The sequence below is a fragment of the Benincasa hispida genome, chromosome 12 (assembly GCF_027475165.1).
Source record: "Benincasa hispida cultivar pf3 chromosome 12, pf3_genome.v1.1, whole genome shotgun sequence".
NCBI lineage: Eukaryota > Viridiplantae > Streptophyta > Magnoliopsida > Cucurbitales > Cucurbitaceae > Benincasa > Benincasa hispida.
The window spans coordinates 84,669,950-84,730,897 of NC_143489.1; the positions used below are offsets into that span (position 1 = coordinate 84,669,950).

At 34.0% G+C, this 60,948-nt stretch overlaps 2 protein-coding genes and 1 non-coding gene across 3 annotated transcripts; 1 reads left to right on the plus strand and 2 right to left on the minus strand.

Moving 5' to 3' along the window:
* Positions 1 to 25,772: 25,772 nt before the first annotated feature.
* On the plus strand, positions 25,773 to 29,283 carry PDLP8 (plasmodesmata-located protein 8). The gene is made up of 3 exons (XM_039050689.2): positions 25,773 to 26,696; positions 28,890 to 28,997; positions 29,108 to 29,283. The coding sequence occupies exons 1-3, from the start codon at positions 25,913 to 25,915 to the stop codon at positions 29,113 to 29,115; spliced, it is 900 nt and encodes a 299-aa protein (XP_038906617.1). The 5' UTR covers positions 25,773 to 25,912; the 3' UTR covers positions 29,116 to 29,283.
* A 3,101-nt stretch (positions 29,284 to 32,384) lies between these two features.
* Positions 32,385 to 32,457, minus strand: TRNAR-CCU (transfer RNA arginine (anticodon CCU)). The gene has a single exon. It is a non-coding gene; the product is annotated as a tRNA-Arg (tRNA).
* Positions 32,458 to 33,219: 762 nt separating this feature from the next.
* TTN1 (ARM repeat superfamily protein) lies at positions 33,220 to 59,452 on the minus strand. The gene is made up of 17 exons (XM_039050835.2): positions 59,068 to 59,452; positions 58,026 to 58,573; positions 57,463 to 57,565; positions 56,581 to 56,757; positions 55,321 to 55,512; positions 49,842 to 49,958; positions 49,561 to 49,665; positions 48,662 to 48,832; positions 48,320 to 48,535; positions 45,788 to 45,986; positions 45,464 to 45,669; positions 45,146 to 45,370; positions 44,482 to 45,036; positions 44,120 to 44,386; positions 34,695 to 34,739; positions 34,227 to 34,412; positions 33,220 to 33,979 (listed from the first exon to the last, which is right to left on the minus strand). The coding sequence occupies exons 1-17, from the start codon at positions 59,275 to 59,277 to the stop codon at positions 33,686 to 33,688; spliced, it is 3,816 nt and encodes a 1,271-aa protein (XP_038906763.1). The 5' UTR covers positions 59,278 to 59,452; the 3' UTR covers positions 33,220 to 33,685.
* Positions 59,453 to 60,948: the final 1,496 nt, after the last annotated feature.

The following is a 60,948-nucleotide window of genomic DNA, read 5'->3' on the forward strand; positions in this document are numbered from 1 at the left end:
TTCTTACAAATCTCCTATACCAAAAAAAGTTTAATCTTCCCTAAGCCAAAATACCAAAAGCCAAAATAAGTAAGATACTAAACCAAACTAAGTAGTCATTTCACAAAATCTTCTTGCAATCTTCAAAAAAATTATCTTTAAGAATTTACACGAACAACCTGAAATAGGAAAAACAAAATGTTTAAAATGGTTATGAGGAATTATCTCTCTCTCAAGCTACAAACAAGTTGTCAATGTTCATAATTAAAACATGAATACCACAAACAACGGTTTTACTATCTAAAAAGTGATTAAAATGGTTATAATTAAGACGTGAACCTCTCCCCACATTACGAGCAACATATACAACATATATATCCCCCCTCCCCTCCTAAGCTACGAACGTGTCCTAGTTCCACCTAAACGTCATTTAAACCACAAAGTAGAAACAAATGCATAGAAAGCATCGAAGTGAATCCTTCCCCTCTAAATCCACCTAACTTTCTTTCAAGGCTAAATCCGTCATTAGATAGTCCTAAAAGCATATAACTCAACTCTCGGATCCCTACAAATAAATCCAAGAATAAAGTTCATTTAAAGTGTACAATTAGGCTTCTAGATAATCTAAAAAACAATTACAATATATACAATCCCCCCCTCCCCCCAAGCTACGAAGGCGTTCTAGTTCCACCTAAACGTCATTTATACCACAAAGTGGCAACAAGTACACTAAAACACACATATTCCATCATCTCTAAGTTTAGGCTACCATAACTGAAAGATAGACACAAAACAAACAAATGAAGTTCCTAAATCCACTACAACACTCATATTTGAACTGGCTACCATAACTGCAGGGTAGCCACACAACAAACAAATGCAGTTCCTAAATCCACTACAACACTCGTATTTGAAGTGGTTACCATAACTACAGGATAGACTTTGAGATAATTCTGAAGTTGTGTCTGATCGAGTATGAATTAACCTTAAATGTTTCCTAGTCATAAATTTAACATTAGATATAATATCGACTTTGAAAACTAAGGATATTAACTAAACATACAGGATCTGAAACATACCTATGATAAGACGTTATCTCAGAGCTGTTATTCAATACATACCAATGTGTCATTCTTTTCTCATTTTCAGAAGGCGTCTTTACAATTGACCCCCCTAATGGCCGTACATTTTTCCTAAACACATAAAAATCTCCAAAACTTGGACCATGGAGAATTGAATTATCATTATGTGGGTCTCTATTGAATCTAGTTTCTATTCCAGATAGATATATGGAACAAAAAGTCAAAGATTCTTTCATGATAAATCCTTCTACTATTGAACCCTCGGGATGGGCTTCGTTTCTTACGCATTGTTTCAAGGTTCGCAAGATTCTCTCACTAGGGTACATCCAATTATATGTAGCTGGAACAACAACCTTTGCTTCGTAAGGCAAGTGAACAACAAGATGAACTATTACATAAAAAAAAAAGCCAGTGGAATTTTTTTTTCAAACTTACATAATATGAGTACAATATCTAATTGCAATCGGTCTAAGTTTGTGACACATATTACTTTCGCATATAAATCATGAAAAAAAACTTATATAACTCCACAATAGGTGTATACATATCCTTTCGTAAGTATGCTCGAACACCAATAGGAATAAGTCGCTGGAGTAAAATATGAGAGTTATGTGTCTTTAATCCTCATAATTTTTCATCATTCACACTAACACATCGTGATATATTTGAGGCAAACCCATCAGGAAACTTAACTGATTTCAAGAACTTACAAAAATCTAGCTTCTCACTTGTAGTAAAAGTATATGCTGCATGTGGTTTTACACATTTAGATCTTTCTTTTTGTAAGTGTAAGTCCTTTCATATATTCAAATCTTTAAGGTCCAAACAGGCATTTGTCGTATCTTTCGTTTTTCCTTCAATATTCATCAAAGTCCCAAGCAAGTTATCGCATATGTTTTTTTTCAATATGCATGACATCTAACTTATGTCTTAACATTAGTTTAGACCAGTATGAGAGCTTAAAAAATATACTTTTTTTTTGTCCAATTAATAGTCTTTTTTTCTTTTCTTATCTCGTTTGGATGGATGCTTACTTAGTACTGGAAAGTTTAGTGCACTGACTTGTTCTAGGATCTCATCTCCATTCATTACAACGGGTGGAGGTCTATGCTCCAATTTACCATCATGTTGCTTACTCTTACGCAAATTGTAGTTATCTAGAAGATAACGTCGATGACCCATGAAAGAGATTTTTCCTCTTACCTTAAATGACAATCTATCTTGTTTACAAATGGGACATGCTTGATAACCTTTGGTACTCCATCCTGACAAGTCCCCATATGAGAAAATTCATTAATGGTCCATAACAAACATGCACGTAACTGAAAGTACCCCCACACATGCAATCGTAAGTGCGGGCACCATTGTTCCATAACTCTTTCAACTCTTCAATCAGTGGTTGTAAATAGACGTTAATTTCTTTTCCAGAAGACTTTGGTTCTGGTTTAAGTAAAGACATGAAAAAATTAGATTCCTTTATGCACTTCCATGGTGGCAAATTGTAAGGAATAAGCATCACGGGCCACATGCTATATGCAGTACTCATATTCCCAAATGGATTAAATCCATTGAAAGCTAAGGCTAATCGAACATTCCTTCGGTCTGAAGCAAATTTAGGCAACTCTCTATCAAAACATTTCCACCCTTTAGCATCAGTTGGATGTCGTAACTGTTGGGGTTGATGCCCTAAAGTCGCGTGTCCTGTAGTTTGTAAACAGTTTGTACGAACGCTTGTGTTGTATAATATATGATATTTACTTCACATCTTGATTTTGCTCAGTTTTATGCTTTATTTTCTTTACCACAAACAAATAAACATAAAATCCCTGGTTATCTATGAAGGAAATCGGAAATGAGATTTCCATGAGTAGCGGAACAAGACTATTCCAAATTACAATCATGAATGAACATATATTTACAGTCGACTTGAATACAAACGGTTATACAATTACAATGCAGAAATTACAGCATGAACAATAAATGAACAAGAGAGACAAACTCTACGAACAATAACAGAAGTGTCTCTACGATCTTATGTGCACTATGATCGCTCGAACAACAACAACCACGAATGCCTGATCTACACGACCGCAACACTGCATGAACACAGCACGAACACATCACGCTCGTTCTCAGCGATCTCCTTAGTCACGAACTCCTCTGCAACACGAACGGCCTCCACAACACCACGAACGGCCTCCAGAAAATCTCAACGGTGTCGAGTTGAGTCTGACACCACCAACAAGATGACCTTGGTATTCTCGGTGTGAGAATTTAGAGGGTGGGCTCTGTTCGGACTTGGTATGAGGCAGACAAAGGAGGAAACAACGATCGCGTACACGACTGGACAAGTGGGAGATGGCTGAAACCTAACGTATAGGTCGATACCCAATCGTTTAGATAAAGCTATGCGATCGTCTAGCAAAAGCTATGCGATCATTTAACTCTATCGTTTAGCTCGGTCTGTCGCCTACAGACACTACACGATCGTTTACCTTGGGCCAGCGATCGTCTAGCAAAGCTATGTGATCGTTTTAGTAAATACTGCACGATCGTTTAGCTTGCACCTGCACGATCGTTTAGCTTGTCCAGCCGTCGTTTAATAAATCTGTATTTACTTGACGACCACCGTGAGTTTCTATACGCTGAGAGAAAACTCAAAAATCCTTTTCAATCTTTCGTAAAACCTTTTTTTCAAATAGGAAAACAAATTTTCCTTTTAAACTCACGGTTACCATGATCCAATAACCACCCACTACTTTGGTTATTTAAAAGAAAAAGTATTAATTATCTAATCATTAATATTATTATAAACATAAATGATAACCAACTTATCGTGCTATATTTATAACCTATAGTTTTAATATTTCATCTCATGAAACATATAAACCATAGTTCTTTTTCTATTCCATGGTACTCAATGTAAATCTCATTTACATCAATCCTCCACTAGATGTATCTTATACATCATATCGATTATATCATATAATCAAAATACCTTTTGTCAATTTGAACATTTCAAATCAACACCAAGAACTGATCCTCAACAGAATCTAAGCTACCAAGTGGACCTCATGGACCTGTAGCTCTGAAGCTCCAATGGTACGTGAATAACTGATTAAACTCTTTAGTCACGGGATCCACCATCTGTTAACTGCCAGGCACTTCACTAAAGATTGATAGCTGAACTCTCCTTACTACAGATATATTATGTGTCCATCTTAACCAATCAGCAGTGTCATAACCCTTCACATATCGCTCGTAAGTATAGCTGGGTCAATAACCGTTATGCTCCTGTAGTTACATCTGTCTCCTTAAGTACCACTGGTCCCTCTAATAAACATATGTCATAGTCCCACTATGACTGAGTCTTCTCTTTCAAAGAGAAGCTGTGGTCACTATGTTCAAGCCCCGGAATCAGCCCTTAAAGGAGCAATCTCTCTACTTATCCCTGCTTTGGGAAAAGAATGAATTTCATCTTGTGGATTGAGTTCCTAGCTCCCAGATCAGACAAGTCCTAAAAAAGGTAAGCATGTTGAGTTGGCAATCTGGCCACTCTCACCCATACTAATAAAAGGACCACCCTCAAAGGCAGGAGTTCCCAAAACACTCAGGATAGAGGTTGTGTCACCTATGGTCGTTTAGGTGAGATGTAAGTCTCTAGTATCAACGACGTTATATACAGAGTCTAGTCATCTCGTGGTCTAGATCTTATACAAACTCTTTGTATAGGACACCCCCGTTCCACGTCTCCATATGAATGGTCAGGATCTACCATCTGTAGTAGTTTACAACACTTGCAAACCTCTACAAAGCGGGTCGTATCCGTTGTGTCACCAGGATCAGGTATCCCACCTTAATCCTTATACTACAGACCTATTTAGGTTATCACTTAAGGCATGATCCACTTGTATATCACATATACATGCTTAAGTTCACATAAGATAACCAAGAAGTTTTGTTTATTGGATATGAGTAAATGTCAGAATTAAATAACACTTATTTTATTCATTGAACAACGTGTATCTTTACAAAACAACGAGACTCCGGGAGAATTAGGATACCAATCCCAATAATCTGTATGTAACTTAAGCATGTATGTGGTGATATACAAGTGGATCATGTCTTGAGTGATAACCAAAATGGTCTGTAGTATATGGATATAGGAGGGAAACCTTATCCTGGTAACGCTATGGATGCGACCCACTTTGTAGAATGGTCACAAGTGTTGTGACTTGTCACAGATGGTCTGATCCTGATCATTTGTGTAAGGGACATGCGAGCAGAGACGTCCTATACATAGAGTTTGTATAAGACTTGTCCACAAAGTGTTAATGTCTCGTTATATAACACCATTCACGATAGAGACTTCACTTCACTAGGATGACCATAGATAACATAACCTCAATCCTGAGTGAGTTGGGAACTCTTGCCATTGAGGGCGGTTCTTTGATTTGTATGAGTGCGAGTGGCCAGGTCGCCGATTCAAACCTACCATTTTGAGGATTCGTCTGATTTGAGGATCCGGGAACTCATCTACACAAGATGGAATTCACTTCTTCCCTAAGGCAGAGGCAAGTAGATAGATAACTCCCGTAAGGGCTGATTCCAGGGCTTGAACAATGTGGCGCCACACACCTTCTCTTGGCTCGAGAGGTGTTCACACATAGTTGGACTATGTTATATTGTTCAATAAAAGAATCAATGGTACTTAAGGAGTGAGATGTAACTACAGGAACAAAACAGTAAATTGGCCCAGCTGTACTTACGAGCACCTATGAAGGGTCATCGTACTCATGATTAGTTATATCCGATGGACATAGAAATATATATGTGGTACGAAAAGTCCAGCTCTTGGTCTTTAGTGGAATGCCTGGCAGTTAACGGATGGTGGATCTCGTGGTTAAAGAGTTTAGTCAATTATTCACGTACCATTGGAGCTTCGAGCCATAGGTCCATTAGGTCCCCTAGGTAGCTTGGATAAAGTCGAGAATTAGTGTTTGGATCAGTTTAAAAAGTTCAAATTGACAAGAAAGAGTTCGATTATATATGATATAATTGGCTAAATGTATGAGATACATTATTTTGGAGGAAATTAGATATAAATATGATTTATATTAAGCGGAGGAGAAATTACTATAGTAGATATATGATATCAAACTATAGGGTAAAAATATAATATGATTATATTCATTTATTATTAAATTGGTTAATTATGAGATAATTGACCGAATTACTCTCCTCAATTGTGCATTAGTTGGAGAAGCCGTAGTCGGTTATTGTAATCGAAGAATAAAATGAAAATTTGTTTCATTTGGCAAAGGTTAAAAAATAACACAATCGGTGTGAAAACATAAATGATCGTCTAGTTGAGAGCCTATACGATAGTGTCTCATTGTCTAAATGATCACTACAGCACTCATATTTGAACTGGCTACCATTGCTTTTCTCTAAACGATCATTTAGCTTTCCTAAACGATCGCCTAGCATGCTGCATTTTCTAAACGATCCTATATCTTTTACTAGACGATCGCTTAGTAAAACCTACACGATCGTGTAGCTTTGTCTAAACGATAAACACTCCGTTATACGATAGCTTTCTCTCCCACTTGTTTATCGTCTATACGATCAGCCTTTCCTCCTACCTCTACAAAATTCATCAAAGACCACACTTTGGATTCTCACTCCGAGAATACCAATGGCTCTTATTGGTGGTGTCGTCCCCGCTTCTTACTTGTTCGTGCTTCTTTGTGTTACTGCCGTTTGTGTAGACGATCGTGCTGCCTGTCACACCCCGCCCCAGACCACCCTCTTAGCCTAGAGAAGGGCGTGACTGCAGCAGTTATCAATCCTTTGGCTGACACTTACTGCCTAATAACTGTTGCAGAATAACTCTGATACTAAGGTATAATTTATATGTAGCGGAATGTCTTTAGGCCCACAATTTATTAATTTAAAAACATAACATATTTAGAATCATTACAACACTAGATTTACAAGTCCCAAAACCCACAAATCCTAGTCCCTATATGACCAACAGTAACATGTGTACAATATTAACAGTAACCATCTAAACAGACGGGTTACAAAACTCTTTTTTCTTTAGTGGCGGAGTAGTTGTAGAGCTATCTTCAGAGGATTTGACTGCTACCTGTTGGGGGGGTGGGGGGGGGGGGGGGACATTTGAAAACGGGGTGAGCTTTCACCCAGTTAGTGACCTAAGAAAGATAATTGATTCTCATGCAAAATCTCAATAAAGAGTTTAACTGAAATATAAGCTTCTACAGTACTTGTACTGCAGCATAAACATTTTCCAAGCATAAAACATATAAAGTTGTTTTAATCATAAAACAGTAAAACTATTTCTCAGTTCAAAGTAACCCTACTGTGGGTAAAACAATCCCAACATCAACTGCTAGTCAAGAGAGAATCCTTTTGCTCAATCTCTGACTCCAACTACCTACGTACACGTGGCCACACTAAATACCGTCATACCTTAGGTACTTCTGTTCAGATACTTTCTCAAACGTCCTTCAGTATCTGGTTGGTTTGGTACCTTCTCAAACGTCCTTCAGTACCAATAGATACCTTCTCAAATGTCCTTCAGTATCTAGTTGGGCGGATACCTTCTCAAATGTCCTTTGGTATCGCGTTTTTAGTAAAACTAGTCATAAATGACTTTCTCTTTAAAGCATGTAAAGTATAACACAAGGTACTAATGCATGCTGCACATATAAATAGCTTTTTAACAACTTCTCACATATGCATGCGTTTAAAACATAATTCATAGCTTGCTTGGAAATCACTTTGTAAAACTAGTTGGCATGAGAATATTCTTCTTTAAAACATGCTTTCTATAACACATTGTTATCAAACATTTAAGCAACTATTTTAGTCAAAACGTTTTAGCCACTTACCTTGATTACTTAGGAGCTTTTCACTCTAGTAGCTCCCTTTTCTACCTCGGGCTCCCTTTTCACCCCTAGAATCTATATTCAATTTACAGCTTAGATTACTCATAGTTATAAATCTTATTTTAAGATGCTTCATTCTACAAACATATTCTAAAATGTCTCAGGAAGCTTACCCTAAAATATGATCTAAAAAATCTTCGTGGTTTAGCCGGAATCACAGAATCTTCAAGAATGGCCCGGGATGATTCGACAGCCTGACCCTTCTGTCTTCTTCTCAGTTTCCAGTCCGATCCCTTTGAGCTTTTCTTTCGGAAGCCCTACCCTGAAAACTAGACTTTCAGAGATTTTAGGTGGCTATGAAATCAATCCAAATGCACGAGTAAATTGGGAGAACTTCTCGTCCCAATTTGATGTGTCCTCTTCAGTCTTCACTGTCCATTGCGTCCACTATGACTAATGCATGGATTTGGCTCCAACGCAAGGTTTGCTCTACTCTCTCACTCTTTTTATGGTATTTTTGAGTTGTGATCTAGAAATGAAGTCTTTTGGCTCTATTTATAGGTATCTAGACCTTCTCCGGAGTTGACACCACTTACTTGGCTACATGGCCAAGTGTCTTCTCCTCCTCATCAACGTAATGTTGTGGTCATCGCAAGCTAAGTGTCTTCTTCCCACCTTGCCAACGCATGGGCTTCTAATCTGATGCCACCACCTCAAATTCTTAATGCTTAAGGCTTTCCTCCCAAGAAGACACATGGTTTTGATGATGTTATCCTGATGATTTCATCCTTGTATGCGTCCAACTCTTGGTTGCTCAACGCCTAGTCCATAAGCAACGCATAGCCCCTACTCAACGCATAGCAAACCAATTCACCAGTGTTACAATTCAACTTAGCCATCCCAAGGAACTAACCATCACCAACGCATAGGGTGACCGTCCATCCTCGACGTATGGCTCACTCGCACGGCTTGCTTGGCATGGGCGCATGGTGCTGGCCACCAACGCATAGGCGTGCTGCATAGGTTGGTTGTTTGACGCATGGGTATGCTTGACCGCTCGACGCATGGGCGTGCTTGGCCATATGGCTGCGTGCGATGCCTGGATGCTTGGCTGGGTGCTTAGGCGCATGGGCATGCCGCTTCGACGCATGGGCGTACGACGCTTATTGGCCATAGCTCGCTCACTCGCTCGGCTGCATGGGCACAAGGCATGGGCTGCGCGCTTGGCTACACGGTAGGGCACTTCGACACACGACACAACTGCTCGACAGAGGCGCTCAACGCGTGGGGTGTAGCCGCTTGGCAGTGTGCGCAACGCACGGACGCATCCACTCGACGCATGGCCTGGGCGTTGGCCGAAGCTGCTCAATGCATGGCCTGGCCTACCCGTATGCCTTCCAACGCATCATCGCATGCCTTCACTAACAATCCTCCCAACGCATTAATACCACCCTTCCAACATATCATCACACTAATTGCCATACTTAGCCAAATTTTCCTCTTTTCTTCTAATTTTTCTCTACCATTCCATACTAGATTTCACATCAACCTACTTATCACAAAAATTTCAATAGGGACATACTTAAGTAGAGAAATTAGGATTCGGGGTTCACACTGCCATAGCCGACTGATTTGTTGGGCGATAGAGTTCGTATAGAGGTTCTTCTGCTGCATTTGCGTTCAAGTTTGAAAAGAGTCTTCAACTGGTATGAGAACTCATTCCCTTGTATTTTATTTATCAAAGCATGCCGTTAATTAGTGTTAATTTGTATAACTATCTGTTAGAATGTATGTGTTGTATTTTAGTCACAATGAAATCGAAAAGATCCGTACACGCTCATGGATGCTCTTCGTTAAGAGATCCTTCAGCAACACACCATCGGTTTCAACTCGTTTATCCTTATGTCATCGCATCTCAGAAGAAATTTTTTTTTATGAAAATAATCGCTTCAACCTCGGTATTAATGGAAAATGACATAAAAATTTGTTTGGGATCTTCTTATTCTTACCATCCTTTATTTTGTATCGAGACTCACCACACACTGAACAACTTTGACAATTAGAATATCTTTTCTAAAATAAAACATAGTCGTACTTGCAAGCATGAATAAAATCATATTCTAGTCCTAGGTCACGTAATTTCCTCTTGACTTCATAAAAAGAACTAGGTATGCATGCAACAGTTGGAAAGACATTTTTCAACAAATATAGTAACATATCAAAGGATTTGTTACTCCAATTATTGAGAACCTTAATATGCATCAATCACACCAAGAAGTTCAATGAGGAAAATTTTGTACAACTAGGGTACAACGGGTTACGTGCTTCATCCATCAACTCCTCAAAAATATTTGAAGTATCTTTTTGTTCGATGTTCTCAGGCATTTCATCTCCAAAGTCTTCTTCATCTTCATCATATGCCCTTTCTCCCATCGGTCCTTGCAAATCATTTAAAAAATTGAACAACTCATAATCATCATTGTGTGTAGTAGGTTCTTCCCTTAATTCATCATCCACTAAAGGAGCTAAAGGAGTCGTGACTCTTTAAAACTCAGCTAAATTTACCGGTTCTCCATGATAAATCCATTGACTATATGAAGGAGATATTCCATTAGCAAATAAATATCGTTCTACTCCATCTAATGTTTGAGACATTGAATTCTAACAATTTATGCACGGGCATCTCGTTTTCCCCTCTCTATTTACATGACACTTTGCCACTTCCATGAATTTTGTAACTCCGTCAATGTACTATCTTGAGAATCTATCTTTAAGCTTAATCCAATCTTTATTCGTTGTTGAACCCAATGAATAAGGCATGTCTAAGTTTTGGCAATATGAAGGAGATTTTCTATCATCTCTAAGTTTAGGCCTTTATGATGAGAACAAGAGAGAAATCACTACATTTCTAGTGTTCCTCCTTACTTCACAAAAGGGTCGGTCTGCATCAAGCATGTGACGAGAACATTAGTAAGGAAAAATGGTCAAATATTTCCAATTTCTAATTTTACTAGAGTTTTTTTAAAACAACTATTTACTAGAGTTTTTTTTTTTAAATGATATGATATCAATTTACATTTACCTATCAACTCAAATTTTTTTGGTCAATCGATGATTTAACACTAGCAAGTAAAAAGTGTGAAATTTAGTCAATTTTCTTTAAACATCCTCATAAATTTCATAAAACTTAAAGCATATTATATCCATAAAAGGGAAAGATTAAACTTCAATCTTGACAAATGAATCTCATGTGCAAAATTAAAACCAAAATATACAAATAATTCATCCTTCATTATATCCATCCATATAAAAATCAAAGATAAAATAACAATTTCATTCATAAGCAAATCTATATCCTAATTCGAATATGAAACAAAACTATTTATCAGAATAATAATATAGACACAACCTACGGATAATATTTATTAGAAAAAAGCAAAGAGAAAAAGAACCAACTAGTGCATGCGGTGGCGATAGTAGTGTGCGAAAACATGCGTGGGTGTTCGGGAGGGTAAGCGACTGAAAATCGAAGAAAAATTAAAAAAAAAAAAAAACCTATGGGATGGGAGAGGAGAGGGGTTCGATTAGGGGAGAAAGGGAGGGGAAGGGGCTAGGGGTGGGGGACTAGAGGGGAAGGTGCTAGGGGTGGGGGACGGGAAGGGAGGCCGAACGGAGAGGGGATGGGGCTCGACTGAGGGAAAGAAAGGGAGGGACAGAGCGAAGGGGAGAAAGAATCGGTGGGGGTCGTCGGAGGGAAAAAGAGAAGGAAAACGGAAAAAAAATAAAAAGGACTGGGGTCGGCCGGAAAAGGAGAAGAGAAAGAAGAAAGAGAGTGGGTCATCGGTCGGAGGGGAGAAAAGAGAAGAAAAACGGAAAAGAAGAAAAGAAAAGATGAGTGTGGGTCGGCCAAAAAATTAAAAGAAAAAAGAAAAGAGAAGTGGAAAAATAGAAAGAGAAAGGAAAAAGAAAAAGAAAAGAAAAAATTGGGGGGGAAAGGAAAAGTGGGGGGAAAAGAGAATATGAGGTTTTTTAAGACTTTTTCCCACACATTTTTGTCAGAAAAAAGTTTCAATTTTTGTTGGCATAAATTTTTCTAAAAAATGTGTACATTATTCTATTTTGGTCGACGCATTAAAATTTTCGTCGAGATAAATACGCCTATGCCAACGAAAATGAATGCATCGGCAAAAAAAATATCGAAACAGGTAAAAATTCTTGTGGATGCATACGTCTTAGTTCAAGAAGGTATTTTATTATGCTTACTATTGTTATTCTTCTGGGATTGAGAAAGAAGTGAGTTACTAAAACCAACTCAAGAAAGTACTTTGTTGTTTACTCAAGTCCCTTTGTGAAAAATATAATATTATTATGCTTTAAGTGTTAAACTGCAACTAGATAAACTAGCTAAATCTATGAGGATCAATTCTATTTATGATCAAAATTATCTCGATAGTAGATAGGTTACTAAGCATTGTTACATTTTTTTCAATTGAACAGAATATACAAGAGAAAGGAGCAATATTGTAGTGATTGAACCATATAGAAGATAGGTTACTTGTTTTCTTATTTTTTTTATTCTTTTCTGCTCTCTTGACAAGGCAATTCTTTTTTTTTTCTTTTCAAAATAGTCTCTTCTTAGCCTTTGCGAGTGGATACGAAACTATTTCAGAGTAAGGTTCTTTTGGAAACTAGTCGAATTAGAATTTGGGAGCTAACTCATTTGAGCAATAATGAAATGACTTTGAGTGAAGTTTTCATTTTGTTAGGTTCAAGTTTTATGTGTAAGGCTAAATTTTGATTCTTAAGGATTTGGAAGGAAGATAGGAAGATTGCATTGGACATGTTTTAAGAAGGTTGACAAGTGGAAAAGGTGCATCTAACACAAAAGGGACTTTATAACAACATTAATGACAAGTACAATGTAATATTTATAAAACACTTATCTTAAAAGACTATTTGTTCTAAAATTTTGGATTAGATTCAGTGTTGGATTGCTATGACTATCCTACATTTATGGTAGTCTAAAATTTCTTATGATTTCACTGAGAAAGAAAATGAATGTGTAGAAGAAAATTAATCGTACTTGTGTTTGCATATTTAGAAGAGATTTAAGAGTATAAATTCACAAAAAATGTCCAAGATCTCATAAGCTGCCATTCTGGTTTCATCTTTCACGTCTGCTCAACCTGAACAAGATTTTTTTTAAAAGAAATCGAATAGGGGTTGTTCTTAATTTGTAACAATAATGAAAACCCAATTGATGAAATTATACCCTATTGAAGGCAGTTTGATGGTAGCTATTTTAAAGAAGTTGCACAATATCTTCTCTCAATTACTTTGTAACTACACTCTTTTTGTTGTTCAGAAGCTTGAGACGGCATTGAACCTATTTGATCAACTTGTTCAGAAACTTTTTACAGCATTGAACCTATTTGATCAACTTGTTCATAAACTTTTTACAATATTGAACCTATTTGATCAACTTGTTCAGAAACTTTTTACGGCATTGAACCAATGTCAAAGAAGGATCAGAATTGCGAAGCCACGAGACTACAGTTTAAGAATCTTGTTTGAGATATGGGAATCCAATAATTATATTGAATTTGATTAAGGTATTTCCTTATTAATGATTTTGTTTTATGTTCCAACTTTAAGTTGCACTCCTTGTTCGTGTTTCTGTGACCTCTGTTATTCAATCTTTAATCTTCTTTTTTTTTTTTTTCAATTGTCTTACTCAATTCTCCTTATACTATCTCTGAAATCATTCGTGAAATAGACGCGCGAGAAAAAGCCATGAGAAAGTGTCCTCTGTGTTGAGTTTGTAAATGCTATAAGATATATAAATAAAATTTTATCTGTAGAAAATCGTTTAAGATTTCTCCACTGGGATTTGAACAAACATGCGAAAAGGTATTATAGTCATTATGTACTTGGTAGTAGCGATATTCTATTGAAATTTTTTAATTTCATGTGAATGTGATTATGATTTTTTTTTCGAACTCTTTTCTGTAGCAAAGCTTCCAACATTTTGATGCAGCTTGGAAGGGTTGCTACATATACATTGAACTTAACTGGGATCTTCTACTGTCAAATAACGTCCAATTTAAGCTCAAAGGAGTTGTTAAGTTGGACTTACTTTAAGTAAGTTTTACAAATAGTTGTTTATTAGTAGGTGCATGAAACTTGTTCCCTCATACATGCCTATTTGGTTGTAAGAATGATACTAGGTTGTTATCCCAATTTCAAAACTCAATTTAGGAGTTGTCAACTAAAATTTCAAAATAATTACGGTTTGAATTAAGTTCTTTAACTTTCATATGTGAATCACTCTAAATTTTTAGACTTTCAATTTAGCATTATTGATTCATCGTTTGCATATTTAAATTGAGATAAGAATTAAACTATTTTAGAGTAAGGTTCTTTTGGAAACTAGCTGAATTAGAATTTTTGAACTAACTCATTTGAACAATAATGAAATGATTTTGAGTGAAGTTTTTTCATTTTGTTAGGTTCAAGTTTGATGTGTAAGGCTAAATTTTGATTCTTGAGGATTTGGAAGGAAGATAGGAAGATTGCATTAGACATGTTTTAAGAAGGTTGACAAGTGGAGAAGGTGCACCCAACACAAAAAGGACTTCATAATAACATTAATAACAAGTACAAGGTAATATTTATAAGATGCTTATCTTAAAAGTCTATTTGTTCTAAACTTTGGATTAGATTTAGTGTTGGAATGATATGACTATCCTGCAGTTATGGTAGTCATAGCTTAGTTATTTATGACTTCCATTGAGTGGGTTATGGTAGTGGAACTTCTTAGTCATCCTTTGGTAGTTTATATTTATGCATTATTTGTCTAAATGAATCCAGTTGCACTATGGTAGTTTGTGGGTTATTCATGCATTGTGGGTTAGGTTAATTCTTCATTATCATCGTTGAATCTTTTGTTAACTCTTGTTTAACCTTTATTATGCTTCTTCGTCAATTTGAATCTAATTCGTCCTTAGAATTTTGTTTGGATAATCTAGGATTGACCCTCGATAGCATCTTTTAGTTGGAGATGTTTTTTGTGGTTTCATTTGATTGAAGTCTTGTATCCGTTTGGTGTGTTTTTAGTTGCTTGAAATTTTGGTGTTGCTTTAGGGGCTTTTTACTTTCTAGTTATATGGATAATGTAAATCTTTTTAGTTGGAGATGTTAATTTCCTCCTTCCTCTTTTGTATGCTTATGCTTATGTTTTGGCATATTTTGGATTTTTATTATGTGATTCGAACTTCTGTGTGATTGTTTATAAGAGAACATGATAGCTTGGCCTTCTTTGCAAATTCCCATGAAGACTCAAAATCATAAATTCCCATGTTGTCTTTCCATAGCTCCCTAGCTTGAATTTCATAAATTCTTTGTGTGGGGTAATTGAATTCTTATTATACGTTGTTTACCTATTTTTCTCTGCTTGCAGGAAGTCATGCTTTCAGTTTGGATCAAATCTGTGGTGGATGGTGGAAAGAACATAATGAAGGAGCAATTGAAAGACTATTTGGAAAACACTATAATGGCAACAAGTGTTTGTGCACTTTTGTTTTGTTTTGTTTTTTGTTTTTGTTTTTTTTATTTTTTTTAATTTTGCTATGTAACCCTTATGAGTTTTGGTAATTTGTTGATTACCTTGGTTTTAGAGTTAAATTGTCTTCCAATTCCTCTTTTGTGACTTATTAGTATGGGACAGGGAAGAATATTTATAAGTTTTAGTTTGTATTTTATAGTTTAAAAGTAAGTTGTCGCTCTTTTTTGATACACCAATAAAAGTTGTTTGGATCTAATAAAATTTTAATTTTGCTATATAACCTTATGAGTTTTGGTAATTTGTTGATTACCTTGATTTTAGAGTTAAATTATTATCCAATTCCTCTTTTGTGACTTATTATTATGGATTTGTGATAGCAATTAAGAATTTATTTTGTGCATGGACAGGTTGATTACCTTGGTTTTAGGGACATGTCGTTTTTAACTTTTTGACCGACATTAAAAATGGATCGGACAATAATTATATTGAATACACAGACAATAATTGAAAAAAACGGATATGGTATTTACAAAAAAGGATAATAATTGAAAAAATGGATAATAATTTTGCGCTTTAATGTCGGTTATCAACTGACATTAAAGATAGTGTTATTAAAGCTCTTTAGTGTCAGTTTTAAACCGACATTGTACACACTCTTCAATGTCGGTTTAAAACCAACATTAAAGACAACCGACATTAATGGGCTTTAATAACAGTTAACACTATTTTTAATGTCGGTTTAAACCGACATTAAAGTCCAGAATTCTTGTGATGGAACTTATTAAAAACAAAACTGAAATTTTAGAAACATTTAGGCTTTGTTTGATAACCATTTGATTTTTTTAAAATTAAGTCTATTTTATCCATATCTCTTACACTAATTTGCATATTTCTTAAGTACAATGGTTGAATTCTAAACCAAATTCCAAAACAAAAGCAACTTTTTAAAAGTTATTTTTTTTAGTTCTCAAAATTTGGCTTCATTTTTTAAACCACGAGTGAAAAGTAGATAACAAATGAAGAAATTTGAAGGTAGAAGTAGTGTCATGATTTTCAAAAACAAAAGGGTTACCAAACAAGACCTTAATAATAAATATAAACATAAAAGTTCTCCGACTACATTTGTAATTAAAGATAAACAACTTTCTTTCAAAAAAAAAATTCTTCACCCTAATATTACTCAATAATATCATTAAAATAATTTTTTCTCCGTTTGACAATAATATAAATTAATTGAGAATAGAATAGTAATTATTTTAACCAAAAAAAATGTTAGAAATATTTTCAAATATAGAAAAATATTATTATCTATAAATATCATTAACAATTTTCTATAAAGATATTTATATTGGAAAACATTAGATTTTTAGAAAGAAAATCCAATTGCAACAAGTTTAGAAATTGAGATTTCTTCTGGGCAAAGTAATTTTGTGTAATTGGTTGGGTGAGTGACATCACAAAATAAACAGACATAAATTAATTGCCATAGCAAAAAAGTAGACAGAGTCAAGGCTAATTCACATTGATCGTGATGATGCAAGTAAAAGGTAAAAAAAGAAAAAAGAAAAAAAAAAGAAGATTACTTCTCAAAAATTTGGTTAAGTTTCATTTTGGCCTTCCAAAATGGACCATCTCAAATCCCATATCAAAATAAATAAATAAATAAAAGAGAATATTAATGCTGAACATCAAGTGTTTTTTTTTAAAAAAAAAAAAATATCTAAGCTTAATGTTATTGTTCTCTTTTATCTATTTTCATTTTTTTTAGTAACTTTTGTATATTTTAAGTGTTGTTTTTCTTATTGTAATTATTTTCTTCTAATGAAGAAATAAGGATCATTTTCATATGTTGGGTGTTTAAAAAATGAGCAATGAAGATCTATGTTTGGCAAACAATGCAACCACACACAATACTTACAAATAAAAAATAGTTTTCCAAATTGACAATGCTGAAAGCAAAAGTAAATACAATATCTGGTTCTGCAAACTTGATCAAAAGTTTTGGAAAAACAAATATTATTTTGCCTAGAGGAACAAAATTTACAATTGACAATGCACTGTTCTCTAGTCAATCAAAGAGAAATCTTCTAAGTTTTAAAGATATACGTTGCAATGGTTATCATATTTAGACTGTTAATAAGAATACTGTGGAATATCAATATATCATATCCACTGTCTCAAATGAAAAATGTATACTGGAAGAGTTGCTTGCTTTCTCATGAATTGTATTATACTTATATGAGTAATTGAAACATATGCAACAATGAACTTGAAATTCATGAATCCAGACATATTTACAATTTGGCATGACCAATTGGGCATCTATTGAAGAACCAAAAGATTCTTCAATCTAATGAATTATCATGTGATGCTTGCCCTCAAGGAAAATTGATAATTAGACCATCACCAGCTAAAATAGGGACTGGATCACCTGCATTTTTAGAATGAATTCATGGTGATATATGTGAACCCATTAATTCACCAAGTGGACCATTTAGATATTTATAGTATTAATAGATGCATCCAGTAGATGGTCACACGTGTGCTAATTATTAAGTCGAAATCTTGCATTTGCAAGATTACTTGCTCAAATAATTAAGTTAAGAGCACAATTTCCTGATTATACAATTAAGACTATTTGTCTTAATAATGTTGATGAATTTACATCCCAAGCTTTTGATAATTATTGTATGTCAATTGGGATAAGTGTTGAACATCTTGTAGCTCATGTTCATACACAAAATGATTTAGCAGAATCATTTATAAAACGTTTGCAATTAATTGTAAGACCATTACTTATAAGAGCTAAGATTCATTCATCTGTATAGGGACATGCTATTTTGCATGCAGCATCACTTGTACGCATTAGACTAGTAGCTTATCATAAGTACTCACCATTACACTTAGCTTATAGTCATGAGCCAAATATTTCCCACCTGATAATTTTTTGATGTGCAGTATATGTTCCAATTGCTCCACCACAATGCACTAAGATGGTTCCTCAAATGAGGTTAGGAATATATGTAGGATACGATTCCTTGTCAATTATTAAATATCTTGAGTCTTCAACGGGTGATGTATTTACTGCACGATTTGCTGATTTTCATTTTAATGAGATAAATTTTCCAACATTTGGGGGAGGAATTAAGAAGTTGGAAAAGGAAATTACATGGAATGCATCATTATTGTGTCATTTAGATCCCCTACAGATCAATGTAAACTTGAAGTTAAAAAAATAATTCAATTGTAAAATATAGCAAATAAATTACCAGATGTATTTATAAATGCAAAAAAAGTAATTAAGTCACATTCTAAAACTAAACTTTTATGCTTTTAAATGTATGTAATAGAATGTAATATTCTTATTATTAATACTCTTGTATAGTTAATTCAAAATTAATATGGAGAGATATTATAAAACAAAACAACAATAGAGACCGTAGAGGCATCATCTTCAGAGAAGAAAAATGTTTTAGATTCTAATCGATCTTATAGCCTATATTGAAAGGGGGTTATTTGATAAGTTAGATACTGAAGTTATCATGGATCGATTTCAAAGCATGAAAACTCACAGAAGACAATTGTTATGTATTAAATTAGTTAATTTACGAAGTTATGGATATTTCATTTTACATTCATTTATAGATTTTTTTTGCCACACTTATACATATAATACTTTATATAAAATTTATGAGTCCGCCATTGTTATAAGTTATGAGATGTAAGGTAACTACAATATGAAAATATATATACATAATTTTTTAGAGGAAAAAAGAGAAAAATTGATTATAATTCAACAAGTGAGAGCAGAGACTCCAAACACGACCTCTCAATTGATGGTGCATATATCTTGTTGAGTTATTACTACGCATTTGACAAATGAAATGCAACATAAAATTACATTCTTCCTCAATGTTGACTATTCAAGCTGATAATTAAATATTTACTCAATTAAAAATCAAATAAATAAGGAAATAAAAATATCATCTTAAAATAACTAGTTGGATACTAATTATAAAATAGGTTAACAATTATTTTTGGTAGAATTCTTAAGATGTTTCATTTTTATCTTTCGTGTTATTTCCTCTTTTGGGTTTTCTTTTTAAGTTCAAAATTACCTTTAACAGACATATTTGATCTCTAAGGGTGTGTTTGGAGCGAAAATTATTTTAAGACTATAATAATCACCTCTTACTACAGTAAATACTATTTTGTATTCCTCAATTAGCTAACGTCAACATTATTTCAAAACTCTAATTTACTACAGTATTTACTATTTGCTACAGTTTCCATTATTTTACATTCATCATTTTTTTATTCATTGTTACAGTGTTTACTATTTTCTTCTCAAACTAAAGCGATTTACACATCGACACATACTATTATAATCAAAACTAAAATAATCTATACCTCAAACATAAATTATTATAACCCAACTATAATAACATAGGATTATAGTAACAAACTTCTTGCTTCAAACACCCCCTAATTATTCTATTGATCTATATGTGTAAGATTTTTTGATTTTTAGTACTAAATCATCATAAATTTTAAAGTACAGAGAATAAATTGTAGTATATTAAAAATCAAAGAGTAAATCGTTACTTTCATGAAATTTTAAAGATTAAAAGTGTTTTTAAACCTATAAAATATAATTCACATATGATTCTTCCCTATTTAACACTTCCAAGGAACCTCTATTACTTCAAAAAGAAAAAATGAAATATATTGCTGAAATGATTTGAATATCTCAAATAATACCATATATTATCATCCTTATTCTAAAGTTTCACATATGATTCCAAAAGAGGGACAAAGAATTATGAATCAAAAGTTGGAATTAGGTTGATGTGAAAGCACCCATCATTGATCTAAAAGAGGTATTATAATATTATCTTGTGCTTTTTTTTTTTTCTTAACAAAGATAATAATATTTATTCCATGTATTAATGACCTGGTCAAGATAACTCACATGTTGAAAGTGAATGCAAAATCTCATAACACAAAAAACAAACAAAATTAAAAATTAAAAAAAAACCTAATAAATAAATCATTTTCCCCCCCCCCCAAGAGTTGTTTATATTTGTATTATAATTGTAAAAATGTTAAAAGGATGCACTAACAAAATGTTTAAAGGATATCAATAAATGTGAATAAAAGTGGAGGTAAAAAAATTATTTTAGACTTTCAAGTGTCCAAGTTTTAAAGCACAGACTAAAATAAAAAGGGAATTATGAAAAATAGCACTTATAAAATTAGTATGTTTTTTGAAAATTTGTAAAAATAGTTTTTTTTCTTCTCAGATAAGATCGACCACTGAGAAGTAGTTAAACAATCAATTTTTTTGAACTTTGGTACATGATTATACACCGAGATTTGCTTTTTTTATTTTTATTTTAAAACTTTTCAAATCTTATACTATTTTCAAATTTTCTCCAAATTCGGTTATGTTTACTAAATATTATATCAAATTATTGGATAATTTTTCTAATTTATGTTTTCACAATTTTATGAATACCCAAAATTCCAAATGTATTTTCCAATTATCAAATTAAATTTTCCAAATTGATTCAACATTTTTAAATTTTGGGAAAGATCGAATTTTTCGAAAAATTGACTAAGATTTGGGATATATATAGAATATCGATGTTAATCATGCCCAGGATTCCACCGAGAAAGCTCAAATATATGAACTTCGATGTTAATTATGCCCGAAATTTCATCGAGAAAGTTCAAATATATAAAATCTCGGTGTTATTTTACTCGAGATTAGCATCGAGATGCACATACTCTCAGTGTATAATACGATGAGATGTATCGAGAAAGCCTCAAACAATCGATAAGTTGAAAAAAAGTTGATTTTTTAACTAAAATCTCGTGGTCGATCTCGCTCGAGATGAATCGAAAAAAACTATTTTTACGAGTTTTAAAAAAATGTGCTAATTTTGTAAGATAAAAACTTGAACGTGCTATTCTTGATATTTCCAAATAAAAAAAGGTTAATATATCATTTTAGTCTAATACCTTGAGTTTTATTCTATTACAATCTCTATACTTTCAAGCATCTAAATTTAATCCTTATATTTTCCATATACATTATATAATTTAGACGTTAATTTATTATTATTTTTCAAAAAAAAAAAATAGCACTAACTTTGTAAATTCTAAAAATATAATCCTATGGTGCCTTTTTTTTCATTAAATTTATTGTTGTTATTATCATTTAATTAATTTTAAAAAATAAAATTTGAAATTTAATTTTAAAAAATGTTTTGAAATTTAATTAATTTTAAAAATTAATTTTGAATTGCTAAATTTAATATCTCTAAATTTAAAATGAAAGTTGAAGAACTGAATTTAGACCCTTGAAATTATGACTAAAATAGAGTGAAATTATATTTAAACCAAATGAAAAATGAAATTCTAGAGAGGGTAGCTAACATGAGTGGTTGAAAAATAGCTGAAAAATAGACAAAACAGGAAAAAGCAAAAAAGCAAAAAAGCAAACTAAAAAGGAGAGGGGGGAAAAAAAAGAAAAGAAAATGGATATTTAAACCACTAGGATGCAAGTTGCAAGCAAAATAATTGCTTTAGGTGGCCTTCCTATACCTTTTGATAATAAAACACCATAGTGCCTTTTTTAGATTTCAATTAGTTGATTCAATTCTAAAACTACAAACAGTTTTTATTATTTAATTATAATTAACAAAAACATATTACCAATTTTAGTTAATATATAATTTTTTTTATTTAAATACTATTTTCGTCCCTATATTTTCAAAATATTTATTTTGATTCTTGTAATTTTAAAAAGTGACCATTTTGGTCAACAAAATAGTCACATTCTTAAAGTTCAAAGACCAAATGAACATTTTGAAAGTTTAGAGACAAAAATGAATTAAAGTTTAAAGTATAGGAACCAAAATGAACTTTAAAAAATATCAGTACCAAAATGAACAAAAATAAAAAATATTGGACCAAAATAGTATTTAATTTATATATATTTAAACTTTAAAATATTTTTTTAGAAGTTACAATGTAAAAGAAGGAGAAAAGTTAACTCTTTTGTTCATCTATCTGATACATAGAAGTAAGAGAATTATTTAAAGCAAGAAAGGTCAAAGGTTCGAAGGTTTTTTTTTTTTTTTTTTTTTTTTTTTTTTTTTTTTTTTTTTTTTTTTTTGGATAATGTCAAAGGTTTAAGATTAAACCTACCTAATAAAATTTAACTTTGGTTAATATCTTTCAATTTTGAATTTTCAAATATAATAAGTACATTATTATTATTATTATTTTTTTAGAAATAATACTTTTTGGTTTCTGAGTTTTGGGTCTAGTTTTTATTTGATCCATAAGTTTTAAAATGTTATACATTTAGTCCTTAAGTTTTTAGTTTTGTTTCAATTTGGTCCATGAATTTCAAGATTTTACATTTTAACCTCAATTTCTCGTTAAATACTTACTTTCAATCATTGACGTCAATTCCTATTTATTAATTAAAAATAATTAAAGTGAAATTTTAAAAGTAATAAAAATAGTGAAATTTAATTAATTATAATTCTTTTAATAATTTTTAATTTATTAACATAAATTAACTCTAAAAGACGGAAAGTAGGTATTTAATAAAAAAAAATTAAAAAGCGATACATAGGGACCAAATGAAGCAAAATTTAAATATCAAAGGTGAAATTCTAGTATTTTGAAATTTATAGACTAAATTAAAACCAAACTTAAAACTTAAGAACGAAATCTAGAAACTAAATAGAAATTAGACCCAAAATCTAAGGAGCAAAAATGTATTTTCCTTCTTTTTTTTTTAATTATTAATATTAATATCATTATTCTAAAAGTTGACCAATAAATTGATTTACTTTTAATTTGTGTCCGATAGATGTTAAAGTTTTCAATTTTTATTGCAATATCATTGATCTATTCTTCTTTTTAATTCACGCAAATTTAAAAGATTTTGAATATTAGAAATAAAAGCTGAGGAATCAACTTGACAATTTTAAAATTAAGAGACTTATCAATTATAGATACAAAATTGAAATATCAAAGATATTTATTAGATACTTTTTACCGTTCAAAGACTTTTTACACAAAAGTTTATGAACCCATCGTTATTATTTGAATTCATGATAAATGCATCAGTTATTACTTGATAGTTAGAGATGTCGAGTTCAACCAAAAAAAAAAAAAAAATCCTTACTAATTTAAATGGGCCTAGCCCATCAAAATTAAATAGTTTGAGGCCTAATCTTTAACAGGGCCCGGGTAATGGGCTAGGCCCAATTTAAAAATCTTCGGTTAGTTCAAATACAGTTAATTTTCCACAGCATTTTTTTTAATTTCCAAATTTCAGACAACTTTTTCGATGTTACGAGTGAGGAAAAAAAAAAAAAACTATAATATATAGAAGTTTTAGATTTGTTCAAATTATTAGTTTAAATCATATTTTGTCTCCTCAATTTTCTTCATTTTGTGTTCAATTGGATCATTATACTTTCCAAATGCCAATTTTAGCTCTTTTGAGCTTTTGTTCTTATATACTTCAAAATGTTCCCAACTTTTAAAATGTGCTATTTTCTTTTTAGAATTCTCTTTTAAAACTTAATTATGATTTTAAAAACACTTTCTTTAGATAGATTATAAGATGGAGATAATTGTGCATAAATAGATATGAGTCTAAAAATTGAAAACTAAAAATAAATTTGTCAGGAAACAAAGTATTATTCATATTATATACTATGATTTAGAAAAAGTTTTTTCCACAAATAAAAAAGGGAAAAAAAAAACAAAAAAAACTATGATGAAAAAGCTTATTAAAGATGCCAAAATGAGCCTAATGCTGGTATTATTAATCTCAAAGTCAGATATTTAATTCCTCTATCACATATATAGTTTCGTTTGAGATTGTTGTATCGTTTACAATAATTGATGGCTATTTTGAAAAGAAATAAAATAGTATTTGATAAATTTCAGCTTAAACTTGAAAAAGTAGGGTAGAGTATTTGGTAAATAAATATAAAAGTATCTTATTTTAGATATAATAACCAAAATAGACTTACATATAATTTTTTTTAATATTTTTTGTAATTTAAAATTTTAATATTTGTTTAATATGATAAATTTTGTTCGTTTTAGATTAATTTTTAAATATTAAGGAAAATAGCTTTATTTTAAAAAAAATCAACGTGGTATATTTTTTAAAAAAATTGATGCATTTAACCCATAAAAAATAGAAAACATATTTGATTATGTGAGAAATAGATAAATATATAAAATAAATCTTCTTTTTTTAAATATAAAATTGAAAATTAAATATTAATTAAAAATTCTACTCATTTTAGGAGAATCTAAAAATTGGTACGATATTGTTTTTAAAGTAGATGTGAAATTAATTTTTTTTTTCAAAAGTGATTTTAACCGATTTTAGTTAAAGATGTTTTACCAAATGAAAAAATGGTTAATATTTTTTTCCCACTTTTTGATACAAATAACGCAATACCAAACGTAGCCGCAATAAAAAAAAATAAAACTTATTAAATATCATCATTTTTATTATATGGGTAATTAAAAGTCTTTGGTTTTTGTCATGTGAAATTGATAATTTAATTAATAAGTTGGTTATTATTCATAAATAAAATCTCATTCAATTGTATGTGAAATCATTTTAAATTATGCACAATTTAAAACGTTTTTGAAATCATAACCATACTTTCTCTCTCTCTCTCTCTATATATATATATTAATTGTGAATCTTTTAATACACTATACACATGCTTACCCTAAAATCCCCCCTCTTTTTTAACCTTTTTCTGCTACTACACTGACCCAATGACCATCAAAAAGCCTAAATCAAATTCTGAAAAATTATAATAATAAAGAAAATGTTCATTTTTTTGTTTTTTTTAAACTAAACCCTCATTATTCTCTCCAATTTTGAAAAACACTTGAAGAAAATGCTTTGAAATTTGGGTAAATTAAAATGAAAAGCTATACCTCTCTCTCAATTGAAAGTGATCAGAATTTGAAAGAGAATGCTATGACTAGAAAATGCATAACAAAAAAAGTAGGGGCCACAAATATAACAAGAGAATGGTGTGCTCTTTTCTTAATAGTAAAGGCTCCAAAATGAGAATTCAAAGGGAACCCATTAAAAAAAAGACAAGAACAAAAGGAAAATTAAAAAATAAAAATAAAAATAAAGTCCACTACTCTAAAAAAACACACAACCACAAATCAAAAGCCCCCAAAAGAAACAAGAGAAGAATTAGAGTTGTGTGTGTGAGAGACTTTGTGAGACCCTCAAAAAAACACCCCCACAGAAAAAAAAAAAGAAAAAAAAAAAACACTAAAAATTATTGATTGTGATGATGATGATGATGAGAAGAAATCTTGAATTTTACTCCTCAAACAAAGTGTATTCCTCTCTCTTGCTTCTCTTTTTCTCTTCTTCTTTGGAATTATTTTCCTTTTCTTATGGCTTTCCCATTAGATCCCATGTCTTCATTTATGCTGGTTGTTCCAATGAAAAATACCAACCCAATTCCCAATTTGAATCAAATTTCAATTCTTTACTCTCATCAATTGTTTCTTCATCTTCCCAAATCACCTATAATTCCTTTGCCATTGGAAATGACTCCTCAAATATTCAACTTGAAGGAGCAGTTTTTGGCCTCTATCAATGTAGAGGAGACTTAGCCACAACTGATTGCTCAAAATGCATACAAAATGGTGTGAATCAAATTCATTTGGCTTGCCCTTATTCTTATGGGGCAACTCTACAATTGGAGGGTTGTTATGTGAGATATGAGCACTTTGATTTCTTGGGGAAGTTGGACACAAGTGTGAAGTTCAAGAAGTGTAGTTCAAGCTCGAGCAACGACGTCGAGTTCTTTCGAAGACGGGACGATGTGCTCGCCGATATGCAAGCTGGGGCCGGGGCCGGGAATGGATTTAGAGTTAGTAGTTCGGGGTTGGTTCAAGGTTTTGCTCAATGTTTAGGAGATTTGAGTTCACAAGATTGTTCATCTTGTCTTGCTGATGGTGTTGGGAAATTGAAAAGCTTGTGTGGATCAGCTTCAGCTGCTGATGTGTTCTTGGGACAGTGTTATGCTCGCTATTGGGCTTCTGGCTTCTACCCTAATTCTTATGGTAAGTAAAACCCTAAAAATACCCTAATTCTTCTTCTTCTTCTTTTTCTTCTTCATTTTTTTAATTCTCTCCTTTGCTTTCAAAAAACCCAAAACCCTAGTTTTCTACTTCCAAAAGTGATTAATCTTTTTTTTTTTTTTTTTTTTTTGGATGCAATAGGGTGCTTATTAGCTCAATTAAATATTAACAACAAAAATGTCGTCTGTAGTTCGAATCCTCACACCCAAAAGAGAAAAAAAAAAGCTAGTGGTGCATAAGAATTTTTTTTTCAAGGATGTTTCATTGGTTAGGTTGGCGTACCCTAAACGCTAGTATGTAAATCTAATTATCTAAAATCTAAAAGAATAAAAAAAAATTAGATTTTTGAAACGTTATTACTATTATTTTTTTAATACTATATAGGGTGTAGGTTTCAAATCATAAACTTCGTAGTTGTCCTTTGCACATATTTTATGTTAGTCGAGCTAAATTCACTTTGGCTTATTACTACCATTTTACTAATCATAATTTAACATACCATATCATATCAAATACAAGTTAACACAAACTCAAGTTTATACTCCAAAATAATTATTAATCTTGAAGAATTTTTAAGTTTTTAGTGTTCCACCAACCAACACATTTATTCACTTTAATTTTCATGGTGTCCATGAAGATGACAGTATTTTCTAGAGAGAGATTTTAGAGGACTTCAAAACATACAAGTAATAATGGGTCAACAAGTAATTCTTTTAATAAAAAGTAAAGCATTTAGGGCATTCTTTTCTACTTTATTTACTTTGCTTTCTTTTTAGGCATTTTCCATTGTTGCTATTCCCCTAATTATTCCTGCTACTTCTACTTTTCTTTTTCTTCTTCTTTAGGTTACTTTCACTACAAAACTATTACCAATTTGTATTTTTCTATGTTCCTCTTCCAAATCTTAATTAAATTATTTTTAATTTGACATAGTAAGAAATAAACTTAGGTGCAGTCCCATCAATGTGTCACGTGGCACTTTGATTTTTTTTTACCTAAAAAATTTTCTTTTAGAGGGTATGAATTTAGGTATAGCCTAAACTATACCGAAAAAAAAGTGTCTTTTGCTACTATTGGAATTATAAATCATTGGGTCAATAATATGCCACTTTAGCAATGCTTCTTAATCATTCAGCCAATTTTTTGTTCCAATGATTTACCCCATATTTTGGCTCCAAAAAGCTCCCACTTACCCCCCCAAAAAAAATACAAAATAACAAAATAAGTGGGGGAAAAATAAAATAAAATAAAATAAAAAGCAAAGTTTGGATTGCAGAACAATCCCCGATACTCATTTGAAGTGAAATTTTGGGCCCACATTTTTGTAAGAGGAAAAAAAGAATATTTATTTTGGTTGATATGCTCTTTCTAAACATTTCTTGATTCTTGTTCTTTTTCAATTTTCAAATCTGATTAAAAAATTCTTCTTACAATTTAATTTCTCAGAAGTAGATATACTTAGTTCTGTTTTCCTTTAAATTTGTATACAATTTTGTGAACATTCTTCCAAATGAAAAATAAATAGTTAAAGACCATATTTGATATTTATTTAAGTCTAATTTAGTAACCATTTTATTTTTACACTAGTTTCACCTATATGTTTCTTTGATTTGTTATTCATTTTAATTAATATTTTCAAAAACTAAACATAGTTTTCAATTTTTTTTTATTTTTAAGAATTTAAGTTTTACTTCAAGAAATTTATGGTCTACAGTATGAAATTTAAAAGAATATAAACATAAATTCTAAAAATTAAAACAAAATTGTTATGAAATTAAACCTTGATTTTTAATTTTTGGCTTTTGAAAATTATATTTGTTTTCTCTCGATTTATTTACTATGGTTTTTGCAAATTTTTCCTTTTAAAACTAGGCTTAAATATTGAAAACATCCCAAAAATTAAAAAAAAAAAAATCATGGTTGAAAATAATGCTTATAAAACTATTTTTTAAAAACTAAATGACTTTTAAATGGATATAATTTATTATCCAAAAACCTACGTCTCTTACAAACTAAAAAACAAAAACAAAATTTTCCGTTAACTTAGGTTGCACTTAATCATTGCTTTATTTATATATATATATATAAATAAAAGTTGCAGCCTCTAAACAACTTCTCTTCAAGAAGTATAAATTCTCATTCATTTGTTGGGGTAATTTTTTTTTTCGAATTCAGTATCTCCGAGCGACGACCAAGCAGGTAAGACGGTCGCGATCATAATCGGTGTCGTTGCGGCTCTCGCCATCCTTGTTGTTCTCCTCTCAGTTTGCAGAAGAGCCATGGGTAAATAAAATGTTCAAAACTTTTCTCTCTAACTAGTTCATGTGCCAAGTTTGCAAATAAGTCCCTTTTTTTTTCACAAGTTATAATTATATATTCTTTGTGAAATGCAGCAAGCTGAGAGGAAAAGAAAGAGAGAGAGAGAGAGAGAGATTTGTGCTCTTTTTGCTTTAACATAATGGAGAATATATGATGGTGAGATGATGAAAGTTTCCCACAAAAATGTTTGTTAAAAAATATTCTTGTGATGACACTGATCTCTTATCTTCAACACATCCTTTTTTGGGCCTGGTTTTGTTTTCTTTTTTGTTTTTCCCCTTTTTGGGGCCTCAATTTTTAAAATATTTCACATTCTATGATTATTCAAACAAAAATATTGCAAGTGGGGTGTTATTTTCTAGTGTAAAGTGCCACTCTCCAAATACCATCAACTTGAAAAGGGCTGCTGATTTAATTCCCCATGATCTCTTCGTATGCCAATAACCGTACACAGATTGAGTTGATGGTGTTTTTTTTAACCAATCCGAAAATTCGAGTTGATTAGATTGGCAAACCAAATGACCCCAATAAAGTTTCCAACCCGGATTGGATTGGGTTAGGTTGTCGGGTTATAACTTATTTTTTATTTTTAACGAAAAATATGTAAATTTATTATATAACATATGACTAATAACTAAAATCTCATAAAATTTGAATGCTAAATACCAAATAACTATGATATTTATTGCAAACTTTAAACAAAAACAAATATCATAATAAATTTAAAAGAAAAATATTAAAAATTCATAAATTAATCAATACAAAATAATCAAAATTTTAAACAAAAAGGAATATATATATATATAATTTGGGTTGAGTTAGGTTAACTCAAATTTTTTTTAGCTAACCCACAATCCAACCCAACCCAATAAAAATAGAAAAATTCAACCCAACCCAACTCAAGAACAAAACTAACCCAACTCAACCCTTATTTGTGTTGGGTAGTCCGGGTTGTTCAGGTTATCGGGTTATTTGAACACCCCTAGTGGCCAATAAAAATTCTATCCACCCATTTGTTTAAGGTTAACTATTTCGTTTTTTTGTTTTTGATTTCTAAAAACTAAGTCTATTTACTTCCCATTTCTTACAATGATTTACATCTTTTTAAGTACGATGGTTGAATCCTTAGTTAAATTCTAAAGATAAAAATAAAATTTTAAAATAATTTTAAAAAATAAAAGTGAAAAAACTAAATGATTATCAAACGGAATCTTATTTATTTATTTATTGGGAAGGCTATTGAATCCATTTAGGTGTACATTGATTTGTTGAACATATAATACAATTATGTCATTCATTCTATAATAGTTTAGTTAAATTACATATTTTAATCCATAAACCTTTTGTATTTATCTATTTATGGTTGGCCTCAAACTTTAAAAAGTGTCATTAAAAAAATATATGTTTTCATTTTTATTTAAATGATGATAAAACACAAAAATTTAGTTGAACATAAAAATGTGAACCTTTCTTAAAAAAAAGAGTACATGTGCAATTCTTTAAGAATAATGATCTATATTTTATAATTTTAAGTGTTTTGAATAACCATTTTTATAATATATAAAAGAATGATTTTGTATGTCACAAATATTTTTTTCCCTTATACATATTGAGAATAATTTGTGTTAATCACTTTAGAGGTCTTTTGGGCAATATTATCGTAAGATTATAATAACCATATCTTTTGACAGGAAATACTATTCAAAATCCTCAATTAGCTACGATAAACATTATTTCAAAACCCTAATTTGTTACATATTTACTATTTGCAACAGTTTTTACTATTTTGCATTCAACATTTTTTTTATTATTCGCTACAGTGATTACTATTTCCTTCCCAAATTAAAATAATTTACACCTCAAACACATATAACGCAAAATATTAAAACTCAACTATAATAACCTAGGAGTATAATAATCAATTCTTTGCTCCAAACGCCTCCTTTAAAATCATTTTTGGAACATCTATTTCTCATGATTTTCTTAATGATCTTAAAAAAATGTTAGGATCATCTTAAGTTATTAAAAAATCTTTATTATACACACTTTAAATTAATAATTTTTTTTTCATATATATGTTCTTATAGAAAAATTAATTTCGTTCAAAAAACATTCCTTAAAAAGTTATTAATCCAAACCCAATATAAAGTAGGTGGTTATTAATGGTAGATGCCAAAATGTTGGAAAAAAAATATATTTTTAGTCTCTAGATTTTGAGTCTAATTTCTATTTGGTCATGAGGTTTTAAAATGTTACACATTTAGCCATTAAATTCTGAGTTTAGTTTCAATTTAATTAATCCTTAAGTTTTGAAATGTTGTAATTTTATTTTTGTTTCAATTTGATCCTTAGATTTCAAGATTTACATTTTTAATCTTAATTTTTCACTAAATATTCATTTTTCATCTTTAGTGTTAATATATGTTAATAAGTTTAAAATAATTAACTGAACTTTAATGAATTAAATATCACTACTTTTCATCATTTAAAAAAAAATTAAAAATTTCACTTTGTCGTCAATGATTGAAAGTGAGTATTTAATGAAAAATTGAGATTAAAATGTAAAATCTTGAAATTGAGGAATCAAATTGAAACAAAACTCAAATCTCAAAGGTAAGATTGTAATATTTTGAAATTTAGTGATTAAATTAAAACTAAAACAAAAATTTAAAGATTAAATTGAAACCAAAATCAAAATCTAAGGGCTAAATATGTAACATTTTAAAACTTAGGAATCAAGTAGAAACTAGACCCGAAACCTAAGATCAAAAAGTATTTTTCTTCGAAATGTTTTGTGGTTTAAAGATTGTAGTATAAACACGGATCGTAGCTCAATTGGTCTAAGTAGTATGTTGGACATTGCAAGCAAGATGTGAATATATTTCATGTCATAACCTTTTTCAATGAACAAAGTTAATATCAGTGTATAAAAACTGCTCGATGACATCGATAACTATAATAGACTAAGTATACTGTTTAACAAATTTGTATTATTAAAATTAAGAGAGAAGAACCCAAAAAGTATAGTTTCATTTTTCCTTTTCTAATAATTATAGAAACTATAACTAAAAAAAAAAAAGTTGAATAATATAATACTCGAGATTTATGAGTTATTGTTAGTATCTTTTTCTTCATAAAAGAATCGTTGGTACTTTTACAAAATAATCCATAAACTTTCAAGATTTTCATTAATATCCTTAATCTTCATTTCAAAAATACCACTAAATTTTTTTAATTTGGAAAAAGGGGAAAAAAAAAAGTAATGGTGATGTTAGATTTATAGAGAAATGTAGGAGGAAAATATTTTTAGAAAGAAAAAAATTAATTAAAAGGATAAAACCAAAAGTAAACCGCGCCAGGTAGGGGTCGAACCTACGACTTTCTGCTTAGGAAACAGACGCTCTATCCACTGAGCTACAGGCGCTTCTTTGTTTATTAATTGATAAAAATTTAATTAATTTGTTTTTTAATCTTTTTAGCTCTGCTTGATTCTGGAATCATCCTACCAACTTCATTCTATGCCCGAGTTATTTTTCAATTAAATTTTCATTAATATATATACACACACATAAATATCTTAGAAATCCAATAGCTACATTAAGGTTAAATTAAACTTTTAAATTTGTAGTGGATAGATTCATGAACATTAAAAAGAGTAAAAAGTTATTGAACTTTCAAATTTTATATATAATAAGTCTTTAAATTTTTTATTTTGTTATTTAATGAGTTCTTAAAATTTTCACTTTATTTAAATACTAAATTGAAAGATTGACCCTACTAAATACAAATTAAAAAAATGTTGAATTTGTAAGACATTATACCCAAAATTGAAAGTTTAAATATCTATTGGATACAAAATTAATAGTTTAAAATTCTATACACAAAATGTATACTTAACCCTCCATTAGTTACCAAACTGTTTTAGATTTTTTTTTTTTTATAAAAAGTGTATAAATGAAACATTGAGTCAAAATATGACTAGTTTCAGTTAGAAACAAATTAATTTCAATGCATTGTCTTCTTGCTCAAGCTGCCACAACATTTGAAGTTGTCCAAATCCTCTAATTGTATTATCAATCTGAAGGTGTTAAAATTGAAGAGCAACTATAAGATTTTAATGAAAATCTCTAAATAAAGTACCCAAAGCTATTGGAATTGTAATAAATTGGGTTTAACATTGTAATACTTTTACTAAGTGTGTCCCATGTTATATGCAATCTTGATTCATTTTATATAAAATGATATGACATAACCTCTTGTGTCATGTCCCACATTATCGAGAAAGATATACAACACAAATTATCATCTCAAAAACTTGATAGTTTGATCTCCACTATACATTGGTTACATTTAAAAGATAAAATTTTAAATTTATATTGGATAAAATAGTCAACATACAGAGACCACAGCAACCTCTAAATGGATTTTGAACAAATAAACTCATCAAGCACAAACTGTCTCCCAAGCAAGACTATTTTGATTGAACCCCGCCAGAACCGCTCCTTCCCGAAGCAATTTTAAACTTTTGCTAACACTCGTTTACCTCATTTCCATGGATTCACAATGCTGCATAAGAAGCCAATGGTCAAGGGCATACCAGAGCCTGTAGGAAAGGAGGAAGAGCCTGAGAAACCAGAGGACGGGTTGAGCTTTCAGAATCCGGTTGACTCAACCAATGACAAATAGGAAGCGTTTTCATCTGCGCCTGAAAACCGATTCTTGACTTGCTTCTCAGGAGGCGGCATTGTGTTAGTCTTGGGTTGTATATCAGTTTCTGTTCCAGCAATGTAAGACAGTTCCCGCCTTTGAAGTTTTGCATTTTCCAAGTCTCCTTCCCAGCAAGTGTTGGAGACTATTTCAAGTGCTTCCTCAATCTTATTTTCCGGCACAAAATCCCCATTTTGTAGGAGAACAAGGTAAACTTGTTCGGCAGAAGCTTTCCGAATCTGAGTTCATTTTTCATTTTTTAATTAGAAACAATAAACCATATATTCAAAACAACAAAAGAGAAGACACAAAGGGTTGAGGAAATCAGTTTAAGTCGGTCACATTCCAAATCAGCTGTTAATGGAATTCGTTCAAGTCAAGCATAATTCCAGAGTAAATAGAAGCTATATGCTACTCTAGCTTAATAAAGGAAAGAAAAATTATATATTTAAGCTCAGCTCTACCATAAAAGTATGGGATTCAAACCTTCGGGTATCGATGGCTAAGGAAAGTGAGAAGATAAGAGAAAGCTCGGGAATTAACAGGTTCTGAGAGTGAAGCAATATAACCAAGTATAGCAATCCCAGCATATAACTTGGAGAAGTCTTTTGAGCCCTTCAATTCAATCTCCAAGGAAACCAAAATGCCATTACAAAAGCTCGATATGTGAACCTGGAATATAACAAGCGAATTACCAATTAGTTTTTACTCTAACAAGCGAATTGCCTGAGAATATGCCACTTTTTGTGACCCAAATACGTTATCCTAATTTCTAAAAACGTGGTAAACCAGAAATGCTGTTGTACCCACCAGAATGTGGCAACTAGCACCAGTTAGTCACTGAAGATGATGGTAATGGCAATATATTAAACAAAAATTTTGATAATCAATAAGAAAGAAGAACGATTAGGACACCAGCATGCAGATTACGAGAGGGAAATTAAGATTACGGACCTCCATGTTCAATAATATCCTTTTGCTGAAAAGAATCTCAATAGTCTGAAATAGAGAATAGAACATCAAAATTAGGAAGTCTAACAATAGCAAGAAAAACAAACCAAACTTTGATGGATATCTTATGGAAGAGTGCGGCAACTGCCAGGAATGCATATAAAAGCAATGTGCCATGATCTGAATTCTGAATTAAGCAAATCCAACAAAAAGATAAAATAAAACAATAAATGAAATGAAGGCTTCAAGAATTTTCATACGATTTAATAATCTCAACTCATCACCGGTCGAGTTCAAGAAATAATTTTGAAGAATGAGTATACTAATCACCAAACTTCTTTCACACAAGTTGCTTTTTCTTCTCCAAAATTAGAAAAATAAAGGTGTCATTAATGTTACTTCTATTCCTAAAAGTCATAATTTTTCTCTATTTAAGATTTTTTTTTTAGTTAGAAAGCAAATTTTTATTGGAAAAAACGAAAATAAATACTAGGACATATAAAAATAAATAAATCAGCTCCACAAACGGAGTCCAAATCCTAAGCAAGCAAAAATAAACTTTCCAGAAGAATAAGACCTCCCTGATAATTAGAAAGCCTAAGAGAATGACACCCATAAAGAGGGATTAAAATCTAAGAGGTTGTTTGGGGACCCAACATGGGATGGTATACCATGGTATACCATAGGTTGATATATCATCTCAGTGTTTGGAGGTTCATTATCATATCTCACCGATTTTAATTGTTTATGGGCCCATTTTCGAAACGTGTTTCGTATCTCATCGTCATTTTCCTTCCGTGTACCGTATGTCACCGTTTCTCTCAACCATACTCGATCTTTCATACTCGATCATGCTTGAACATACTCGATCAAACTCGATCGTTCATACTCGATCATGCTTAAACATACTCGATCATACTTGATCATACTCGATCATACTCGATCGTTCATACTTGATCATGTTTGAACATACCCGATCATACTCGATCATATTTGAACATGGATCATACTCACGTATTTTGCATGTTTTCAATATTATGTGTTGAAATGGTGTTTTAGCCCTAAGGGCGTTTTAGTCTTTTTCTTAGTGTCTACTGTCTAGGGTTTCTCTCAATTTGGTTATTTATACCTGTCCTGTGTTGAGTACTGGGTATCAAAAAAATTAAAAGAATAAAAATTCTCTTATCGTGGTTTTTCTCACTGATATAAGGTTTCCACGTAAATCTGTGTTTGTTTTTCTCCCTGGTATCAGAGCATGGCGACGAAGCCCTGGCCGTCATTGATGAGAACAAACCAGAGACTCCAACAGCAATCTCCGTTGGAACGGGGGGATCCATGAACGCTAAAGTTGCTGCAGCCATAAGAGAAGCCGTTGAGCATTATTTTCACGTTGCGCTGCCTCAACTCCTCAGATCCGTGTCAGATCCGAACTCCAGTCGGTGGACTTCCTCAATAGACCCGACCAACGGAGCTCACAGACCCGATCGACACACGGATCCGGGCTCCTCCACGACGCACGGACCAACGAAACTCACAGACTCGACCCGGCCAGCGATCGATCAAAGTCTCACTGTCCGCGACCCAACCTTTCCCATGTTCTTCAGCGCGACCCATCTGGTTTCCACCATGTTCTTCCTCAGATCCCGTCGATGCAAGGAAAGCCACCAGCCCCGGAAGTTTTTGCACAGCCGATCTTCAGCCGAACTTCAGCCTCTGTTTGCGAGTCAGCCACCGGCCCTAGCACACATACCAGATCGCTCGTCTACTGCGTGGATGACCCACTCTTCTCAGCCGATCTAGCCGGTTCAACCGAACCCGGTCCAGCCGAACCAGTATGGTCAGTCAATTCCCAGCCCTTCTTTTGGCCCTTCCTCTAGCCAAAATGAAGCTACTTTTTCAAGGATTTATGGGCAAAACCAACCTATGGCAAATTCTGGTGGAACCGTTGGCTTTGAACAACAGTTGGCAAACTTACAGCAGCAAATATTGGCTCTTAGATCCACAACAAATCCTGCAACTAGTTTTCATCCACATTCAGACTTCTCTTTATGCTCAGAAACACCGGTAAATGCTTACTCTACTTTACCTGTAGCAAATATTATGTCTGGTTCTGTGGGAAACTCTGCAGGGATTTCTATTTGTGAGAAACTTAATGGCCAAAATTACTTTTCTTGGTCACAATCGGTAAGAATGGTCTTTGAGGGACGTCACAAGTTCGGGTATTTAACTGGAGAAATACCAAGACCAAACCCCAGTGATCCCCAGGAATGTATATGGAAAGGAGAGGACTCTCTTTTTCGCTCAATTCTGATAAACAGCATGGAACCCTAGATTGGGAAGCCACTTCTGTACTCAGCCTCCGCTCGGGATATTTGGGAAGCTGTCCAGAAGCTCTATTCGAAGAGGCAAAATGTCTCACGTCTTTATACCTTGAGGAAACATGTTCATGAGTGCAAACAAGGGACTCTTGACGTAACGTCTTATTTCAATAAATTGTTCTTGTTGTGGCAAGAAATGGATTTGTGCCGCGAAGTCGTGTGGAATTGTTCTGTTGACGGAGTTCAGTACTCGAAGATTGAGGAGGCGGACCGGGTGTATGATTTTCTGGCTAGCTTAAACCTTAAATTTGATGGTGTCCGAAGTCGGATTTTGGGACAGAGACCAATACCATCTCTGATGGAAGTATGCTCAGAGGTCAGGTTAGAAGAGGAGAGAACCAGTGCTATGAGTGGCACTAGCATTAACCACTTAGATTCTGCTACGTTTGGGGCCAAGTCTTCGGGACCAGAAAGCGACAAACAGAACGAAAAGTCCCCACCAATCTGTGAGCACTGTAAGAAACCGTGGCACACCAAAAATTAATGCTGGAAGTTACACGATCGCCCACCAAATGGCAAGCGACGGCCTACGAATGATAAATCTAAAACCAGTCGGGCCCTTGTCAGTGAAACAGGGGATGGTATGTCATCAGCCACCAGTCAGGTAGAGTCAAGCATGGTTGGAACCGACAATGTCGTGCGATCAGGTACTTTTCAGTCCTTTAGCTTCTTGATTGAAAGGGATGAATCGTGGATTCTTGACTCAGGAGCAACGGACCACCTAACTGGATCATCTGATCAATTCCTCTCTTATTATCCAAGTGCGGGAAACGAGAGAATACGAATTGCAGATGGGTCCTTTGCTTCCGTTGCTGGGAAAGGTCACTTATCTCCTATTCAAGGGTTAATTTTACAGAATGTCTTGAATGTGCCAAAGACATCTTATAATCTACTATCTGTCAGTAAAATAACCAGAGATCTGAATTGCAGTGTCGTTTTCTCATCGAACAATGTTTTGTTTCAGGACCTGAGTTCGGGGAAGACGACTAGCACTGCCCGACACAGTAGGAGGCTCTACTTCCTCTAGGAGTTTATCTAGCACTTGTTTACTGTCTTCCCTTACTATTTCTGAAACTGATTTCCTATGATGGCATTTTCGTCTTGGACATCCAAATTTTCATTATATGAAGTATTTATTTCCACATTTGTTTCGTAATGTTAATATTTCATCTTTATCTTGCGATGTGTGTATTCGTGCAAAACAACCTCGAGTGTCTTTTACTTCCCAGCCTTACAAACCTTCCCAACCTTTCCACCTGATACATAGTGATGTGTGGGGCCCATCTAATATCACAACCGTGTCGGGTAAGCGGTGGTTTGTCACCTTCATAGATGATCACACTCGTCTTACATGGGTGTTCCTTCTTACGGATAAGTCTGAAGTGACTACAGTCTTTCAACAATTTTACACCACGGTCGAAACCCAGTTCAATGCCAAAATTGCTATCCTTCAGAGTGACAATGGCCGTGAGTTCGTTAATCAATCCCTCCGTGAGTTTTTAAACTCTAAAGGTATCATCCACCAGAATGGGGTGGCCGAACGAAAAAACCGTCACCTTATTAAGGTAGCTCAGGCACTCATGATTCCTGCATCCCTACCCTCGTACCTATGGGGAGATGTACTCACTGCAGCCCATCTCATTAATCGAATGTCTTCCCGAGTTCTCAAGTTCCAGACTCCCTTAGCCCATTTCAAAGAGTCCTTCTCTTCTACCTGTCTTTTCCCAGATGTTCCTCTTCGGGTGTTTGGGTGTACGGTGTTTGTCCATAATCATGGTACCCACAGTAAATTCGCTCCTAGGGCTCAAAAATGTGTCTTTGTTGGGTATCCGCTCCATCAACGGGGCTACAAATGTTATCAGTCATCTTCTCGAAAGTACTTTATCACCATGGATACCACCTTTCAAGAAGATAAACCTTTCTTTCCTGTTAGTCCTCTTCAGGGGGAGACTTCGAGTGAAGAGGCTAACACATCATCCACTTATTCCATTCCTGTAGACTTGTTTCTTGAACCAATTTCTGACACTAATCCTGGCCCAACCATTCCTGACAACCCTATCCTTCCTACAAAACAAGTTCCTTGGATAACCTACTATCGGAAGAATCTACGAAAGGAAATAGTTCCCCCTGCTGCTCCACCGGAAAGTGTTTAAGAGTCAGAACCAGAGCCAGCTCAAGGTAACCATACTCTTGATAATAATAACTCTGTTGAAAGTAATGCTGTGAACACTGACGATGCAGCGAATCTTGGCAAAATTAGGGAGGATGAGAGTAATGAATTTTCCCCTGATGATTTTCAGGAGACTGAACATGTGCAGCAGATGAATACAGAGGAAAAGGGTAATAAGACCAGTGAAATTAATGCTACCCTAGACTTACCAATGGCTCTACGAAAGGGAACAAGGTCCTGCACCAAGTACTCTATGAAAAGCTTCTTATCTTACAGTAGCTTGTCAACAAGATTCAAGGCCTTCACCATTAGTCTGGACATCGTGACAATTCCGGGAAATGTGTACAAGGCTCTGGAAATTCCTGAATGGCGAACTGCAGTTATGGAAGAAATGCAGGCTCTCAAGACCAACAAAACATGGGATCTAGTTGCTCTTCCTAGAGATCACAAAACAGTCGGGTGCAAATGGGTGTTCATAGTCAAGTACAAGTCCGATGGGACTCTCGACAGATATAAGGCTAGATTGGTTGCGAAAGGATTCACTCAAACATATGGGGTGGATTACTCAGAAACTTTCTCGCCGGTGGCAAAACTCAACACTATTCGGGTTCTTCTCTCTGTTGCTATGAACCTAGACTGGCCTCTATATCAGTTGGATGTAAAAAATGCATTTCTAAATGGTGAGTTGGAAGAAGAGGTTTATATGACCCCTCCTCCAGGGTTTGAAGCACAATTTGGGAGTCAGGTGTGCAAGTTAAAGAAGTCTTTGTATGGTCTGTCCCCTAGAGCCTGGTTCGATTGCTTCACTACCTTTGTCAAAACCCAAGGGTACATTCAGGGTCACTTTGATCACACCCTGTTCACTAAGAAATCAGCACCAGGAAAAGTAGCAGTGTTAATTGTATATATTAACGATATTATTCTGTCAGGGAATGATTCTATAGAAATTGACAAGTTGAAACAGAAGATGGCAGAAGAGTTTGAGATTATTTCCTAGGCATGGAGGTAGCAAGATCAAAGGAAGGGATCTTAGTGTCTCAGAGAAAATATACGTTAGACCTTTTACAAGAGACTGGGATGACTGGATGTAAACCTACAGATACTCCGGTTGAGGTTAACAGTAATTTGGTAAACTCAGTAGACGACGTCCCAGTGAACAAGGAGAGATATCAATGACTTGTAGGGAAGCTGATATATCTCTCACACACCAGACCTGATATTTCATATGTTGTGAGTTTGGTAAGCCAGTTTATGCAAGTCCCGTGTGAGAGACACATGGAAGCTGTTACCCGGATTTTGAGATATCTAAAGTCAACACCTGGGAAGGGTTTGATGTTCAGGAAAAATGATAGAAGATGCATCGAAGCCTACACTGACTCAGACTGAACCGGTTCCGCTACTGACAGGAAGTCAACCTCGGGGTATTGTACATTCGTATGGGGAAATCTTGTTACATGGAGGAGTAAGAAACAGGGTGCCGTGGCTAGAAGTAGTGCCGAAGCTGAATACAAAGCTATGAGCTTGGGTATCTGTGAGGAAATTTGGTTGAAGAAGGTATTAGTAGATCTTCATCAAGAGAGTCATGACCCGATGAGACTCTACTGTGACGACAAGACTGCCATTAATATTGCTAATAATCCTATTCAGCATGACAGAACCAAACATGTTGAGATTGACCAACATTTTATCAAAGAGAAACTAGACAACGGTAGCATTTGTGTTCCCTATGTCCCATCCAGTCAACAGATTGCGGATGTCCTGACTAAGGGGTTACCTAGACAGACTTTTGACACTCGTATTAGCAAGTTGGGTCTCATTGATATTTATGCCCCAACTTGAGGGGGGAGTGTTGAAATGGTGTTTTAGCCCTAAGGGCGTTTTAGTCTTTTTCTTAGTGTCTATTGTCTAAAGTTTCTCTCAGTTTGGTTATTTATACCTATCTTGTGTTGAGTACTGGGTATCAGAAAAATTAAAAGAATAAAAATTCTCTTATCGTGGTTTTTCTCCCTGATCTAGGGTTTCCACGTAAATCTGTGTTTGTTTCTTCTCTTCTCTTTTCAATATCATGCATTATTAGTTACCTCATTTATTAAACTGTCCACCAACTTTAGTAATAACTATTCTGATTGTTTGTTAATTTTATTAATGAATGTTCTGATTGTTTGCTGATTTTATTCCACTTGCGTATTTCCACTACCCATTCAACCTCTTCATTAATGATTTAACCAATTTATTAATTGGATTTGAGTTCATTCATGATATAAAGTTAATATTCTGAGGCTGGTCACACTTTTTTTTTTTAATATTTGTTGGGGTTGTTATTAATGTTCAACAACCACCCCTCTCCCTCACTTTTCCTATAAAACAACATTGGTCCTTCTCTATTTGCTGAGAGCCTCCACTGTCCAAGATTTATTTTGTCAATCTGGTGAGTCGTTTAACTTCGGTTTCTCCTTCTCTACTTTCTAATGTTTGGTTCTGTCATTTTCATATTATTAAGTTTTTAACTTTTGGTTGTTTGGTGGGTGGTACGGTGCCTCATTGTGTTTTGATCCGGAAACCAAGGGACTCTATCCATATCATACTTCATTAGTAACATAGGTACTTTTCTATTCGAACTAGTTCTCTTCCTATATTATAAGTATTTCTAGATTTTTTCTAACTTCTTTTTATTGTTTTGTTATGCAGCCCAAACTAATAAATATACAATTAGTTTGAGGTTGGTGTGTTACTTTTTTTTTGCATTCCCCTATATTCCATTTCAGTTGTATTGTTTGGTGTTATTAATTTTGATTTGTTACTTATACAATGGATATATTACACGGACTGATTGACATTTTTTTTGTGTTATTAATTTTTAAATTTTTTTATGAGTATTTGCATTGTTTTCATTTATTTTTAACGTTTACATGCTTCTTAATATTGAAGTTACCTAAGTTACCTTACAAGATTATGAGATTTTTATTTTTGAAAGATTGAACAATAAAAATATAGCTTAATTAATTAATAAATATAAATATATTACTTAGATTTAATAAATTTCAGTAATTAATATAATCATTTTTAATTATTTTAATATAAATTATCAATGTAATCATTTTTAATTATTTTAATATAAGATCGAACTGTATACCATATCTTGAGATTGGAAAGAATAAAAAAAATGCAATCAATGTCTTATTCCAAATAGGATGGATACAATAATTGGATTATAAGATTTTTAAAAAAAATAGTGTTCATATAGAAAAATTATTATAGAGTACAAAAACTAAACCAGATAGCACTGACATAATAACTCTGCACACCTAAACACAGACACATTAACTCAAACATAACAACTCTGCACAACCAAACACAGACATGTCAACTCAGACATAACAACTTTGCACACCCAAACATAAACATCAGAACTCCCTATATCCTATATCATCTCAGCGTCCCAAACAGTCCCTCAAAGGAGCAAAACATATCTACTCACAATAACCCCATGTCACAAGGCATTTGGTTTCAAAGGAAAACCACAAACACTTTGCCAACAAGATCTCCTTGTGTAATCTCAAATGCTCAAACTCTCTAGACTTGAAGGCTTCGAGACCATCAACCATCTAACCAAATGAAATCCTCTTCCCTCATTAGCACCCTGCCATGAAAAAATTGATCATAACTTTCTTAAGACTCATTCTCACCAACATAGAAAGTCTAAACAAGGAAGTAACTCAGGATACGGCTCAATGTGGACTGAATAAGAGTTAGCATTTCTCTCTATAGAAAAATGCTAACTCTTAAAAATGCTTTTTTTTTCTATGCAGAAAGGCACTATTGAACCTTTTCCAAGATCGGCATTCCAAAAAGATAGGCTCTTCGAATTATTGCCCAAAGGAAGCCTAAGGTAAGAGGAAGGAAGATGGCTCGCCTGACAATGCACCATGGAAGTTAAACTTAGCTTAGAGGAATCAGAATTTATACTTCTACCAATGGTTGAACTTTTTCCTTATTAATCTTGGGGCCAGAGATAACATCAAAAAAATACAAAAGCCCATTAAAATTAACGAAAGAACTTTCTTGACTAGAGCAAAGAAAAAGAATCATGCAACTGAAGGGGCGAATGATGATTATATCCCTCCCAACCTTATTTCTCCATTTCTCCATTTCTCCATATAAGATGATTTGGCTGGAGACGATAAGAATTAACTTTTTTCAAATCCAGTCTGTTGTTTCATATATTGTTCGTCAAAGACGAGTGAGATGCTAGTGGAAAAAGCTCTCAATGCTTTTCTCCCCTTGTATGTAGATGCAACCCCCTGCAGTACAAGTGAAGGCACCATTTTTTATTCCACGTTTTTAGTTGCTTCATTCTCAAGGAACAAATCGTTCTGCATTCAGAATCTTTTCATGGTCACCTCTTATTAAGGGACCTTGTTTACAGAACGTTCAAGAGGAAGAAAAAAGGAGAGAATTGTATGTGCTATTTCGGTAATTATCTGAATTAATCTAAAACCAAGGGTCGGAGGATAACTAATCATCACCATTCTTTTCTTCTGATGCGACTCTTATTATAATCTTTTATTAAAAAAAAAAAGTATGATGATGATAATAATAATAAATTAAAAGGACACTCAGTTTTCTTGAAATCTCATATGCAGCTACGATTGATTGCATTATTCTCTTTCCCCTCGGTTTAAGACGAAATATCCTCCCTTCCATTAGCATTACCTTTTGTATTATATCATATTCCTATCGAAAGTTTAAATTCTTCACAAATAATAATAATAATAATAATAATTTACTTAACTGAACTCAACTACAAAGCAGAATAACCTCCATGATGGCAAATCAGTAATTTAGTGAAGTTCTTAAGCAGGATTGTCATAGTAAATTACCTTGAAAGTTGGTACAATAACTCTGTCACATCTCTTATACCTTTGAAGGATCCAAAGAAGATCTGTAAATAGCATACCCTTCCTAGAACTTTCATCCTGGTCTCCAATTGCATCTCCTTCAAGATATTCCATCAAAGAAGACATTGATGCCTTGCTCAATGAATCTTGCATACCACCAATAGAGATAACCAACCCAGACATTACAGTTTTACTATAACAATCAAATTGCAGCAGCCGTACAAAACGTGGATATGATACTGCAGGTACCTACATGGAAGTTGATTGTGCAGATAAGCAACAATTTCTCACCCTTGATGATAAAAAAGAACATAGATCTTCTGGAACATGTTATCAGAACTCACCCCCCACTTCATATGTGGATCATCAGGAACAATTTTTTCTAAGATTTCTCGGAAAGGTATATGTGGAACATGGATAATCTTGTTGTATAATATCCGTTGAAGAACGGTTGCTGCCACTTCTCTTAACTTGTCCAGCTTCTCTACAGCTTGTTTACAAAGCCCTCCCACTAAACTAGTGGCCATCGTTGAATCAAAGAAGGAAGTAGTTTGGTCTTTCGCAGCCTTCTCACAATGTAGAGACTCTGGTTCAAAACCAACTCCATTTAATGTTTTAGAGAAGCCATTAGGACCCCTCGCACAAAGAATATATGTACATTTCTCAAGGCCATTCATAGCAGCCTCACGAACCCAAGAACCAACATCACCTCTGTTATCAACAGAGTAGTCATCAAGAGCTTTAAATAAACTTGTCATTACTTCATCCTTGATTAGAAATAACAATGGTATGCCATCCTCGTTTGAGCATTCTTTTCCCTGAACTAATGTTTCACATACTGAAACAAGTCCTCTGACAGCATTCACTCGTGCTTCAGCATCCCTGTCATCAGGGTTATCCTGCAAAGATGCACAACGTTTATAGAAGGAAATTACTTTTTGTCCAAAAAAAGGGGAAATATTTCTCTATCCCATTTTTTAGATGAAAATATAGCTTTTATCACAGCACCTCAATTGCACATGCGCAAGAAAGTTTCAGAAGCACATCTTTCCACCTGTTGGCCAATAATTCATAAGGCAAAACGCTTAACGCTAGAGCAGAGCCTCTTCTTACAGCCACGTTGGGATCATTCAACTGTTCCAAGTATTTTGTGGTTATATTGCCAGATTTGCCTGTGTCTGCAGCAACTAGATATGCTGACACAAATGGTTTCAAAGCTTTAACAGCAGCATTCTGCAGACCATAATCAAACAAACTATTCAATAAACTATCAAATAAATTTGAATGAGAAACAAGCAAGCATTTCACAGATTATAAACCAATCACCTGAATGTGAGAATTAGGATGTCTCAAATTCTCATTAAGGGCATCAAGCAACATTCGCTTTGTCTTTTCCAGCAATGGCAAATTAGATAAAGAAATACACTCGATGAAACGAGAGACAGCTGCACGCATTATCTCTCCACCCTTTCCACGATATAGCCGTGCCTTTTCAATAGCAGGAACAATGCCAGCCACACGTTTTTGTATATCTGTAAACAAAAGTTAGGGGGAAGAGTGGATTGAGTGGCCTAAACATAAAGCTATGCATTTGAGTCGAGGTAAATAGCTTTAACGTGAAAGATTTGGTTTGGAAGGAGTTATACAAACCAGAGGAAAGAATATGCCTGCATTGATGTAAAGATAAAACAACTTCACCCACTGCCAAGGTTGCACCATGTCGCATGCACAAATCAGATGAGAGGGTGCAAGGAATTAACTTCTCTACAACATAGCTTTCAAAATATTCAGGATCATATTTTACAAGGGCAGAAAGGGCATCTGCAGCAAGTTCTCGCAAGCCTTTATCCTGAAACATGCAAACCATGAGTAATAAGCCATTAAAACAACCCAACAAAACTGAGAACACATCACAATGTTTGCTGCTTAAGAGATTCAACTTCTCATTTTATGAGTAACAATTTCAAGCACAATTTGACAATTAAATTCTATATTTGATGATTAACAACCACACTGGTTGAACAGGGTGGGAAAGATCCCTCAATTCTGAAACTTATAAGTGCCAATAACCTGAAAATTTAAATTAACCATGAGTTGCCAATAAAATAAATTGTGTAGAGACAAATACAGTCCAAACTTCAAACCATTGACTGTAGAAAAGACAAAGATATTCTGTTTAAAACATCAAAAAAATCAAGAATGAGAAGTATTTTAACTAGGGAAAGAACGGCCAAAATGTAGTTAATCATCTCAAAAAATTTCTAAATTCATCAACTTTGAACCTAAAAAGTACGGACACTTTAGTTTGGCTAGCATGTCCATGTCCAACACGTGTCAAACACTTGGACACTCTGATGCTTGTTGGACACGTTCGAACATTTGTTGGTGCGACAAATGTGTAAACATGCATATAACATTTGTTGAGTAGATTAAAAAGACACATGTATGATAATAACATCTGAGTGTGAAATACATCAAGCTAAGTCTTTTAAGTATATAAATGCATTAACTCATTTACTTTGAACTTTTGGTACATGTGTGTCCAACACGTGTCAACTCATCAACTCATTTCTGAGTGTGAAAGACACATATGTGTCCAACACGTGTCAACTCATCAACTCATCTCAAAAAATACACAAGTTATTTTTTGGTACAAAAAATGAACTTTTAAAAATTTATATTTTAATAAATGTGTCCTTGTCGTGTCATGTCCTAGATTTTCAAAATATGGTGTGCCGCCATGTCCATGTCGTCTTGTATCTGTATATGTGCTTCTTAGCTTTGAACTACTTGTGATTGTTGTCTTAATTCAATCTTCGTTCCCCACTGCCAAAAGAAGATTATCTTCAAAATTTGCACAAACACATTATATATTAATCAACACCAATCGTGTAATGCCTAGAACAATTCTTGAACAATGCCATTTAAAAAAAAATTAAATACTTTTTTGATGTTATGTTCTTTTACAACTTGTTTGGATTGTGGATATTGTTTCATGGATATGGATATTAAATATCGAGATTTTAAATGTTTTTGTTTGGATATACAGGATAATTATTATTTAAAAATTAAATGCTTGTGTTTGTTTTTGTAGGTTTTGTTCGGAGATTTTAGATAATATGCGTATATTATAAACTAGCCCAAAATTAAATATGGCTAGAAAAGTTGGCGAAAAAAGTAAAAGTATTATAATATATGCATTCTATACAAATAAAAGTATTATATTTCAATCACATTTAGAAACAAAAGATTTAACTACAAATTTTCTATCTATTTTGTAGTCCTCTTTTATCTATACTTTCTAGTTTCTTTACTTTTCAGCTTTTATCAATACACATTAAACTTATATTAAAACAATTTAAAAGCAACATATAGATTTTTTTTTGGAGGTTGCAACATATCGATCTCACTTTTTTTTTTCATTCCATTATAAATAAAAATTTACAATTGTTTATTTGGGATGAAGGTAAAATAAACATATAAAATGTGATTTTTTTAATTTAATTAGATTACAAACATATCAAATCCACCAAATATCCCATACTTGTTTCTTAACTTTCTTTCTCCAAATAAAATAATATATACACACTCACTACACATATCAAATCAAGGCCATCAAATTAGATTTTTTTACTCTCTCATGTCCACTTTTTAACTCTCCTACTAAAATATCCTATGAGAAAATAAATAAATAAATAGCCCAGATTTTAGAAGGACAAAAAAGATCGAAGGAAAATTTTTATCCCCCTACAACTAATACCTAGGTTTTCAAACTTCAAAACCCACATAACAAGCATGTATAATATTTATCCATCTCAAAACTCAAGCACAACTTCCATGAAACAAACACGGCCTTCATAGATTCAAACTACCATAACATAACAGAAAGTCAGAAATCAATATATTGTCGTGTGCCAAAGCTACAACAAATATAAGGATCATAATGTACCAAAAGTCCACGAAAAACATAATCTGCATGAGGCACGTGACCTGTCCCAAAAAATTTACGAAGAGAAACATCTATAATATGATGGTAGATTCACATTAAAATGAAAGATGCAACAGAAACCACTTCAACCTAAAATTAACAAAAATGTCAACTCTTTTTTTCCCGATGGATAAGAGACTGAAATTTCATTAAAAAGAAAAAAGAAAAAGTATGTTGGAAAAGTTAAGGAATACCCAATGACATATTTTGTTGCACAGCAGTTCATCAATGAATGGAAGAAGATACCCCTCGTATTGCGCTATACACACAGCAACTTTTACATATGAAGTTACTCGAGACGCAAGTGAAAAATAGTCAGCAGTGTTCACTATATCAATCCCATGTGGATAATTCCCTTGTCTTCCAACATTTTCCTGAAAAGCTGCTGCAGCTGCTCTTCTACAGTTAACCTACGCATCACATTTTAAAACTTCGGCAATTAGAAGATAAAACAGAAACAATAATATCTGTGAATAGAAACAATAATTCCATAGTTAGGTAGTGGTCAAAATTTAAATAAGTTTAGAGCTTAACACCTCACGATCATAACAAGCAACTGTTAGGAGATGGGGAGCAAGTTGTTTCAAAATTTCTTTCATGTCTGTGTGATGATAGGCACGGCCAAATGCCCAACAAACATACGCAGCAGCATCACGAACATGAGAACCAACACTATGTGGACCTCTTCGAATATCATAATGTAATGCCTGTCAAGAAGTTTAAATCTTCATCAGTAATAAAAAAAAAATCGCAGGGAAATAATTCATAAAATTGCTTCAGCTCCCAAGATCTTGATTCTGAAACAAAACCACCTTTGTCGCCAACATAACTGCCAATGGCATCCCCCACCATAGCCACCAGCCCACCGACATGCCATAAACCCGTATCATCTCAAACACCGTATCTTCCTCTTCACCACCACCTCTCCTCCATTCTACCTCCATATCCACATCGTCCTCCACTGTCATAACCACCACCACCTCATCCTCAAATACCGACTTGAACACATCAACAATTTTTGGAACAGTTGTCAAATTCCACCTCAGTCACAAACTCGACATTCTCTCCAGCATCAAGATTTCAAAACCCCTCAAATTTGATGGATTTGGAGGGGAAAATATCTCCCCCACCTTGACTCAAAAAGATGAAGTCATATGATAGGATTAATATTAGGATAGTCTAAAGGCATACTAAAAATTAGCCAAGGAATTGGTCATAAATAGAGGGGATGAGTGAGCTCACAAAGGAGGACCTTAGAATTATTTGAAGAGTTATTGTACTTTTTTTTCAATACAATTCAAGTTTTCTGGTTCCTATCAAATGCCTTGCCACGCCTCTTTTGTACCTTCTCTTCCTCTTAGTGAAAGATCTTCGTTTCTTAACCCAAAAGAAAATGATAACAATACAAAAATTGGTGAATAATAATAAATGCAACCTTCACAACAATAGGTACAACTTGAGGAAGACTACAAGGTAGGAGCAATCCTCTGCGAGCCAACTCCGCTACTGCCAAGCAACCTCCATGCCATGAACCATCACCCTGAGAAATTACAACATGTCACAACCATGCCAACTCAATATCTATAAATTAGTCAGAACATAACTAACACATTTCGCACCAGAAATTTTAACAAAACCTCAATATAATTTTGTTTCTTTGTGAGAGGGGATGGGGCAGGGGGAGGCGGTTTCAAGAAATAATGCATATACAAATACCTCCCCTGGGGAAAATAGTTCCAATATGGATGACAAAACCTCTTCTGAAAGCGTAGATGTAAGACGGGAAGTTACACGACCTAAGCCCTTTGCAGCTGACCATCGAACAACAGTGTCCTGGGATAACATGCCACATTAATAACATTAATGGTATAATGTAAAAGCTAGATATTAAACCATGATGCAGACTGGCAGAAAAGAGAAAACTGCAAGGAATTCTAATGAATATGAATTACCCATCAGTGACATGATAAACACCTAAAAGGCTAGTCCTCAAAGCCTCCAAAAATAAGTTGAGAGTCAGATCTCAATAGAATAGCAGTTGTGGTATGTAGATCATGTTCATTCGCCATTCCTTATGTCTTTCACATCTGAAGTTTTATGCCTTCCTAATTACCAGATTTTTTTTTTTTTTTTGAAACAGAAACAAAACTTTTCATTGATGAAATGAAAAGAGGCTAATGCTCAAATTACAACGAAACATAGAAAGTAAAAAGAATCATAGGACGAGGGGATCAACAGACGCACTAGGATATCTCAACTAGGTTGACACAACCATAACGCCCTCATCACATCTCTAAAGGAAATTCTACTAAGAAGAAGAGATACAAGTTTCTAGAAATTTCAAATACAAAACGATAAATATGACTTAGGTGACAAATATCCTAAATAGATTGAAGAAATGAAAGCATTTCAATTAAGCAAATATCCTATATGGAGTAATTTGTGAAGATTTTGGATTGGGAACACCATGTTGAGCCTAAGAGACGGCTAAATCTAAGCGATCTGACCAAACTGTAGGATTGTTGTGAAATACCCTCTTATTCCACTCAAACCAAATCTCTGAAAGTAAGGCCTTGTCTGCAATTGACCATAAAAAAATTCCCCCAGATTATCTCAGAACGAACCCAATAATCAAACAAATGCCCCAAGACTTCTGAATACTTTAAATGTGATGAAAGGTAATCAAATCAATTTAATGCCGACATTTATCATAACTGACGTTGCATGATTTTCAGCATATGTAATGCACTTCTCTAACCTTCTTTTGGTAGCAAGAGTATCTATGAACAAAATCACCCATTTCTAAACTTTATTGCTTTTCATGAGAAACTTGAAACATAAAACAACAATGCCATGTGCAAACTGTAATCAAATCCAATTCCTCTGACTTGGATAGAAATTCAAAATAAAACCACTAACATCTTCACCGATTATGTCAACCTCATGATAAAGCCCATGAAACATATCGATCATCAGCAACAAAACAGAACAAAATCCACGAGAACAAGCCCTGGACATGGTTAGTCCATCTGACACATTCTTGACGTGTGACTATGAACAAGCAATAACCATGGGAACAAGCAACTCGAGCACATAAGTTCTATCAATCAACGATTTAAGATCTTTAGGGGATCCATAGCGTCCACTAGGAGCAAAAATTAGTGACATGGTACCCAAAGCTTGCATATAGAGAATACTCTTGTAGAACCATGATCTGGACAGCACTGTAACCAAGCTTTTTAATGTGAGGAAGGACGTCTCAATAATTTGCATACATATTTATACAAGGTTCATTCCGGCCGATAAAAGGTGTAAGTCAGAATATCTTAATGCTGAATTTGTTAAAAAGTGTTTTAGTGTTGAATGCTAGGATTTATCCTTGAGGCCCCTAAAATTCCAAGATATGGTCAAACTTAAAGATGATAAAGACAGAAATTGATATCGACGATTGGTACTGCCCGGCACGATAGGGGGCTCTATTTCCTGACTGATGAAACTTCCTTTACGGATGGTTATAGGACTAGTTTTATTTCTTTGAATTTCTCTGTTGTTGAAACTGATTTTATGTTATGGCATTACCGTCTGGGACATCCCAGTTTTCAATATATGAAATACCTTTTTCCACATTTATTTCATAATATTAATATGTCATCCTTACAGTGCGATGTGTGTATCCGGACTAAACAAAGTCGTGTTTCGCTCCACTCTCAACCTTACAAGCCATCCAGACCATTCAGTCTTATCCATAGTGATGTCTGGGGTCCCTCACCTACCACTACCTCTATAGGAAAACGGTGGTTCGTCACCTTTATTAACGATCACACCAGATTGACTTGGGTCTTCCTTTTGACCGATAAGTCTGAGGTGTCTACTGTTTTCCAACAATTTTATGCGACCGTAGAAACCCAGTTCAACACAAAAATTGTCATTTTACGGAGTGACAACGGGCGTGAATTCATTAATAACTCATTCCGGGACTTCCTGGTATCTAAAGGAATTATCCATCAAAGCTCGTGTGCCTATACTCCCCAGCAAAACAGAGTTGCCGAGAGGAAAAATAGACATCTGGTAGAGGTCGCCCGTTCCCTTATGATATCTACCTCTCTTCCTTCCTATTTGTGGAGCGATGCTATCCTCACTGCAGCCCACCTTATCAACCGCAGGCCTTCCCGTGTCTTGTCCTTCCATACTCCTCTTGAATGTTTCAAAGAATTGTATCCCAACACCCGGTTAATTCCTGACGTACCTCTGCGGGTGTTTGGATGTGTTGTCTTTGTCCATACCCATGGTCCCAATCGTGCGAAATTCACTTCTCGTGCCCAGAAATGTGTCTTTGTTGGATACCTTCTCCATCAACGTGGGTACAAGTGTTATCATCCCTCGTCTTGGAAGTACTTTGTGTCTATGGACGTCACTTTTCTCGAGGATCAACCGTTTTTCCCTGTTAGTCCTCTTCAGGGGGAGTGTCCTAGTGAAGAGACTAACTGGTCCACGTACTCCATTCCCCTAGAGATGTCGGCTAAACCTGAACATCCTAGCCCTGTTCTTCCTAGTCCCGTTCTTTCCACTAATCAAGTCCCTTGAATAACTTACTACAGGAAGAATCTCAGGAAGGAAACAGTGCCGCCTTTCGCCTCTCCAGCTCCAGTTCATGAGTCTGACTCGGTCTCAGTTCCAGGTATGAATATCCCTGTTTGTGATATTGATGATTGTGTTGAGACTAATAATTATAGAATGGACAGAGATATAAAGATTGATGCAGATAATGAGAAAATAGAGGGAACTGAGGAGGATGGAGAAACTGATGGAAAAGACAACACTGAAGAAATAACTCTAACAAACGAGAATAGTGGAAGGGAAGGTGATTGTGTGGGAAATCCTTCTGACAAAAGATCCATAGATCAGATGGCTAGCTGCAGTAAGGAACGTGGAGAAGAGGAAAACCGTGATGCATCTCTTGATCTTCCAATTGCCTTGAGAAAAGGGACTAGGTCATGTATAAAGTTTCCTATGCATAGTTACATGACATATAGTAACCTATCTCCTGAGTTCAAGGCTCTTACTACCAGTCTAGATACAGTAATGATTCCAAGTAATAAACAAATTGCCATGGAAACTCCCGAGTGGAGGGCTGCAGTTATGGAAGAAATAAGAGCCCTAGAGAAAAATGGAACATGGAACAGGTTGCTCTTCCTGAGGGGCACAAGACGGTTGGATGTAAATGGGTATTTACTGTCAAGTACAAATCCGATGGCTCGATTGACAAATATGAGGCGAGACTGGTAGCCAAAGGCTTTACCCAAACCTTTGTTATTGATTACTCTGAGACATTCTCTCCTGTAGCCAAACTCAATACGATCCGGGTACTATTATCTGTTGCTGTTAATAAAGATTGGCCTTTGCACCAGTTGGATGTGAAGAATGCGTTTCTTAATGGAGAACTCGAAGAAGAAGTCTATATAAGCCCTCCGCCCAGCTTCGAACACCAGTTTAACCATCGGGTTTGTAGATTGAAGAAGTCTCTGTATGGGTTGAAACAGTCGCCAAGAGCCTGGTTTGACAGATTCACCACGTTTGTTAAAGCTCAGGGGTATGATCAGGGGCACTCAGACCACACGTTGTTTACAAAAAGGTCGAGTTCAGGAAAGACTTCAGTACTTATTGTGTATGTAGATGACATTGTTCTGACTGGTGATGATACTGATGAAATTATGAGACTTAAAACAAAGATGGTTGAAGAATTTGAAATTAAAGATCTGGGAAAATTGCGATACTTTCTTGCGATGGAGGTGGCTCGATCGAAAGAGGGTATATTTGTCTCACAACGAAAGTATACTCTAGATCTCCTCAAAGAAACAGGAATGACTGGGTGTAAATCTGTAGGCATCCCTGCAGAGTATAATGTCAAATTGAATAATGTTAATAATGGAACCCCTATTAGCAAAGAAAGATATCAGCGATTAGTCGGGAAGTTGATATATTTATCTCACACGAGACCTGATATATCATATGCTGTGAGTGTTGTTAGTCAGTTCATGCAAGCTCCCTATGAAGAACATATGACAGCCGTTGAACGCATCTTACGGTATTTAAAGGGCACTCCTAGTAAAGATCTTCTATTCAGGAAGTCTAGTAAACGTGGTATAGAAGCATATACAGATTCGGATTGGGCTGGATCTGCTGTTGATAGAAAGTCTATGTCTGGATATTGTACGTTTGTCTGGGGCAATCTGGTCACTTGGAGAAGTAAGAAACAGGGAGTGGTTGCCAATAGTAGTGCAGAAGCCGAGTACAGGGCCATGTGTTTGGGGATATGTGAAGAGATCTGGTTGAAGAAAGTATAAACAGATCTTCGACAAGACAGTGAGCTTCCAATGAAGTTGTTTTGCGACAATAAAGCAGCAATAAGTATTGCCAACAATCCGGTTCAGCACGATAGGACCAAACACGTCGAGATTAACAGACATTTCATTAAAGAAAGACTGGACAATGGGAGCATATGTATTCCCCACATCCCTTCAAATCAGAAGATTGCAGATGTCCTTACAAAGGGGTTGTTAAGACAAAGTTTTGATTACTGTGTCAACAAGTTGGGTCTGATCGATATTTACGCCCCAACTTGAGGGGGAGTGTTGAAAAAAGGGTTGGTTTTCCCTAGGGGTTTATTTGTAATTTACTTATGAGCCTAGGGTTTCCTATCTGTCTATTTATTTGAGCAGTCTTTCTGTATTTCAGTGTAACTTAATAATAAGGTTTGATCGTGGTTTTTTCTCCCTAGCCTAGGGTTTTCCACGTAAATTAGTCTGGTGTTTTTCCCTTTTTCTACTTTTATTTTATCACTCATCATCAAACCTCCAAGTTTAGGGGTTCATTCATATATATAAAAGTCCAACTCTGCAATAAAATCAAAGCAAACCAAAGCCCTAACAAATCAATAACCTTACAGAACCGTATATGAATTGTTTTGAGTTGCATTAGAAATGGTTTGAGTCAATTAATTCCCAAGGTGGGAAAAAACGAAGAGATTTAAAGCTAACTTAATATTGTTCCCAAAGATAAGGACCCAAGGTATGTGGTACACTTAAATAAGTTATGAATAAATGAAACGCAAGAGGATCTAGCAAGCAATCCAAGTTTCCATCAGTTAGCTACTTGAATAAAATCATGCTATCAAGATCTCAGCATTTTGACATACCGTATCTTTCAATCCAGTGAGCAACATCTCAATAATCTCTTCTATAATTTCAGGAACTTCCATGTCTTCATCTTCCAAGCTGATGGAGCTTTGACAGACGTAAGACAGCTCAGCAGCATTAATAGGACTGCATTTTTGTGTTCCTACGGACATAGTAGCAGAAATATTGTCACCAAGGGAGCTGGTTCTACTCTGGGTCATATAACATAAGGAACTTGTTAAAGTACTTCAAATTGTAGAAACAGTGATCAAACAAACAATTTAAGAACCTCCAAACAAAGAAAGCGATGTGACTCAAGTCAAGACTACAAAGAAGTTAAGAATCAGATGGTAAAATGTAAAACAGAAAAACATGTAACGGCCTGAACATAATCCAAGTTAAAGTGATCCTGAATAACACTTATCGGGAGGAGTGTGTGTCACTTCTCAGGACTGCAAGGATGAGTGTGTAGTGATCAAGTTTTTCCCAAGGTTAAGAGACATTTCTTCTTCACTTTTTTTCTCAGTGGGAGAGAAACTATTGGGATTTAGAGGAGGTTCTTGTTGCCGATATCTTCTATCATTCCTCTAAAAAAGAACAAGATCAAGAGTTGACTCCCAGAAGTAAACCTAAATACATAAAGGTTAACCTAGCAACCTCACAACCTACCCGTGATGCCTACTTGCTTATTTAAAATAACACAATCGACCCCAACCACTTGGTTTTTATCCCTATTAACCAGGCCAGCAACTAAAAGAGACCAAAAACCCTCACCCAGGTTAGAAAAGGAATTATCAAACCTAAGGAAAAGAGAATTTTGTCATCCATTCTATCATTCTTCCCCCACAACAAAATTTCACCATCCCCCAAAAAAAGGGAAAAGGCAAAACATGAAGCTCGTAAATTATAACACATTTTCCAAAAAAAGGTGTGTGAAGTATTTCATTTCTAAAATAGCAGACATGGAAGAACTGTATATATACATATATATATATATATATATATATATGAAAGATATTTCTTCATATAGCCTCTTTTTTTATAAAAAGAAAAAGAGAAAAAGAAACTGAGCTTTGATTAAGAAAAATGAAAGAATAAAAAGGGAATACAACAAAGAAAGCCCAACAAGAAATAAGAGTCCGAGAACTAACTACAAAAAAGGACTGTAATCCAACAAAATCGTAATTACAAAAAGAACTAGTTAGTGACACCCACTGAGAAATATTTATTATATTGTCTTGCAGAATAGAAACTGAAGTAAAAAGAGTTTCATTACTGACCACATAATGCCATGAAGCTGCACGATGAGGCAAGCAAGTAAGCCCAATTCGCTGGGTTAATTTCAGCAAATATTTACGAAGTAATGGACTCCGAACAGCAGTGTTGGACTTTATCAACATTGAGGTGTCATTCCAAACTTGAGGTACGACATCAAGCAAAAGTTTTCTATCACCAGTCTGTCTTTGATAAATAAAACATAAGTGACTTAAATCCTTAGCTATATAATTTAAGATAATTGTGATATTTTACAATCCAAACAATTTAGACAATGAGATCAATAGCTAGCTTTCATATCAGAGTGCAAGCGAAACAAAGCTACATTATCATTGATTCTCTTTGCATGATTGTTAAGGCTATCTCAAGAATTCTTGACCTAACCATACGAAGTCAGTTCATAGATAGGGGAGTAGCACATTTTATATAAAAAAAGAAACATGGGATTGCATTAAAAGAATAATGGAACTAGGAGGATCAAGTATTCTCTCTTTATAAAAAAACGCAAAGAGAAATTACGAAACAAATAACAAATCCCAACAACATAAATAAAAAAAAATTTGAGAAACTTAAAATAAACCTCAACAACATTTTTTAAAAAAAAAAATTAATAATAAATAAATAAATCTCAGAATTATAATTTAAGTCCAAATTAAAAATCTACTTCGAGAAGGACAAAAAAAAATTAGCAGCTAAATTAGCATGTACTATCACTAATCAGTTAAGTTCAGCCCTATGATTTTAGTTCTTCAACCAAAAAATATAAAATATAAGAATAAAACATAAAAAGTAAACAAAAAAATCTTATCTACTTGATTATATAATCCTTGTCTGTTAATAAAATGAATATTCTCGGTAAATGGACTTGAAACAAAAGAAATGAAAACCTTGAAAATGGAAGCTAGCGCTCCTGTAGCGCCAAGCAACCGAAAGTGGTTCATGATATCATTTGTTGTAGCAGATAAGGCCTCGTGTGTCCATTCAGTAAAGCTGGTGTCGGCAAAAAAGTTTAGTTAGCACACTGTAGCTTTGAGTTTGAACAAAACAAATGTGAAACGATTCAGCAAATACACTCATATGAAAACTAACGCAAATTTATGTATCTAAGCCCTGGCCTTATACAAGACATTAAAAAGTTCATCTTGGTTAAACTCGTTATTTATATCTGAAATAACAAGAAACCAATAAGTAGATAAAAATAAAATAAAACTGGCACCCAATTTTCAGGTTATCTTAGATTAAAAAATGAATAAACAAGTTGTAGTATAAGCACTACTATAACTTCAGGAAGAGAAACAATGAATTTTGTTTGATTCGACAATAAACTCAACATGTACAAGGCAACTTCCATGTCGAATGTGATACTATCCACCTGTAACAAAGTTATTCAAACTGAATAACATGATTCACATTCAAAATTAAATATCATAATTTCAGAAATATATTAAACCTGATAAAGGCCTTAGGCATATCTGGACGTGTTAAGAGCCTCGCAAGCAACAATCCAGCCATTGTTCGCATAGGCCCCGCACTTGAAAGGTAATCCTTGCAAAAGCTTATTATTCTTAACACTAATGGAGCCGGCTCAAATTTAGCTAAATCGTTGGTGTTGGATAAGCTTGAATCAACCGTGGAAATATCAAAGGGAACCAACACAAGTATTGAAAGCCACAAAAGTATCACACATTGAGCCTCCATCTCACCAGTACTCTCTTGTCGTGATGAGGTCACTGAGTTTGTATTTTGACATCTCTCCAAGAGAGACACTGCAAGTTCCAAATCAGAAACCTGATGTGGGAAGAACCTGATGACAGCCTTGTATCCACAGACCGTAACTAGAGTATAGATAATGATGCATATTGGCTTTATTACTTCAAGTAACTCGTCAGAATCTACACCAAGTGCAGTTGCTTTTGAACAAACAAGAGACATCAAAGGAGAGACTATGATCTCCAAATAGGGCTCTACCAACTGGCCCTGTTCTTGATACTTGTCCATCTGTATAACAAGATAATTTTCAGGATATCAAGAAATATGCATTACACAAAAAAGCTGAGACTAGTTTCAATTTCCAAATGTAATGAAGGAAACACTTCAAAAAGAAAACACTCATATTTTCAACAGTTTACTTGCCACAAGCCCAGTATACATCTCTACAGGAAATCCTATCCAACTCACTGTGACTAGCTTGCAGCTGGTGTTGAGTCCAGATTACCCAAAATTTGAAATAACCCAAATAAACCAATGATTTCATTTTCCTTTTAACGGATCTCATAATCTCCACAAACGGGTCAAAACTTGAACTTAAAAGCAATTGCTCACGAACTAATTAGTTACATCTCAATCAAATACGCGCTTCACTTGACAAATTAAACGTTAAATAGACCAGAGCTAGAAGCTAAACAACCACCAATTCACTAGAAGTTATCAATCCGCAAATGCGATATACGACCCTGACACAGAATGGAAATAAAGTTCCGGAAAATGATTACAATGGATCGGATCTTGTGAACGGATGAGATATCGTAGACGCATCCATTGGAAACAATGTCATCGAGAATGGACTTAACGAGCTTCCATTCTTGAAGGAAGTACTTCTGGATTACCCTCTCCTTTGATTCGTGTTCGTCGTCGTCGTCGTATGTTGTCATTCCGTCGAGCTCCTCCTTCTTTGGGGAGGCTGCTTCCGTCGTTGCCGCCATGTTCAGAGAAGTACAAGCTCAAGTTCCCGCCCGCTTCACTCAGCTTTTCACTTTTGGGACAAAATATAACTTGAAAAACATATAGCCGAAAATTCGAAGTCCGGATCTTCAAGAAATGGGAAATTGCCAAAATATGACCATTTTAGGAGGTTTAAGGATATTTAGGATGAGTTTCAATGTATATACATGTGTGTATGTATATATAACATAAATGATGGGAATGAAGAATGGCCCCCAGCCCATGCATGCCAAGCAGATAGCTACCCTGGAATGGGATGCATTTGAATAAAAGATCGAACTCAACCGAAGAACTATAATTGAAACAAGATCGAGGAATTCGAACTAGTATCCACTCATTACATAGAAGAAAGAGTAACGCTTGAAGTTCAATCTCTCTATCTCCATCTGGGTTATTGACGACTACCAACCCCCACTCTATCTCTTATGAGTCATCAGGGGTGACTCGAACTTCAGTGTCCAGAGGATCTATCTCTTCGACTGGTATAAAGGTTGGTTGCAGTGCTGCAAACCTTATCCATGTTGGTAATCGCTTGTCTTATGAGTGAATCTCGATCTATATCTATTGCCTATTTGATTGAAGTTGAAGGTATGTTCATCAGATAGGTGGATGGAAGCAAGAAAACGGCTGGATTGGCTGGTTCATGCAATAAAAGTCCTTCACCTTAGAAAGCTCTCAGGTAGGACATGGATCGATCATGACAAAAATGGACTTCTCCAAGACAATTGAAAAAGATTTTTACTTGTTCGGGGATCCTTTATCCTTGCATTGAAGCATTGGGTTTTAACAATTATATTGGTGATCTTTAATAATTTCAAAATGGCAGCAACATACCATTTTTTGTGATTTATTTTTATCAAGGAATCATATAAATAATGGATTCTCGTGTAGTACACTTTTGATCGAATTTGATGTTTGAATTTGAAACTTGTTCAAATCGGATCCTTTCGTAAGCAGGAGCGTAGCGCTTTCGTAAGTGAAGGTGAGGATATGCTTCTTCCCTTTATAGTGGCTTCTTTTTCACATAAATGTTGTAATAAATCCTATCTCTATTTTTGCTAACGAACGCTAAAATTGGGATATCTCAAAAGAGGGTATATCGTGTTTAACAAAAAAAAAAAAAAAAAAAAAAAAAAAAAAAAAAAGCAAGAAAATGTAAGCCCAACCTATACAAACCAAACAAGGGCTTACATTTTTCAATTGCTTCATACCGTACAATAGGAGTACAAAGTGTCGCTTCGGGAAACATGGGTATTGAAAATCTAACTCGTGGGTTTCCATCCGAAACCCGAGACTAGTATATGGAAATTGTGGTTTCTAGAGTATCATCCTAGAAAAAAATCAAATTTGAACAAGGTCGAGTCAACTACCATTATCTTCCCTTTTTGGGAAAGAATATGATAGTAGTCCTCAAGGGAAGCATATAATAAAGAAACCAGTAATATTCAAAAGCATAGAAGCACCTTCTTTATTTTATTGCCAGATAGATTGAGTCAGATAACCTTATAACACCAGGGGATGAAGCCCGACTTATTTTATATATGTGGTAAACCATTCCCTAGCTGGCCTACGAATGACTACTGGATGGCTTACCAATACATCTTCAAAAAAATCACTTTTTTCGGAGTGATCCCAAGTTTTCAGACACATCG

Coding starts and splice junctions, on each gene's coding strand:
- PDLP8 (XM_039050689.2), top strand. CDS start 25,913: ATGATGATGATGATGAGAAGAAATCTTGAATTTTACTCCTCAAACAAA. Junction 26,697..28,889: donor CTTCTACCCTAATTCTTATG/GTAAGTAAAACC, acceptor TTTCGAATTCAG/TATCTCCGAGCGACGACCAA.
- TTN1 (XM_039050835.2), bottom strand. CDS start 59,277: ATGGCGGCAACGACGGAAGCAGCCTCCCCAAAGAAGGAGGAGCTCGAC. Junction 34,740..44,119: donor TTATTGTACCAACTTTCAAG/GTAATTTACTAT, acceptor TCTCTATTTCAG/ACTATTGAGATTCTTTTCAG. Junction 34,413..34,694: donor GGATATTATTGAACATGGAG/GTCCGTAATCTT, acceptor GTTATATTCCAG/GTTCACATATCGAGCTTTTG.